Source organism: Mustela putorius, unplaced genomic scaffold (genome assembly GCF_011764305.1).
Source record: "Mustela putorius furo isolate JIRA1106 unplaced genomic scaffold, ASM1176430v1.1 tig00003845_pilon_pilon_pilon, whole genome shotgun sequence".
Classification (NCBI taxonomy): domain Eukaryota; kingdom Metazoa; phylum Chordata; class Mammalia; order Carnivora; family Mustelidae; genus Mustela; species Mustela putorius.
Window position 1 is genome coordinate 7,283,241 of NW_025421998.1, and position 72,089 is coordinate 7,355,329.

The 72,089-nt window shown below is 35.7% G+C and overlaps 1 pseudogene; it reads left to right on the forward strand.

Annotated features, from left to right (window-relative positions):
* Nucleotides 1-19,449: 19,449 nt before the first annotated feature.
* Nucleotides 19,450-19,567, forward strand: LOC123387151 (annotated as a pseudogene).
* Nucleotides 19,568-72,089: the final 52,522 nt, after the last annotated feature.

Here is a 72,089-nt window from a genome sequence, read left to right on the forward strand (position 1 = left end):
GGTACCAGTTCTGGTCCTTGAACTTCAATCCAGAATGTATTTAGACATTGAGGCTACTCTGGAATTCTCCATCATAGCAGTTTTTGCCTATTTCGCAACATCATTACAGTCTATATATCTTTATATGCACTCCATTCCATGTGGGTGCTGTTTTCCCAGTAAATGCCCTATGAATCGTTCTCAGTCTCAGAGTCTACTTCCAGGCAGCTGTTCTAAAATTATTATATATATATATATATATATATATATATATATATATATTTGAGAGTAGCCATAAGAATAAACTCCAAAATAGAATTTTAAAGTTGGATCACCTACGGACTAATTGGCCCTCGTTGCTGGTGATAGATAAAATACAGACAGCCCTTGGGATGATGCAGTAGTGCAATTGATAAAATTTCATTAGTAGGAAATGTGGTAAGATGTCTGTATCTGGTGATATGTCAGAGGTCTCAGTTATGAGGAAGTAATTCTCATAAATGTTATGGAATTAAATCTCTGTTGTTGGGTGCTCTTGATCTTTTGAAGAAAAAAAAAACATTAAAGGTAATATTTAATATTTAAAATTTAAGGCCTATTTGGAAGTTTAAAAAGAGGTGTTTACTTTGCATAGCTTGAGTGAAGAATACAGAATGTCAGGACCAGGACTTAGAGTAGGTGAGTTCCCAAGAAGGGTTGATTTTGAATCCCAATTAAGTTCCTACTTCAAGTTCAAAGCTCTGATTTGGAAGAAATGGGGCCTGAAGACTGCAACCATAATATCTAGATCGAAGCACTTGATAACCTTGAGATTCCAGATGTGCCCGCAGTCATGAGGCCTGCTAAAGTAGCTCACTCTTTTCTGTTCAATGGAAATGCTCTATATTTTTTTCTGAAAGACAATGAAAAGAATACTGTTTTGCAAGACGTCAAGCTCCCCAGAAAGAGTCAAAGGCTCCCAGACCTCTGCCCAAAAGACCAATAATTAATTCAGCCAGGTATGTGCCGTATCTGCTACGGGAATAAAAAAGGACCTCACACCATAGGAGACTCAGGACCTAGGTAACAGGCATTCGCAGTCATCAGTTAAACAGCCAACTGCGTCCTAAGGACGATGCAGTAAGAATGGAAATACAAATCTAGATAAGGGAGATTTTTCAAAGTAGAAGGAGGACAAAGATGAGTATATCTTTACAAAGAATCTTAGAAGATGTGTCTATAAAACCTGTTATAGAAGATTCTTGGAATCTTGTACAAAACGATTAAATGAAGTAAAAATGTGAGCCCTTCCAGGAAGGATGGACAACAGCAGAAAAGCATCAAAACACTTAGGAAAGTTTTCATACTCACATACACATGACCAGCAAACCCACCAGTTGGCGATCTTCCATGGGGGATCACAGAGCACACACTGTTTCCTAAAAAATAAAGACCTTTCTGGTGGCATTGCACCATAATCACTGGGAGGGTTCATGCTTGCTGACCTCTTTAGGTCAGGATGGGCTCTCGGTGGCTAGAGATGGGCTGTCTGTAGCAGGACGTGTGAGGGAATGCCGAAATAATATGAGTGCAGAGTTTAACTGTAGGAAGCAAATGGACAGAATTATCCTAATGAGCCTCAAATTCTGAGTGACAGCCAGAGGTTTCTGACCTGGAGAAAAGTAGAGAGATGGTTAATAAAACATGGTGTACATAAGGGCAAGAGAGCTAGGCAGCCAAGAACAGTAAAGTTTCTTGTATACAGTGAGGATGAAATAAAAAAAAAATACTGTTATTTTAGTTTTGACATAAGGAGTTTGAAACTTGTTATTCATCCCTACAAGAAAACAAAAACAAAAACAAAACAAAACAACCCTGAAAACCAATAATTTAGCCCCATCAGAGAACTGAAGTCACTGGGCAAATCACCAGCCCCAAAACTCAAGATATGGGCAAATATGGGGGCACGTGGTTGGCTCAGTTAAGCGACTGCCTTTGCCTCAAGTCATGATCCCAGGATCCTGGGATTGAGCCCCATGTCGGACTCCCTCCTCCGAAGGGGAGGCTGTTTCTTCCCCTCCTCCTGCTTGTGCTCTCTCCCTCACTCACTGTCTCTTTCAAATAAATAAAATAAAATTAAAAAAAAAAGATACAGGCAAAAACAGAGACTCAGAGCTGAGACTAGTTAGCCAGGAGCAGAAACAGCTGCAGCCAACAACTGGTAAGAACTCATAAATGATAATTTTGATGAATTGCTGATGGCTAAGTGTGTATTACCTCTAGAACTCCTGGAGAAACAATGTTGAGGAGGTGCCCACATTTTATAGGTTTTATCTCCAGGATATCCCTCAGGATTTCATGGTAAAGATCAAAGAAAAACCCACTCCCTTTCTGGCTCAGGGCAGAGAAACAGTAACCATTTGAAATACCTGTAGAGGTTTTTCTGTAACAAAGGACCATCCTTTCTACAAACTACTCTGAGTCTCATCTGGCCTGAGTTAGGAGTAATGAGATTATTCACCCCACCCCCTTACTCTCTCATATAAGGGGAGGGGGAAAAGGCAAAGAAAACCTTCTGAAGATCAGAGCCCAGGGAGTTAAGACCACTGAAAATGTGAGTGTCAATTTTGAATTCTGATAGAATGCTTTTCCTCCCAGCAGTTTACCACCGTATCAAATGCCTCCAGTAGAATAACAGTGGATTACAGCTAAGAAAGTATCAAGACACTGACCATATTTAAGAAGGATTTTTTAAGGGGTTAAAAAAAAAAAAGTTCTTCCCTCCACCTTTTTTTTAGAGACAGAGAAAGAGGGAGAAGCAGATTCCCTCCCAGTTGAGCAGGGAGCCTGATGTGGGACTGGATCCCAGGACTCTGAGATCATGACCAGATTGGAAAGCAGATGCTCAACCAACTGAGCCAGTCAGGTGCCAACACCCCTCTACTTTGTTTACCTAACATATTTAAATTTATTGATATTTGATTGATGGCACAGGATTTGGTTTATCTTAGTAATATATCATATTTCTACATATTGAAAAATTATATTATGCTAGTTTTGAATGGAATGATTTATGTCAATTACATCAAGTATTTCTTTGTCTCTGTAACCCACTGATTACTGAAATATTGTTACTGAAATCACCAGTTATACTTATGTGTTTTTCTAGGTTTTTTTTTTCAGTTTTTTTTCTCATATATTTTGATATTTTGGTACAAGGTACACAAACTATATCTTCTTGATGAATTGGTTTACTGCCCTCATGAAATGTCCCTCTTTATTTCTGATGATTTTTCTGTGCTCCTGAATGATCTTTTTATCTTTTTATAGCTACCCCTGATTTATTGATTATGTTAAAATACACCTGCTATAGAATTTACCATTTTAACCATTTTTAAGTGTACAGTTAGGTAGCATTAATCACATTCACATTGTTGTGTAACCATCATCCTTATCTATCTCCAGAACTTTTCTGTCTTTCCCTACTGAAACTCTGACCCCATTAAGCAGTAACTTCCCATTCCCCCTTTCCCAGCTCCTGGCAAACATTCTACTTTCTTTTTCTAGGAATATGACTACTCTAGGAAAATCATACCTGTGGAATCACACGGTATTTTTTCTTTTGTTACTGGCTTATTTCGCTTAGCAGAATGTTTTCAAGGTTCATCCATGTTACAGAATGTGTCAAAAGTACCCTTCTTTTATAAAGCTGAAAAATAGTCTGCTGTGTGTGTATTACACATTTTACTTATCCATTCTTCCATGGATGGACCCACGTATGGCTTCTACCTTTTTGGTTATTGTGAATAATATTGCTATGAACATGAACATACAAACGTCCCTTGAAGTCCCTGCTTTTAATTCTGTGGACATCTACCCAGAAGTGGAGAATTCTTGGATCATGCGGTAATTCTGTTTATTTCTTAGAGAAATAAACTGTTTTCCATAATGTATGCACCATTTTACATTCCCAACCAGCAATGGGCAATATTTCTGTTTTTCCACAATCTTGCTAACACTATCTTCTCTTTTTGTTTTATTTTGTTTTGGGTGATGGTCATCCTAATATGTATGCCCCACCTTCATTTAATTAATGTTACCAATGTATATCTATTTTCTAAGCTTTTAATTTTTGAATATATTATCCAAGTATAGACATACAAGGTAACATCAAGTGTACAACAGACTGATCTAAGCTTTTATTTTAATCTGTTTATGTCTTTAAGTTTAACATGTGTCTCTTATAAGCAGAGTATTTTTGAACCTTGCTACTTATTAAATCTATTGTTTAATTGGAGAAATATAGTGATTTATATTTAAGATGATTAATTAAATGATTATGTGTGTCTATTGTCTTTCTACTAGTTTTCTTTCTCCTGTTTTTTCCCTTGATTTTCATTCTTTTTTTAATTAATTGAGCACATATTATTTCTTTTACTTCCATATTTGGTTAATTATCTTTAGCTCTTTTAGTGAAGTTTTTTCCCTGTCCACTTCCAAATGACACATCCATTCCAATATAGTAAAAAAACCTCACATCACTGTTCTTCCATTTCTCCCCTCTCAGGCTTTATATTGCTGTTTCCACATGACTTATTTATATATTACAAACCTCTTACACATTGTTATGTGTTTAGTCAATTATCTTTTTAAAATATTTAAATTACAAGGAAATTATTCTTTTTTATATATACCCTTTCTTCAGTAGTTCTGAATTTCTGCATGGTATAATTTTCTTTTCCCTGAAAGAATTTTTTAGAACATTTCTTATAGCGCATATGTACTGGTGATAAATTCTCTTGGCCTAGTTAGTCTGAAAAACTATTTTATCAACACTTTTGAAAGATATTATCTTTGTATACCGAGTTCTAGATTTACAGGTTTTTTTTTTCAGTATTTTTTAGGATTCTACTCACTTTCTCACTAGCATTGCTTCCAACAAGACATCTCTTCTCATCCATATCTTTGTTCCTCCGCATGTGATGTTGCGTCCTCCACAACTTCAAGATTATTATTTTATTGCTTTTGAGCATTTTTAGTATTATGTGCCTCGGTGCAGTTGAATTCGTATTTCTTGTGCTTGTATTCTCTGAAGCTTCTTGAATCTCAGTTTTCAACAAATTTGGAAGGTTTTTCCCCCAAACATTTTTTTTCCCCAAACATTTCTTTAAATGTGTTTTCTGCCTCCACCCCATTCCAGACATTCAAAAATTTTTTTATAAGACCCCCTTTTCTTTTAGAGCTCATGGAAAATCTTTTCATTTGTTTAAATTTCATTTTCTCTCTTTGCTTTATTTTGGATAGTTTCTGCTGATATGTCTTCAAACTCATTATTATTCTCTTCTACAGCTGCCATTAATCTGACAATAATCTCATGTACTATAATTTTCACCTCTCAGACACTGTAGTTTTCTTGTCTAAAAGTGCTACAGGGCTCATCTTTAAAATATTTTTTTTGTTTCTTCCTAACATTTGGACACAAGCAATACATTTATAACAACCATTTTAGTGTTTTGTTTTGTTTTGTTTTCTGCGAAATCTCACTTTTGTGTCAGTTTGGGATCAGTTCTGATTGACTGTCTTTTCTCTCTTTTCTTAACGTGTGATACAGTTCTTCTTTGCATGTCTGGTAATGTTTGATCTGATGACAGGTATTCTGCATTTTACCTTTTTTTTGGGGGGGGGTTGCTCTACAATTTGTTTGCTTACTTGAGCTTTTTCATACAGCAAAATTAAATTATTTGGAAACAGTTTGAACCCTTTGGGTCCAGTTTTGAGATTTGACAGGTGAGCTTGATTAAGCATTTATCTGGGGGCTAATGATTGCCCACTACTGAGGCAAGAAATTTCTGAGGGCCTGAATGCCTGAAGAACCATCAAGCCTGATGAGGGCGAGACAAATAAGTGGCCCCATTTACAATGTGCCCTTTTATCATGGAGGAGAAAACTTTGCTTATCCCGTAGAGCTGGGTGTGCCCTCCAAGGAAGGTTAGGAAGCTGCTTCCAGAATGACCACACATGGGAACACTCATTATGTTTTCAAAACTTTGAACTTCAGGCATGAAAGAACAAGGAACTTCATTTGTCAGCAATTTGAGTGTGGATCAGTAAAAAGCTGTCTGACCCACTGTGCTGACTTATTAATTCATAATGAATAATTTATCTGTCAAAGAGCCAGAATACTCACATTGTTAAGATCAGCGAGCTCTGTCGCTATAGCCAACTTATAGGGTGAGTTGCAAGACAACTTTTTAATTTCCAGTGAGAAATAGCTGCCAAGCTTGGATGGTCAGTGAATTCTCTCCTTGTATGGGAAGCCAAATGTGTTCTAAGTGGAAAAATATCTTTATACATATATAGGATCGGTATTATTTCATGTAATCATATGATTATATATTAGTTCAGGACAATAAGCATGAGATAATTTGAATTGGATTGTCTAAAGACATCTAGTTCAACAATGAATAAATATATTTCTTTTCTCTCTTCTCTTCTCTTTTTCTCTTTTCTTTTCTTTCAAGAGGTAAGTGTTTGAACTTCATCACCAAAAACTTCTCTCCCTTGGAAATATATCTTTCAAATTTTTGCTTTGTTTGTAACTCGAAGGATTACCAATCTCCCATGTTTCTGATGCATATATTCTTACCTTAGGTATGTTTATATATTTGATTCTTAATGTACTTGGTTTGTAATGTCTTCTGACTTATTATTCTTTCAGGGTGTTTATTCATTTTTGTCCACTAATTCACTTTGCCTTAAATTTGCATTTTAACACAGGAGGGTAATCATCTCCTCTTCCTTTTCAAGTTCTTGAAAAAAAAATATCCTTTTAACTTAGAATTCATGAGAATAGGGGCATATTTCATGTTAGGCACCTCTTCAGTTATTATACTTTTTAAATTGTATTGCTATTCAAAATACCTTCGAATATTTTAAGCAATCAGACAGCATGAACAGATTACAGCTGTCATTTAGAAATGTAATTCCAGCAGCAGTTTGGAGGAACAGTGTTGATAGTTGAAATGTTACCTGGAATGGCATGGGCACCTCACCATCTGAAGGGATGCAGGACCTGAATATAGCGATAAGGCCCCGGAGGTTCCTGGCTGAGAATCACGCCATGTAAATCCTTGAATTACTGTATTTTTGGAAGATCCACGGTAGTTCCAGTGAAATATCTGGGGAAAATTTCATGAACCTTTGTTCAGCAAGGGATTACTTAAACACTGTAACTGCTTTAAGGGCCTTGGCGAAGGGTGTTTGGTAGAGATAAAACCAGTGGAGTAGTGAACAGGGTAAAAGCAATACATTAATCAAACTTGGAGAAAAAAATAAACATACAAGATTTAAAAATCCAGGGAAAAAAAGCAAGTTTTATTTTAATCTACATCATCTTTAGACTCCATATACCAAACATAACTGGATGTGTTTCTGTCTTCTCATTCACGTAATACTAATGGCTTTCATGCTGTTAATGGGTCATTTAAAATAGAGCACCATTAGTTGTTATTCAAAGCTTTAAAAACGAGCCTGAAACATATTTTGTCTTCTACATGCATGCAAAGAGCTTTGACTTCCTGCCTTTTAAGGAAAGTGACTGCTGGCATCTTGTATAGCTGATCATTTCAGTCACTTCTCTGCCTAGCTTTAATTAAAATTTAATTCAAAGATAAAGATTATTTCATGAAGATTCATCTTATTGGAAGTTGATTAGGAGTTCAAGACATTCAAAATGTTAGAATTTCAATCAGAAATGGTCAACATAATTTACATCGGATTTGGTAATCTTTTTTTTTTTCATTTATTTATTTTCAGCATAACAGTATCATTATTTTTGCACCACACCCAGTGCTCCATGCAATCTGTGCCCTCTATAATACCCACCACCTGGTACCCCGACCTCCCACCCCCCTGCCACTTCAAACCCCTCAGATTGTTTTTCAGAGTCCATAGTCTCTCATGATTCACCTCCCCTTCTGATTTGGTAATCTTGATAGTAAATCCCTGGTGCACTATAAGATTTGTTCATTCCTAGAATCTGTGAAGAAGAATCAGAAGCATTTTTGTTACTCTAAACAAGTCTGTAGGGCATGTGGCAAATATATCTGTAATGATTATGAGCCCAGTATCAAAACCCCTTTATTTACCTCTGAGGATGTTCCTGCTAAGGAAATTGACAACCACATAAACATAAGAAACATATCTCATAGAACCATGTGATACCAGATGGCCACTGTACTTCGTCAGCTATGTCGTCTCATAAGCATAAGAGGAAAAAAACAATTACTGCATTTCTATAGCACAAAAACTACTGAAGTAGAGATATCTGGGCTTTTATTTTTTTTTTTTTTTAAGATTTTATTTGTTTATTTGAGAGAGAAAAAGAGGGTGAACAAGAGCAGGAGAGGAGGGACAAAAGAAAGGGGGAGAAGCAGACTCCCTGTTGAGCAGGGAGCCCGATGTGGGGCTGTGTCCCAGGACCCCAGGGTCATGAATCTGAGCTGAAGACAGATGCTTAACCAGCTGAGTCACTCAGGTGTCCCAAGCTATCTGGACTTCTTAAAAGCCCTCACAAGTCCCAAAACACACTCTGAGGAGATGTCTACATGTGTAATCTTCTATGTGAATACGTTGTGCTACATGTCACAGAGATTCTGTACCAGGATGCGTTGTACTTTCTCCTAATTACTGTTTTGCTCTCTAGTTCTATTTAGTGTCTTAATTTGTAGATTATAAATGTTTTATATAGTTGTGGTCTACAAAATGAGGGGTTTGTGTAAAATAATAAAATGTTTTATAAGTTTTGGTGAGTATCTTTCTGTTCATAATTTACAATTAGTATACATTTCTATAAGATAATTTAAAAACGATGTTGAGAAAATATATCTAACAGCTCAACAAGTCGCAAAGTCAATACGACTTCTGGACATGTGGAGGTGACTTTGATTATGTAGGTCAGGAGTGTAGGGCCGTGTGGGAATTTAGGAAAAGAACACCTTACTTTTTTTTTTTTTTTTTTTTTTTTTTTTTTTTACTGGAGCTGGTCCCTTAAAATTCAGTCTTTCTGTTGATAGAGAGGAATAAGAAAGACACTAAAGCCAGAGACTTGGTGTGGTAAAGCAGAAAGGAAGTAATATGACTTGTGTCAAGACTTGAGAGGGAGCATTAGGTAGTGCTCAACATGATTGGAATTCAGCCAGCACCAGGTTGTACAGGGCTTTCACTGACAGTCTAAAGGGTGATGATTTTATATCACAGGCTTTACAGAACAGATGGCATTTTTGAGCAGTGAAGCATCAAGCTGAAAATATGGTTTATTCACATTTTTAATGTACCCAGGAAGATTTCTTGTGCAAGTTATTGGTTTGTTAGCTCCACTGGTTACCACTGAGACCAAGATTTGGGGAATTATCTTTGCACACAGCTTTACATTTTGGCAAAGTAATATTGTTTAGTCCTAAACCCAATTAGTATGTTTCAAAAAAATATATATATATGTATATATATATGTTATATATGTGTGTATGTGTATATATATGTATATATATATACATACATACACACAACTTTGCACATGAAACCAATATTTGCATCTACAGCAAAGTTTTCTGTCCTACCAATACATATTAGTGATTGTTTGTTCAATAATATGAAAACAAATATGTCTAAAAAGAAAGCCATGATTTTTGACCCAAATCTAGATGTTAGGCAATGGTTCTTGCCTCAGTGAATGGTATCACCATCTATCCATTGTATGAAGCAAATCTCTGGGAGTTACCTCTCTCTCTACTTACTTGCTATCCCTATATGTAAGAAAGTTCTCCAGATTTTATCTACTACATTTTCCTAATCATATTTACTTCTTTTCATATGTGATGATGCCATCCTTGTCCAAATAACTCCAGCCTGGAATAGTGCAGTTACCTTTCAACTGTTTTTCAGCTGTGTTCCTTTTGTTCTTTTTTTTTTTTTTTTTAAGTTGACTTTTTATTTTATTTTATTTTTTAGGATTTTTTTTAAATTTCTTTTCAGCCTAACAGTATTCATTGTTTTTGCACCACACCCAGTGCTCCATGCAATACGTGCCCTCCCTAATACCCACCACCTTGTTCCCCCAACCTCCCACCCCTGCCCCTTCAAGACCCTCAGGTTGTTTTTCAGAGTCCATAGTCTCATGGTTCACCTCCCCTTCCAATTTCCCTCAACTCCCTTCTCCTCTCCATCTCCTCATGTCCTCCATATTATTTGTTATGCTCCACAAATAAGTGAAACTGTATGATAATCGACTCTCTCTGCTTGACTTATATCACTCAGGATAATCTCTTCCAGTCCCGTCCATGTTGCTACAAAAGTTGGGTATTCATCCTTTCTGATAGAGGCATAATACTACATAGTGTATATGGACCACATCTTCCTTATCCATTCATCTGTTGAAGGGCATCTTGGTTCTTTCCACAGTTTGGCGATGGTGGCCATTACTGCTATAAACATTGGGGTACAGATGGCCCTTCTTTTCTTTTAATTTACTTAAAGTGAGAATGAGCTTTAAACAACACACATATCACCATCTTTTTCAGGAACATTTGGTGGTTTATTATTTGATTAAGTGTAAGTTCTATATAGGTCTAATCAGGTAGGACATCAGGTTCTGTATACTCTAGCCATGAATATACCTTACAGCTTAACTCAATATATGTACATGTGTCTCTTTTTTGTTCCTTTAACATAACATGTGCACTCTTTGCCAGTTGCTTTCTCTGTCCATGGCAAATGTTATTTACACTCCTTCCTTTTTCCTAACAATATCATTCTTATACTTCAATAAATCTTTAATATCTTAGTTCATGTCACTTAATGAACTCCCCCGAATCATCCCCTAAACTGATAAGAATTCTGTTTATGCTTCATAGATCTTATCTCAATGTATACTTACCCACCTACTCTATAGTAAACTCAGTTTCTTGTGGGTTTGCTTAATGTCTTCTTTGTTCATAAACTCTTTTGTTTTCTTTATGAGATAGAGCAATTAGCACAGGAACAGCCATCTAGAAGATATTTAGTAACTATGGTTGGAGGAATAAACAAATGGTGAGATGAATCAAAGGCACAGAAAATGATGAAATGTCTGAAGAAATATTGGCTCTTTTGGGAACCAGGGAAGTCAAATCCATTTTGATTTCTAGCCTAACATATTCAAGAGTATGATTTACCTGCACATGAAGCAAATTATAGTCATGCATGAAGGACTGCTCAGTTCTTATTAATAATGTCCAATGACATTGAAACAGCTTGAAAAATCTTAAAAAATCCATGGAGTATCCAAACCCTGAATTTCATATGCTTACATTCCATGGAGACTTGTATCAGGTGATTAACTATTTCCATATATAAATCAGGTTTTGATTCAAAGGACTATTAAACTGTGTTCTGGAGCCAGCACTAGTAGCATAAGCACTAACTTAGATAAAGCAATCCCACAGGATGGCAATAACTTTGTAACATACCTCTTTATTCTAAATACTCATAGAATGTGACCACAAGTATGATCCTTAAATTAATACACATTTAATTATTAATGGACTCATCAATACTCATTTGCTATTTCTAAAATATCTAGGGAGATTTTATAACTTACAATTACATTAATGATATATATTATAAGCATTGTATATATTATTTTTTAATTTCATTTTTACATTAAGTACCCTGAGAGCCGGGATTGTTGTCTCTTTTGTCTATTACTGCTTTGCCAGTACATAGACCAACAGATACATAATGATTACTAGTTGTTGAATAAAAGTATTTAAATTACATAATTGTGTTTGTGTGTGCTTTATTCATATTTATATGAATTTATTCATATTGTACAAATTGATTAAGTGCCTACTATGTACAAGTAAGCATGTCCAGGACTAATGATGAGAGAGATAACCATGCTTTTTCTACCCTCAGGGAACCCCAAATTAAGTGGAGGGATTATAATGCATTAACATTGGAGAAAAAGATTTACCCAATTTTGTAGAAGGTGCTGAAAAGGATTTTTTGAGGAGAAAACAACTGAAATGCACATTGAGGGAAAGAAAGAAGACAAGGAGAAATTATGTCTTAGGAGGAACAACCCTGAAGGTAGATGGCTGATTCAAGCAAGAGTTGATTGTTTAAGGAACCACATGAGATCTCCTCTTGAGATTCCTGGCATGGAAGAGGCATGGGCAGATTGGAGTTGTAGAAAATTCATGAGTATTCTGGTGATGATTCAAAGCTTATTTGTGTGGAGCAAGGACAAGATAGCATAGATAACAGTGAGGTCACTACTGAAATGATTCAGGCAAGAAAGGATGAAAAAACTGATCAAATTTGGAGACAATTTATATGTAGGTTCCAGGGAAGAGAAGGGAGAGTTACAAAAGATCTATCAGAATTGCAGAAATAACAGTTCCAATGATCAAAATTAAGCATATAGGTGGGAACGGTTTCATGAGAAAGATGAGAGCACATTCTTTTCTGAATATCAGATTTTGGAAGCTAAAGATCCAGAGAGATTTCTGGAGTTTAGTACAGATTTGACAACCATTAAAAAAGAGATTGATGAAAATTAGAACAAAAAGATTTTGGCCACACATAACAATTATAAGATGCAGAGGCCAATTTAAGATAAACATGAAATTTTATATTGCAGGAACCAAGAATGTTGGGAAGGAAAAATCTTCCACATAGACCTAAATTCAGGAAAACAAAGTAAAAATAACATAAATATAACTTTAATGCTTGTTAGATAACGAACATGAGAGATCATAGAATATATGAATTTAGTTGAAGACATAATATTGTACAAGAACCTAATGTCTATTGAGTACAGAAATCTATCCTAAATCCTGAGACACTGACATTTTCCTAGATTATTTCTAATTACCTAAAATGAAAAGTGCCTCCAGGTCTCATCTTATTGGCTAGGAATTGTAATGACTGAGCTATAAAAAATGAAGCACACCTTGAAGAAACAGCTATATTCAGAGTGTCTTTAAAAAAGTCTTCAATAATTTTTCAATGCATGATGCATTTACAGACACAGAGCAAAAATTCTTCTTATCACTTTGTTTGTTTGCTTACTTTGAGACTAGACGAAGTCTTACGTGCAATTATGTACTTCTCACAGTATATAACAATTTTACCTCAGTATTCAGCTGTGTTAGTCTACCCAAGAGTTTTTAAGTTTTTAAATGCCAATCTTAAGCTCAGTATTTAGTAAATTTATTATAATTTACCAATCCTAACTTTATACAGCCTCATTTATTCATTTACTGAAAATTTATTAAGCTATATGCCCAAAGACACTAGATGCCACAGTACAAAGAATATGTATACTCTTGGAACTCAAGGATTTTGCAACCTAGTAGAATACAGAATAAAATAGTAGTAATAACAATGCTAAAAATAAATAATATTGAATTACATTTCTACAGATAAAATTATAAAAGTAAATAAAAAATAGTTTGAAAGAAGGAATGATTAAGAGGAGAAAATATCCAATATAGAGAAGATACTTTTAGAGCTGAATGTAGTAAAGATCTGCTATGTGATGGGGAAGTGATGGGCATTCCAGAAATCTATGTGGACTACTACAGGTAGAGAAATTCAACAGTGTACAAGTGGTCTGGCTATCACTTTTAATTTCTGAGTCACCAAAGAGTCAGGAAGATAGGGAGAAAGTGCAGTTTTTTTTTTTCATTTTTAGACATTCATTACATTTGAGCCACCTCTCCAATTATTATTAGGGCTTTTTATAGTCTTAATGAAAAGTTAAATTTGTTTAGTACAACAGATGTTTTAGAAGAATATGGAAGATGTTCTAATAAAATGAACTTAATTTTTACATGAATTATATTATACTTTTTTCTAATAATCCCAAAAGTTCTTAATCAGAACATGATTATTCCATCCTTACTAAATATTTTCCTATTCCAGTTCAAAATATGTGATACCTGATATGTCAAATACAATGTTACAATTTTGTTCAATTTGGTTAAGAAAAATAAGCAACTCTATCTTTCGTATCATGTTCCTTTTATTCAGATATTTATCTTTTGATGAAATTACTATTTGCCTTATAGTGATGATAACAAAATGAGGCACTGGTATTACTGGCCTTACATTACTATTAGTGATAAATCTCTTTGTTTTTCATAGGAAAATTGAAGTGCAAAGATAAGCCTTCAAGCGTGAAAACCCCTAATTAAAATATTATCTGGAAGAGCGGGGATGGTGGCACAGTATGAGGACCCTAGGTTTGCCCCATTCCATGAGTACAACTAGATAACTATTGATTCACCCTAAATAACCTAGAAAGCAACCTGAGGACTGGCAGAATAAATTCCACAACTAAAGTCAGAGATGAGGACCTGTCAAAGAAGGTAGGAAGGACAGAGATGTGGCTTGGGAGAGAAAGAGATCATAGCTGCTGCATCCTCCATCCCTGGGGACAGAGCTGTGGTTTATGGAGAACAGTAAGAGACAGACTAGTGCAGGGGAGCCCACACAGAGAAGATGAATCCCTATAGCAATTGGTATGGAAAGTGAGAGGGGTGATTTTCATCAGTTCTTGCAACCATCAGGGCTTAAAGCCTTGAGTTTTAGAGGCCAGAGGGCTTGCCTCAGTGAGAGCCCAAAAACACTAGGGCAGCTGCTACTGGAGAGAAGGAAGGGAAGAAGCCCATGGATATATAGCATGGAAATGGTGACTGAAGAGTGCTTGGTGCACACACTGAGGCTATTTGCCCATCCTGCAGCATGTCCCAGATCGGCAGCATTCAAGGACATACCCTCTTGAGAATAAAAGAACTGGCAGGTGCCATTTTATTCCCCCACACAGATCCACCTGTAGGAACCAGAGTAGTGCCAACACTTGCTATCTAACTAGTTTACACCAAGGCCTGCTGCCCCACAGTTTGGTGGAACCACTTTTCCTTGTCACATTGGCCTCGCTCCCAGCATGGCAGACCCTCTTCCACAGAAGACTGGCCCAAATCCCTGCCAACACTGCTCCTGACCCAGGAGTTTTTTAGAGGCTCGGTTCTGGCATTGGTGGTGAAGGTCTCATTACACAAGCAGACCAGAGCACACATAATTAAAATGTACCACATTCATGCTAGGGATCAAACACTGCCCACAATGGACAAAAAGAACCTCAGTAGATGCCTGGTTTGAAGGATGAAGTGGCCAGGATGCAAAAGCAGACTGCACAGAGGACACACTGGAGACATTCCTTGAATCACTAGTCCCTGAGGAACCAAAGTCACTACATGCAGGGTGCTATAGGACCTTAAGTCCATTACCTTCAAAAATAGGAAAAAATAGTTGACTTTCCTAATACACAGAAACAAGCACTGAGACTTACACAAAAGGAGAAGACAGACAAATTTGTCCCAAATGAAAGAACAAGACAAGGCTATGGCCAGTAACTGAAATGAAATAGATATAAGTAACATGCTTGATGGAGTGTTTAAGGCAATGATCATAAGGATACCCACTGGATTTGAGAAAAGAGTAGAAAACATCAAGGAGACCCTTAACACAAAGATAAGGGATAAAGTAACAGAGTTAAAGGACTCAATAAATGAAATGAGAAATACCCTTGATGGAATGAACATTAAGCTGGAAGAAGCAGAGGAACAAATTAATGACCTAAAAGACAGAGTAATGGAAAGCAATCAAGCTGAACAAAAGAGATAAAAAGCAATTGCAAAATGAGATTAGACTTAAGGAACACAGTGACTCCATCAAAGGAAATAACATTTGTATTACAGGAGTTCCAAAACAAAAAGAGAAAGGGGATAGAGAATTTATTTGAAGAAATGATAGCTGAAAACTCCTCTAATCTGGGGAAGGTAATAGATATCCAGATCCAGAAGGCAAAGAGAACTTCCAACAAAATCAATAAAAGCAGACCTACACTAGGACATTGTAATTAAATTGGCAAAATACAGTAATAAAGAAAAAAAAATTCAAAGCAGTGAGAGAAAAGATGACAGTAACATTCAAAGGAAGTCCCATAAGGCCTTGCAGAGAATTTTTCAATGGAAACCTTCCAAGCCAGTAGGCAATGACACAGTATATCTAAAGTGATGAATGGGAAAAATCTGCAGGTAAGAATAAACTGCCTAGTAATACTATCACTCAAAATGGAAGGAAAGAAAGAAAAGGAAGAAGAAGAGGAAGAGGAGGAGGAGGACGAGGAGGACGAGGAGAGGTAGGGAGGAGGAGGAGGAGGAGAAATAATAAAGAGTTTTCCAGACCAAAAAAAAAAGGGTGAAGAATTTCATGATCATTAACCAACCATGCAAGAAATAGTGAAGGGGACCCTTCGAGTGGAAAGTAAAGATCAAAAGTGACAGTATCAATGTACAAAACACAGAAACAATAAAAAGGATTATTTCTATAGAAAATCAGTTGAATAATTCACCAAATAAAAGGACATATAACAACATATATCTAAATTGTGGTCAGGAGAGGCGTAAAGAATGGGTTCAAACTTAAATGACCATCAACTTATTATAGACCACTATATGCAAATTATGTTATCATACAAATTTAATGGTAACCACAAATCAAGATCCACTAACAAATATGCAAAGAATAAAGATAAAAAAATTCCAATACATCACGAAAGAAGAGCAGCAAAGCATGAATGAAAGACAAGAGAATATCAGAGAAAACCTTCAGAAACAACCACAAAACAAGTTGTAATAATACATATAAATACATAATTTATATAATATATATAAATACGTAATACATAATAAATACATATCTATCAAAAATTATTTTGAATGCAAGTGGACTAAAGGTGCTAATCAATAGACTCAGAGTGACAAAATGTATTTTAAAAAATAACAAAAAGATGCATCTATATGCTGCTTATAGGAGACTCATTTTAGACCCAGACACCTGCAGATTGAAAACCAGGAATGGAGAAATATCTACCATCTAAATAGATGCCAAAAGAAAGCTGAAGTAACAGTTCTTATGTCAGACATGATAGATTCTATTTACTTATTTTCTAAGGCAAAATATACTTTTAACAAAGACTGTAACAGAGAAGAGAGTATATAATCGTAAAGGGGATATAACAAAAGGATATAACAATTATAAATATTATTGCACCTGGTATGGGGACACCCAAATATATAAAACAGAATAAACATAAAGGAACTTATTGATAATAATATAATTATAGCAAGGGACTTTAACACCCACATATATCAATGGACAGATCATCTAAACAGAAAATCAACAAGGAAACAATGGCTTTCAATGATGCACTGGAATAGATGGATTTAACAGATATACTATAAAGAGGTATATTCAGAATATTTCATCCTAAAACAGCAGAATACACCTTTTTGAATGCACTGAAACATTCTCCAGAACAGATAATGTATGAGGCCACAAAACTATCCTCAATAAATTCAAGAAGATTGACATCATACTATGAAACTCTTCTGATCAGAATGCTATGAAATGAAAAATACCCCCTGAGAACAAATCTAGAAAGACCACAAATACATGGAGCCTAATAACATGCTACTTGACAATGAATGGGTCAGCCATGAAATAAAAGAAGAAATTAAAACAAACACACATACACACACACAAAATGTATGGAAACAAATGAAAATGAAAACAAAATAGTCCAAAACCTCCGGGATGCAGCAAAAGCAGTTTTAAGAAGGAAAGAGCAATACAAAGCCTACTTCAGGAAGCAAGACAAATCTCAAATAAACAATCCAGGTTTACACATTAAGGAGCTTGAAAAGCACAAGAAACAAAATGTAAAACTATCAGAGGAAATGAAATAATAAAGATTAGAAAAGGAATAAATTATATAGAAACAAAAAAGAAACCACAATAGATGAATGAATTGAGAACAGATAAAGAGAACTGATAAACTTGTAGTGAGACATATCAAGAAAAAAAAGAGAAAAGACAAATAAATAAACTCACAAATGAGAGAGAGACATAACCAGAGACATAACCAGAGACATAACCAGACATAACCATAACCAGGACCACAGAAAAACAAATATAAGATAATATTATGAAAAACTATATGCCAACCAAGTGGACAACCTAGAGGAAATGGATAAATTCCTAGAAACATAAATTATGCAAACTACCAAAACTGACAGGAAGAAATAGAAAATTTGAACAGACCAATTATCAGCCAAGAAATTGAATCAGTATTTAAAACACTTCCAACAAACAAAATCCAGGACCAGAAAGCTTCAAAGGCAAACTACCAAACATTTAAAAAAGTGTTAATACCTATTCTTCTCAAACTATTAAAAAAAAAAATAGAAACAGAAAGAAAACATCCAAATTCATTTATGAGGCCACCATTACACTGATACCAAAACCAGATAAGACACCACTATTAAAGGCTGATATCCCCCTGATTAACAGAGATACAAAAATTCTCAACAAAATACTGACAAACCAAATTCAACAATAAAGATCATTCACCATACTCAAGTGGGATTTATTACTGGATTACAAGGTGGTTCAATAGTTATAGATCAATCAACATGATAAAGCCCATCAATGAAAAAAAGGATAAAAAACATATGATCATTTCAATAGACACAGAAAACGTTTGGCTAAGTACAGCATCTGCTTATGATAAAAGACCTTGACAAAGTGGGTTTAGAGGGAGCATACCACAACAAGTAAAGGCCACTAATAAAAAACCCAAACTATTTTCAACATTTTGAGTGTGTAAACCTGGTGATTCACAGACCTGTACCCCTGGGGATAAAAATATATGTTTATAAAAAATAAAAAATTAAAAAAAAAAAAAACCCAAACTAACATTTTTAATGGGGAGAAACCACGAGCTTTTTCCCGAAGATTAAGAACAAGACAAGGAGGTCCACTCTCACTGCTTATATTCAGCGTAGTACTGGAAGTCCTAGCCAGAGAAATCAAACAACAAAAAGAAATCAAAAGAATCCAAATTATTAAGAAAGAAGTAAAACTTTCACTATTTGCAGATGAAATGATACTATATGTTTGAAAACCCAAAAAATTCCACTGAAAAACTGCTAGAACTGATAAATTCAGTAAAGTCACAGAATACAAATGTATTTCTGATGTATAGAAATCTGTCACATTTCTATATAATAATGAAGCAACAAAAAGAGAAATTAAGAAAACAGTCCCATCCAGCACCTGGATGGTTCAGTGGGTTGGGCCTCTGCCTTCGGCTCAGCTCATGATCTCAGGGTCCTGGGACTGAGTCCTGCATTGGGCTCTCTGCTCAGCAGACAGCCGGCTTCCTCCTCTCTCTCTCTCTGCCTCTCTGCCTATTTGTGATCTCTCTCTCTCAAGTAAATAAATAAAATCTAAAACAAAAAACAGAAAAAAGAAAAAAGAAAAAGAAAACAGTCCCATTTAAAATTGCACCCAAATCAATAATGACCTAAAATAAACCTTATGAGCTTTGCGCAGTGGCAGTATCGTAGCCAATGAGGTTTATCCGAGGCGCGATTATTGCTAATTAAAATAAACCTTATGAAAGAGTTGAAAAACTTATACTTTGAAAACTATAAAACAGATGAAAAAAATTGAAGATGACAAAAAGATACCAAAAAACATTCCCATGTCCACAGACTGGAAAAACAGTTAATGTTAAAATGTCTATACTACTAAAAGCAATCTACACATTTAATGCAATCCCTATTAAAATTCCAACTGCATTTTTCATAGAGCTAAAACAATCCTTAAATTTGTATGGAACCACAAAAGACCCCAAATAGTCAAAGCAATCTTGAAAAACAAAAGCAAAGCTAGAAGCATCAGATGATATCTATGTATCTATCTATGTATGTATGTATCTATCTATCTATCATCTTTCATCTACCTGTATCTCTATCTGTCTATATATAACTACGTATTTATGGAACACTTTTCAGCCAAAAAAAAAAAAAAAAGGAATGAAATTGTACTATTTGCAGTGACATGACTGGTGCTAGAGAGTAGCATGCTAAATGCAATGAGCCAGTCTGAGACAAACACATACTACATAATTTCAATCATACGTGGAATTTAAGAAACAAAACAAACAAGCAAAGGGGAAAGAAAAAGAGAGGTAAACCAAGAAACCGACTCCTACTTATAAGAGAACAAAATGATGGATACTAGAGGGGCTGTGGTTTGGGCTTGATTGAAAGAGATGATGGGGATTAAACCTATACTTATCTTGATAAGCACTGAAAAATACATAGACTTGTTGAATCACTCCATTGTACACCTGAAAGTAATATAACACTGAATGTTAAGTAACTGTCATTAAAGTAAAAACTGAAAAAAAAAAAATCCAGGAATATTTCATGTTTCGGTGTTGCACCAAGTGTTTTCTTGGTTTCCGGGGAACTTGGCACGATGCATAAGCAGTGATGCAGTCCTGGTGCCTGGATCTGGATGTCAGCAATTTTTCCAAACTTGATTTTGGTACTTATCATTACTAAATTGAATTAGACATTTCTTAAACCATGTCTAACAAGAATGCAAGAACGAAAGCTTAGTCTGAACCCTGCTTCTGGTGCCAACAGCGTTATGTAATGAGGTAAACACTGGTAATTGTGTTTAGTTCAATAACACTTTTAATTATGGTTGCGCTCTCCTTCAGAGTCTATGGATTTTACTGATGCAAAGTAAACAGCTGAAAGTCAAATGAAGGCAGCCTCATGGATTTCTATTGCCTAATTAAAGTACAGACGCATTGCTTTTCCCACTGTGGCCCTAAGCAAAATAAGCTTGTTGTTCATAGTTTCATAGTCAAAATCTTTTTTGTTTAAGTATGAGACTAATAAAATTATATATTTCGTTTCTGTATATCCTGCATATTTATTCTTGGGTCTGGAACATAATAGGTACTTGATTAATTTCTAGTGAATGAGAAAAAATGACCCTAAAATTAACACACAAAGCATGGTTAGGATGATTTGTTGTTTTGGAATGATTTTGACTATTTCTAGAAACAGACAATGAAGGGTTAATGACTTCTATTTTCAGAACTAATTTCCTTCATGTCTTTCCACTTTTAACTCATTAAATTTCCCCACAACTTTCTCCATGCACATTCTAAAATGATAAATGGAGAAGAATATTAATGCTCCTGGGCCCACTAATCTCCTGCCTTCTGGCAACATTTATTTCCTTTAGAGACTTTCATCCATATTTGCTAAATACATAGTGACAAAATAAATCAATGACAAAATTAATTGGAATCAATCGTAGGCTTTTTTTTGTTCATCCTCCAGCAGCCCCCCTGCTTCCTGTGAAAAGGACCATTTCAAAGGAAAGACAACATTGATCATGTACGCTTATGTCCTTGCTCCAATATTTCTGAATGAAACATGACAAAGGAAATGATGTAAAACCAATGAAGAGATCATATTTACACTTTGTTTTTATGCTTTGGGTTTGGGTCTTAAGCATCTCTGACCAAGAGAAATAGTCCAATTTCTAAAAGGCTGATTAAGGAAGTCAGTTAATGGAATAAGGGTCTATACAAACTACCTGGAAAAGAATCAAGTGCTTGAATTTTCTGAAGTATTGAGAGATGCAAAGCATTTAATGTTTTGCTGCCAACAGAATCTTCCCTGAATTCCTTCCCTTTTTGACATAAATGAACACACGTGTTGCCAGAATTTCTCCCCAGAAGATAGCATTTTCTGCATCTGCAGCATCAGTAAGGCATTTACTCAACAGGAAATTACTGTTAAAATCTATAGCAGTGTGACCAAATAAACAAAAACAAAACAACAACAACAACAACAAAAACAAGCTCAGAGATTGCTAGCAGAAACAAAATTGGGATCAATAACACCTTTTTTTTTTTTCTTTCTTTTTTTTTTTTCCCCAAACTCAGAAACTGCATGATTCCATCAGCTGCTGGGTGTCTCCCTCTTCAGTCTAGTCCCTGAAGAGAATAATCTGTTCCAGTTTAGGAAGTTCTCCCTCCTTATTTCCTCTGTTCATTCAGATGTGTTTTCTCTGAATCAACCTGTAGACCATGTGTACTCAAGCAGATGTCATTCTTTAATGAATCAGGGCATATCCTGTTTTATATTTAAAATATTTCAACATCTAAATTCAGAGTTTTGTCTACAAGAGAAGGGGATTAAGCAAAATATTGACTCTAGATTTATAGATGTAATTATATTATCCCAGTGGCTGTTAAGTGTTAAGAGGTTTTCTACAACAGATTAACGTTTTCAGGCTTTGTAACTGAATAACAATAAAAATTGCAAATGAATATATTGCTTTTATATTCTAATTTGAAGAATCCAAGAAATGTATCATTTTGATGGTGTTTGCTTTTGCACAAAATGGGCTTTAGTTAAAAATGAATGTCGTTTTTATTCTACTGTTTCAATATATCATATATACTCCTCCTCGCTGAAGTCCAGTAAGGCTTCTCAGTGTTCCCGTGTAATAAATATAGCACCCAGCATGTGGCTGAGTACGATCTGCTAAGCAGTCTGCAGGATGAAAAAACTGTGAAATGAAAAGAATACACACCAGAAATTTTTAAAAAGCTTTAAATATATATATATTTTTTCTATCTCAATACAATTATATCATAGCACAGTTGATTTTGCTTCGGGCTGAGTAAATCAGGTTCCACAAAAAAGATTGACCCAGGTCCAGTCCTGTGATTTGCACATCTATCTCCTGATTTTTACAGTCACTACATTAGCAGAAGAACAGTCAAGAATACAATTATGTGGTTTATTGCCTTACTGAATTAGTCTGAAAGAAGTGTTTCTATGCCAACTCGGTTTAGGGTCACGAGGTAATGAATTCCTATCAAATTATTGGGAAGAAAGGATGAGGGAAATTACATCTTTACAAAGCTGGGTTGTCATTACCAGTGTTTACAGGGCCAATGTGAAGGTGTCTCTTACACAACACACATAGTTATCAAAAGATCAAATATTCTGCGGCTAGTAGCAGGGCTAGGAGCAAGGAAGATAGGAGGAATTGTGTATCGATGCCTAGAAGAGGACTAACAGGTTTCCAGAGCAATCCTCTAATCTTGACCCACTGCAGCCCAAATCTCTTATCAAACTTCAGAAACTCAACAAGTGCAAAGTCTTAACCCTAATCTAATCATAGAGCTGTCTGATAAGTATGTTGACTTTCCTTCTGGACAATGATGAAATAAGGAGTGAAATGTGAGAAAGACTCAGTGGAAGAGTTAACAGGAGAGAGAGGGTGTGTGTTTGTATATGTGTGTATGTATGTTAGAGCGGGAGAGGGAGGGGGAAATAGAGGAGTAGGGAAGGGAAGGATGGCTCAGATAAATGACCAAAAGGGTAGGAAAAAAAAAAGAGGAATCTTGATGTTTACCTTGAGAGATATAAAATGTTGGTACATGTAGTGTTTAAACAGCGAGAACCCAGAATCATAGCTCACACAGGCTTGAGTAGAAAAATCAATAAAATACAAGAAAAGTCTAGTGAACGTGTTATCATAATGTGTGTCAAACATACCCAAATGCTATAGGAAAATTTCATTCATTTTTTTCTATAAAAGAGAGAGGTGGATGATGTATTGAAAGGAAAATCATTTTCTCCCAAGAAGGTATTTAAACCCAGAATAGAAGAAACATTTGAAGCAACCTCAATGTTTCTAAATATATGTACTACTTAAGAAAGCCAGGTTCACAGTTAAACTAAGGTTGTTAGTGAATCTGACACCTGGCTTTGGCGCAATATACATCTCAAATAAGTCCAATTATGTAGGAGTGAGAACAGAATTCTCATCATATTTTCTTTCCTTACTGAAACTTCTGTTAATAAGGCAGATCGTAATTTTAAAATATATACTAGCATTCTCAAGAAAAAAATAGCTTTCAAGAATTTTGACTTACCTTAACTGTGCCAGCAATTGTTTACAATTCTATCACATAACTGTGTTTGTTTTAATATTGTAATTTACCATGGAATGCAATGGACACTTCAGGAAGATATATCAGGTATTTACTGTGGTTTGAAACTTTGACCCAACATTACACATACCTAAGAATATTCCAATCAAGTCTGGAACAAAAGATGCTAATCTATATATAATGAAATAATAAATTACTACTCTAAATTGGAAGGAATTTGACTGGTAAACCAACATCCTAATCTGCTCTCATTTGGCTAATACAAAGTTGAATAATCTTTCTAGGTTTTGGTTACTTTTTCTTACTTGTAGGAAGAGAGGTGTTGAAAGCTTGTCTGGTACACACTTTGTACTTTTTCTCGTAGCTACTATTGGTGCTGGTTCCTGCCTTGTAGCTCCTTCCACATGCCACTCTACTCAGACACAACAATCGACAGGGCTTCCACAGAATAATCTAGGACCATCTCCCCAGGTCCAGGTCCTATTTTTTATCCCCATTTCACAGAGGAGCACACCATATAGCAAGTCATGGGATGTGAAGGAAGGTTTCATCCAGGGAGGCAGGCTCCAGATCTCAAACACTTTCTCCACCGTGATCTGCAAGCTGTCTTAAAAAACAAAAATGTCTATCCAGTAAGTGTCCATTCTCTGAGTGAAATAATGTCCCTCAAAATCTAAAGGCCCTTTTCTTTCTACTGTGTGTAAATGTTCGAGGCCATTTAAATGTACAAAAGTGTGAAAGGAATCAATGTCCCTGTTTGGCTCTGCTTGGACAAGTTTGGATTGCAAGTCTGTGAGCCTGAGGGCACATGCAACTAGCTCATTTCATACCACCCGCAGCCTGGTGGTGATTTCCGACCTACATCACGTTCCTTCTCACTTGCAGTTTTGAAAATTAATAAAAAGAAACCTCATTTGGAATGAAGTTGGGAAGCCAGCAGGGAGAGGTCCCATGCCCTACCGCTTGGCAATAGGAAGAGACCCACCTTGCGAATCCATACTACTTTCCTATCCCGGCAGAAGGAAGAAAGGCTTTCTCTTCTCCCTGGCAACAGCCCAGCCAATGAGAGAAAGTCACAGTTCAGCCAATGAGAAGCTTCTATAACTCAAACTTGAGGCTACGCCACTGGACTTTTTGTTTCCAACTACTGCTACCAACTCTTCTATAAAAGAGGGCTCCACTTCTTTGTTCTGTGGACTTGCTCATGGTTTTGCTGTCACTTGCTTGTCCCAGGTTGGAATTGTCTGGTAGTCCTAGATAAACTCATTTTGTTACTAAATATAGATGGCTGCTTCATTTGTTAAGGTTAACATGGTCCACATGGTCTGTTCATAAAATGGACAGATTTCAAAAGGTCTCATTTTATCAGGAGGTAGGACAGTTTGAATTCAAGATGAAATTCAGGGATGTTAAGTTTCAGAAGAAAGTGCAAAACAAAATAAATCGTGAAGACAAAAAAAGAAAAAAAAAAGTGGAACTACAGATGTGTTTCCAGATCTTCTATGACCTCAGCCGGAGAGGGCAGTAATTAGAGCATTTTGTTGTCCTTGTTCTTGGCAGAATTGGCTATTGAAAATCATGAGAAATTATTTTTTTTGAAACCATAGAGTTTTTAAATACCCTATTGCATTATTCCAGAGATTGTGCCATTTAGGGGTAAAGAGTACAAATTGGAGGATATAAAGTAATAATCTTTTATAAATGCTAATTTTTCTTTACAGAAAGAATAGAAATCTGATACTAAATATTTCAATTATATCATCTTTAAGTGTCTTTTCATCATTATTATTTTAACAGAACTCCAGGCTAAATATTATTTAATACTTGCTTTATTCAATTAAATACCTGTAAACAATAGTAAAGAAGAAATAAAAAAGGATTGAAAAAATAAGCAATTTATGCAAACCAACACTTGCAAACTTATGGTGTTTTTCAAGAGTAATAGAGTAATTTCAGCTTAAAAGCAATGGGGAATCTGTGATAGCTCCTTGAATTTCTCTCTCTTTTTTTTTTTTTTTTTTTCCTCCCAGGACAGTTGAACTACTTTAAGAGTGATCTTGGGGAACCAAACAAACACACAGGGAAGTTTTAAAATCCCATTGATGGTGGGGTTAGAAATCGTATCTTTCCATTCTAGCTCTAATTCACATAATGACCTGGGTCAAGGCAATTAGCCAGTCAGGCACGGGTGCCATCTGAGGGGGTCACATCTGGTTATGCTCACTAGCACTAAGCTCTGCAGATTTTCCATGCCTCTTAGATTTGACTGTGGCACAGGGCACAGATGACAGGCATTGCCATCCTTGCCCTCTTCCAATTTCCCTGCTCACTTTCCCCTGCAATTTGCTGCCACAGATGGTATCTGGTGAATGAAACTACCCAGTTACCAGTCCCACTCCCATATCCATTCATACTGTAATTAGTTCTCTGAGGCTAATGCTTCGGAAAAACAACAAATACTGAGTAATGCAGTTAGGTAACACAGAATGAGTTGAGACATTTTTCCAGATTAAATGATGGATCCAAATTAAAGGGTTTTATTTTCTTCTTTCCTAATTTTGCTGCCTCCTTTTCATTGTGTTTCTTATTAAACAGTAAGGAAAGTACCTGCTTACTCTGATTTGTCTGCTCATTAGGTTAATGTCACCAAGAACTTCAAAATCATCACCTATATAGTACAATGAATAAGTATTTAAACTAAGCTACTTCATAACTAAAATAAGACATCACAGATAAGGTAAAATTATAAGAATGAGCAAATAAATAACCACACTTGAACAAAAGCAGAAGGGTTCATTGGGAAGACATGTGCAGTATTATACAAATATTTTTTAGATATGCATTTGTACATATATCTCACTCAAATGGGTAACTATTTCAATAGAAAAATGTGTAAATTATGAACATGAACTCAAGGAATTAGTAAATAATTTCCTTAAAACAGTGTCCAAATATATTGCTCCTCTTAAAAGTGTATATTTTAAATATACATACATATTTATATATATATATATATACACACACACACATACACATACACACAATATAATATTCTTTCTCCTGTAAATTAAGTTTACAAAAAAAAAAATGATGTGCTCTTGAATTGCTTCCATTTATAGAAAGAACTGGTGGACTGGGCTTCCAGTCTCTTCAAAGACTTGGTGAACAATAAAGTAAGTAGCTCTTCGAGAAATCACTATGCAAGTGTATTTGTTTCTATTACAAAGAATCTGTATGAGAAGGTCCCTCTGTGAGATTTTCTTTGAGTATTGCAATGTAGAATAAAGCCTTACATTTAAAGAAAGAGGAGTTTAAATAAATGTGATACCGCTCAAAATGTACTTCACTAAATTTTTATGAGCTATTGAAAGAGCAAGACTTTGTGGTTTATGTAACAAGAAGTAAGCCTAGGGAAGGGTGAAGGATGTTTTGGGGTGAAGCTGTAGGGGCTTGATGGAGCATGTAAATTCCTGCTGTGTGTGGACACAGTTGATATGTAAAAATAGACATCATCCCTCGTCATTGAGTGGGTATTGGAGGGATCTTGAATGCACCAGAATTGTTTCTAGTTTATGGCTGTTATAGTGATACTATTTTGATTCCTGTACCTGTTTTCTGGTGAATGTGTGTATGCATTTCCTTAGGGCTTGTGTTCAGGAGTGGGATTTCTGAGCTAAAGAGTATATGTACATAGTCAACATTAGTAGATGCTCTACAACAGTTTTTCAAGGTAGTTGTATCAGTTTAAACTTCCACCAGCAGTGAATAAAGTTTCTCTTTACCCACACGACCCTTGTTTGTAACTGTGAATTGTTAGCCTTCTAAAATGGATGGATAGTTGTTCAACTGCTGATTTTAATTTCCTTGAGGGTCTAGGGCCACTAAGCTTTTTGCATGATTATCAGATGCATGGCTATCTCTTCTTATCCTGTCAGATTATCTGCTTTTTTTCTTTGTCATGTGGAAAGTTTGTTATACCTTCTGAATACTGGTTCCTTGAGAATTTTACATATTACAAATGTCCTTAACTTTATGCTTTGAAACTTTCACATTTAGTTCTGTGATCCATCTTAAATAGTTTGTTTGTTTGTTTACAATTTTATTTATTGGAGGGAGAGAAAGGATGAGCAGGGTGGTGGGTAGAGGGGGAGGGAGAAGCAGACTCCCAGCTGAGGAGGGAGCCCTCTGTGGGGCTTGATCCCAGGAATGTGGGACCATGACCTGAGCTGAAGGTAGACGATCAACCAACTAAGCCGCCCAGCTGCCCCTTAAATTGATTTCATGTATGGTGAGAAGTAAGGGTCAATATTCACCTTTAATTTTCCTATGCATATATAATTGGTCCAGCATATTTACTGAGAAGACGTCATTTTTCATTGTATTGCAGTGATACTCTATATAATTCTGTGTCTGTTATTTGATAGATTAGGTAGAGGTGTTAGAGGAGGCAGTTAGTTAGGGTTTAACAGGATGCCTGGAGACCAGCAGAGGGGAAGTCAAGGTCTATTATTAGGAAAGTTAGCAAACTCTGCTAACCAAGCAAGGAAGTAAAAGTGTGATAGCCTGCTCTCAAAGGAATCCCCTCCCTAGTAGTAAATATTCCACCCTTTAGCTAACAATTGTCAATGGAAAGATAGAGACCCAAACTCCAGGTGCACCTGTCCCTTGAGCCTGCCCACTCTCGCATCTCCAGAGTGTACTCTCTCTCTTTGATAAACTCTTAACCTGCACCACCCAACCACTGTCCAGTCCATCCTCAAATTCTTTTCTAGAGATGACACTAAGAGCCTCCAGCAATGTCTGGGCATGGGCTGGGTAGAGGCCTCTGAGCCCAGAGGTCTCCCCAGTCCACCTAGCCACAAAGGTACATGTGAAAGATTATTTCTAAAATGTATATATTTATTCCATTTTTCTACTTCTCTGTTCTGTACCCATACCTCACTGTCTTAACTACTTTCAATTTCAAATAAGTATCAGTAAGTGGTGTGTAATTCCTCTAAATATCTTTTTTAAGACTATTTTTATTCCATATCAATTTTCATATTAGTTTTTCAATATCCACAAAATTCTATATATTAGCTTTTAAATTTCTTTAAAGTTTTGAAAAATAAAAGTTTAAAATTTTATTTATTAAAATCTATAAATCACAGTCTTAATGTTCTCTTCCTTTTGTGACATTAGGTAGACTATATATGTCTTAGATAAAAAATTTAATAACTGAGGGTTTCTGTTTTCTTTATTTTTAAATCAAATCCAGTTATTTATCTCCAATTTATTTTGGTTTTAAATGGAAAATAAGGTAATGACTTTATTTATGGCTTTCTTAGTTCCTATTCAATTTTCCAAACAATGCGCCAAATAAGTCTCTATATTGCACAAATTACATATTTTTCATACTATGAGATTAAGGACTCATTGGAGAAGAAGTGAAAGAGAATTTTGAAAGGGATTATTTGGTAGAATGTTTAGATGTCTGTACAGTCACTCCTAACTCAAATTGCCTATCAAAATATAAACATATTGCATAATTAAGAAAGTAAGAAATATTTGTCTTGTTCAAGGTCATAGAGACTGTAAATGCCAAAAGAAAAACACCACAAAACAAACAAACAAACAAAAAAACCCAAGAAGCAAAGGAAGCAGAATGCACACATACCCACAACAATGCCATGCAGCTGACACTCAGAAATTATTTTCACTCAAATAATCTGTGATATTAACAATGAAGTTCAGTAAAAATGGAATATTTTTCCATTCCAACTCCAAACTTAATGATCCTAGGATGGGTTAAAAAAAGAAAATTTGAACTGTGTCAGTATTTGCACCTTTTGAAATGAATAATATTAGGTAGTACATTTAGGTAAATGGAAATTCCCCCCCACCACCAAAATTAAATATCGGAGTTTCTGTGTCTGAACTTGAATGATTTACTTTCATGATTACCATTCACGATACTGGCATTTGTTAAATAGTCACAGTATAGGATATCTTTGAAATTCTTTTATTTTAAAATTCCAAAGTCCCTGCTATAACTGAAAAACAATAGGGGGGACTATTTGCTATTATAATATAATCTATTATTCTAATTCAGAGTCAGAATTTTTTTTTTTAATTTTCTTAGTAGTTTTCTCCTAAATAGAGGGATAAAATGAGAACCTTATAAGGAATTACTTCAAATGGTGGGGAGATGGGAAAATGGATTTTCAGAAACAAGGATTAAACTTGTTTGGGAATATTGAAGAAACTTCGTGGAACATACCATTTTGTGTGTATAGATAGAAGTTAAATCCAGTTTACTGCAAAAATGTAGCAGACAAATATCAGTGATGCCTTTTGCTCTAAGGAGTGACTTCTGGGCTCAGCCTGGTCTTCCGCCGCCAAGCTAATGGATTACGACTTGCCCCTTGAGGGAAGTGTTCACTTCACGACAACCTTTGATTAACCTTCTCAGGTCAAAAATATCAAAAGAATAAACAGCAGCAGAGAAAATCAAATGTTCCTGTGGGAAAATATGGGAGCAAAGATCAAATTGACAGGACTTTGGATTCTGAGATTCATCAGGCTTATGAAAGTTGAGAGTCACAGACCTTTTTAAAGTTGTGTTGCTATAAGTGGTAGAGAGCATTTTCACAGAAAAAGTTGAGACTTCTCCCACTTTCGTGTGCCACTCGGGTCCACGGTGAGCACATCAATTCTCCATAATCCACGACTGGGTGATATCATGTCTCTTATCAATTTGTAAAGCCCTGACATGTTTTATTAATATGTCTCCAGCTTTTCAGCCAAGATATTAATAAAAAATGAGAAAATCAGACATGGCGGTGATCTCTGTTGCACCCTGTTTGATGAACCATTACAGTGTGCTGTAAATGTTCTCCTAGACCACAATTTAAAGCCTCTTTGCTAAGCCTCATTTCTGGGACAACCTATGCATTTCTTAAAATCTTAAAACCCCCACCCCAAGGGTTATATTGAAATTTGTGTGCATTGTTATCTTCATTTTCAAATGTGCTCATTAAAACTCAGAAATGAAAACGATGGATGAGAAGACCAGCAGGTTGACTTAATAGAGTTGATGTGCTATTCTATGTTTTAGACACCTGCAGTAAACAAAAATAAAAGTGGATTTAATAAAAATCACATGCTCCATTTTAGAAAGTTGTATTACAAGATAAATTAAGAGTAATTGGGGAACATTACCTGTTCTTAATCCTAATGTAAGCATTTATTATGGTAATATGCATTAATTTAAAATTACTTTGATTGATCATTATGTGACAGGTTAACTATTTGATGTAGAAAATATTTGTGGATCAAAAAACCTCATATATACCCTAGAAAAATCATCTATAAACTGAAAAATCCAGTGATATAACAATAACATTAATACATTGGTTCTTTAACTAGAGACAGATTATAAAATATAATTAATTATGATATCACAACTACCTCCATGAACACATACTCTGCAATTAAATTTCACTTTCATTTTTTGATATAGTTCATGTATGTAGATTTGCATCTATGATGTAACACATTCCATTTAGAGGTCATATATATTTTTTCACATTTGATGGTAAGAAACGTTTTAGTTTATTTTGCAATTTGGAGTCTGAACATAATGCGTGGTCTTAGTTACTTTTAATCTTTTAGGAGAAAACTCTAAAAGCCATAATATCATCCTAACCAAGCGACAGTTTCATCCTAACCAAATCAATTTATCAATGAATTAGTATAATGTAAATTATTTTTATATATAAAATTAAAAACAATGTTTCTGAAGTTATCAAACATTCCCTTCAGTCACTTATAATGATAAAGTTGTATTTTTAAGTTATATCTATGCCTACCTAATTGTTTGTTGATTTTTCTTTCTTGACAGACAAGGTCATTTTGGCTCTTATCTATGTGCCAAGCCTCCAAGCTGTCTCTATGTTATATCCTCACTTTATGGGTGAATGAAGATTTTCAGATTATGAAAGTATAAACATTCAAATATCTCAGATTTAAGATAGTTGTCTTTTACTTGTCACCAAAGTTTTGACTTGAAAATAAACTCTAATAAGTGTATTATTTATTATGTTCACCCATAAGTTCATTGACTTGATCATCTCTCTAAGATTCTGGTAGTTTGTACTCCATTTATTAACTTTGCTATACTCTTAAAGAGCCAGTCTCCTATTTTGAAAACCTCAGGCTTATGGCTAGACCATGGTACCCAATGATGAATCTTTCAAAAACTTCCTGCCTGATCATTTCTTGTGTTTTTTTCATCTTTTCTTTCTTTCTTTTTTTTTTTTTTCCCCCTTCGAACTGCAGTGACAAGGGTGAAGTGAGGTATGGTCTACATAATTTAACTAGCCTTCTTTTAGCATCTTCTCCTACCTGGAGCAAGGCAGCCTTGTTTATGAAGTCAGAACTTTCATAGCTAGAGCTGTCAATAAAACATCAACCATCCAACACTCAACTATATCCTTCCCTGAGTCTAATTTTCTTCACTAGAAACTGATTTCAGACATACATTAAGTGCTTCCTATCTACTTGTTCCACCCCAAACTAAAAAAAAAAAAAAAAAGTGTTAATATTTGATGTTATCCTTTTATCTTTATGCAACTGACAAACAAGTAATACTGTCTCATAGTAAATCTGATTCTAAGAAGTCCACACCTTATATCTAAAGAATAAAATATAATTTTTGTACAGGCATATCATGTGTACACCAAGACATTTAGAAACATCACCAGCTGCCCTCCTATCTCTTAGGATAGTTTGTGTCGATGCCAGTAACATTAAGCCTATGCTACTATGTGAGATCAGAAGAGAAAAGAAGTAAAACTGTATCTCTAGCTCAGCCAGACTTTGAAACTGAGATGATATGCTGCTATTTTTCATTTATGGCTGTGGGTTTTAAAGGCATATTGCACTGTGAATTCATATTGGAACTGTTACTTTCTGGAGTTTTTGTATGGACTCTAATGAAATCATTACAAGGCACCTGCACAAGGGGCTCAGCTTAATTAACTTTATTTCCATGCAAATCTTTCAATACTGTCATGCCAGATTAATAAGAAATTATTTTTTTTCCAGGTAGAGATGGTGGTGGCTGGCAAAACATCTGCTCAGTGGCATTTCAAGTGCATCACCTGGAAGAGGAAGCAAACAGAGATTTAAAAATAACAACAATAAAAAGACCTGAAAGATCGAAAACTCTCACTTTCTCTTAGATCTTTTGGTTTCCTGAAGACCATTCATTCACAAAATGCAAAAAGTGGGGGGTGCCTGTGTGGTTCAGTCAATTAGGCGCTGTACTCTTGATTTGGCTCTGGTCGTGATCTCAAGGCTATGGAGTCAAGCCCCATGTCCAGCTCTGTACTCTGCACTGGGATTTTTGTCTCCTTCTGCTCCTCCTTCTCCTCCCAAAAAAGAAAACAAAAGGGAAAAGTGGGGGTAACACACACAAACCTGCCACACTAGAGATAGTTACACAGTAAACAATAAAAAAAAGTCAGATTCGTCCCTTCCCATAACCTTCATTTCCTGATCCTCTTCTACACATTGTACTGGCTGTGTCATTCATCAGGAAGGAGCCCTGAAAGGAAGCATGGAAGCTCCTTCTGAACACACAAATGAAGGCGTCACTTCATTCAGACCTCTTTGCTTTCCACTGAATATTCTAGTTTGTTGTTAAATCATATGGCATTGATTTAATGCATAATTACAGGTACTACATCTCCTTCAGCGCTCATGATATTTTTGGATACATTGAATGAGAAGGTATCCAATATCCTACTCAGTTCTTCCATGACTTGACCACTGTTAACTATTCACTTATCTAGAAAAAACTGCTTCTGGAGTTAAACTATTGTATGTGGGCCAACCTTAAAAATTTATATTAGTCTCAACACAGGTGGATAAGGGAATGCTATTTTAGATTAGCAAAGAAATGTCTATGGTTTCAGGCTTGAGGAAATATTTTGAAAATATGTAAATAAGTTTGTTCCACACCATGAAGTCTTAAGAAAAGCAAATTTCCCAAAATAAATTGTAGAAGCCCAATAATGAATAATCCTAATGGAATTTTCCTTCTACTCTATGCATTATATAATTCTATACCAATGAATCCTTAATCACAACCACCTAAAAGAAGGAATAAAGAGAAAATAAAAGAGGAAAACCAAGTTATAGCTCATTTATAGAGTTAGACCCAGGAAATAAATTGGATAGATATCATTCCCTTAGAATTTATCAAGGTAAATAAACATTGTCCAGATAAATATGCTTTAAGAGGTTTAGCTCCAGTCAAGTTTTATTTTTCACTATTTTTTGAATAGTTAACATCTATGCCTTCTATTATGTGCCAACAAAAACACTTTATATGACTTATTTTGTAAATCCTACCAAATGAGGGCAATTGCAGCTACCACATGTTTTTCATAGGACTGAATGAATAAAATATGAAATTCCTTTATATCAAATTCTAATAAAAAAGATGACTACACCATATTTTGTGGGTAATTTGTGACAGTAAACACTTTCTTTTTCTCTTACCTGCACTGTTTCCCCTCATGGTGACCCAGCTTGGGTCATGGAACACTGGGTCACCTTTGACCTCACAAATAGGAAATCAGAGAAGGTGTCCATTAAACAAAGGCAACATACATACATTGACATGCATGTTGATGTTTGATGCTTAAATGTGTGGATATATCAGGGACATCATTTAAGAACTAACTGATATCATATGATAAAATTAATAACTGTTTTTCAAAATTTCTAAGTTAAATGAATATATCTGCTAGGGAAGAGAGTGAGGAGAGCATGGAGAAAAAGCTAAAGGTTCAGACAAAGTGAGATCTCTGGGCACTTGTCTTTCCCAGGGAATGACATGGGAGAGCTCGCTCAATCTTTGGGTTTGGGAATGTATGAGAAGGTCTGTCTTACTGAATTGGCCAAGGAGATGGAAAATCCCCACATTACAGACATACCATACAAATGGTGATGTAGCGGTCTCATTCTATGAGGCAGCTCACTTACTTATGTCATGAGTTAATACGGGAAGGTTCTGGAAGATTCCCTCCCTTGGCTTTCAGCCCAGGGATTGGCTGAGGCAGGTCTGTTTGCATGGTCTGTTGGCCTGGACAAAGGGATATTGAATCAGGAAAGATACTATGGATTATTCTAATACCTTGAGTATCTCTCAGTAGATACTGGTGATACCTGTAAGGACCAGCTAGGGTGACTTCATTATGGAGAAGTAAGGTAACAGGATTGAAACTTCTCAAATAGCAGGGATGAGATTTCCCTACAAGTGGTAAGGTGACATGTGTCTAAACACCAAAGAGACGAAAGGTGGAGTATACCCTCAAATGATTAGAAGAGCTGAGCAATCTCAGAATTGACTGAATGTCCATAGAGAAGACCGAGAACAATTTTGATATTCAGAAAGAAAAGAGGTTTTTGAAAATGAATCTAGTTATATGGAAGAAAGGAACATTGTTGCCTAAAGGAGTTCTAACTATGAAATTCATACCCATCCTTCCCCTCTTATTATTTCTTTTTCCTTCATTTATTTTCTTGAAACTCTGGCTGAAGTTGGGTCATAATGGAAAATATCAATAATAATGGATAAAAATCACAATCTTTAAGTTTTACTTTAAAATTCCTTCTTTATCTTTAGGCAGAAAGAAGAAAGTAAGTCTACAATTTGTTTTTGAATATTTTTGATATGGTAATTCACAGCTACCAGCTTAGCTTGGATATCTCACCTCTTCAAAGCTTTGAAGCATGGAGAATCTTTGAATATTTCAATATTTTTTCTCTTGCAATGCAGAAGAGGAAAATCTGATTTCCAGAAGCCAAGGAAAAGAATCTCTTCAACCCTTAGCGAATATTTAATTTCACAGAAGCTGGAGTAAATGTATACAGCCCTTGGAAGAGTAACATTAGCATTATAAAACTGAGGCTCATGATCAGCTGAACAAAATGGTTTTTTAATACCTGTAGTTGAAGAAAGACTTCTTTGTTGATGAAAATCCTGAGATTAATTTTAAACCTATGATAATTAAAATTTTAATGAGTTAAATATTTTGAACTACTTTTTAAGGTCAAATATTTGGGAAGTGTTCCATTTCCTACTTGTATGCTTATTATTGCTTTTATTATTATATCCTCTATGAAATATCACACTGACATGAATAAAAGTCTGTATCTGGAGATAAACAGAGAAGGAAGGAATTTCTAAAAAATGAAAGTTCTGTGTGGTTGAGAATGAGGCTCATTTTCAGTTCGTTTTGGACTTTCCAGACCACTGCTAGACAATATACACATAGTGACACTCAGTAAATCTCTTTCAAATAAATAAATAAAGCAGCTAAATAGTGGTGTTTTGCAGGAAAGCACTCTGCTCAGATAATTTTAAGCAGGAAATGCTAAACAGAGTTAAACAGAGACCTTTACTGGAGAACTGCTTGAAGTTAATCAGCAACATTTCACAAACTTTTGAAAATACACTTTTTGTTCAAGGGGTATTTATTTAGTTCTTGGAATATCATTTTGAGCAACCCTTGCTTACAGGAATTTGTAAAAATGGACTCTGAGAAAAACAACTTGTCACAAAGACTTCTTTTTTTTTTCCAGTTTTTACATTTTCTGGTCTATGGAAAAAAAAAGAGATAATGCTTTATTCTTGGAATATATATATAAAAGCTAACCTGAACAAAAGACAGACACAAAATGAAATTTCCACTGACAACCCAAGCTCTCATAGTTTATCTTCTAACCTCTTAGGATAATTTTTAATATTTAGAAATGAGGAAAAGTTTTACCCAAGTATATGAAAAAATAGCATACTTGTGAGACAAGCACTAGTCACAAAAAATATTTTTAAATGAGTCAACAGTGAAAACAAGAATACAGTGAAATACAGAAAACAGTGAAAACAGCAAGAGAATAGAACACAATTCTCATAATCAGGAAGACATTTACATTTTCATAGAATTGGCATGGGTGACTAGATCAATATACATATGCTAGCCCTCAGTAAGTCCATTTCAAAGGATGAGGGTTAACATGTTTTAAAGAGGAAATGAACAATGGATGTGTCTATAAGTAATCTAGGAAAGTTATAGTAATAACTGATGTTGACTTATTACTATAAAGTCTAATAAGGATGTTCTCTAATGCATGATTAAATTATTTTAATCAAGGAATAGAGATTTGTAACTTCCAACTGAAGTCAAACCAAAAGTGTCCATATGAGTCAGGAAGATGTCTCTATTTTAAGTTAGAATTAAGAAGACAGAGTAATATCTAGGGTCTATCTTGGATTCAGAAGAGCCCCTTAGTTATGATAAATAAACAAAATTACATTGGAGATAATCAAAATTAAGTTTTCTCTTTTTTTCCCCAAAGATTTTATTTATTTATTTGACAGACAGAGATCACAAGTAGGCAGAGAAGCAGGCAGAGAGAGAGGAGGAAGCAGGATCCCTGCTGAGCAAAGAGCCTGATGCGGGGCTGGATCCCAGGACCCTGGGATTATGACCTGAGCCGAAGGCAGAGGCTTTAACCCACTGGCAACCCAGATGCCCCCAAAACTAAGTCATCAATGATAGGACCAGACTCTTACTTTGGAGTGGGGAGGTATTCTGCTAAATAGCGACACAGATCGTAGCAAAAGTCCCCAGAGATGTCACATGGGCACTCAAGTACAAGCAAAAGAATCAGGCAAACTTCGGATACTATTCAACTGTGAGACAAATTCTAATTTGCAATAGCAAATATTTGAAAACAGCCCAAAGGCCAACCATAAAGGACTGTTGAAGGGAGCAAAAGCATGACAAGTGTTTCCATGCAAGACATATCGTTAACTGGATTATACAAAATGTGTAATGGAATAAGGGTAGATAGTATTTTACATTTATATTAGAAAACAATGGGAAATTAGAGCACCTCGGTGGCTTAGTCCATTAAGTAGCGGACTCTTGATTTCAGCTCACCATTCTGGGATCAAGCCCTGTGTCAGGCTCCAGGCTCAGCAGGGACTCTGGGAGTCTGCTTCCCTCCCTCTCTCTTTATGGCCCCTCCACACTGCTTGCTCTCACTCTCTCTCTCTAATATAAATAAATACATATTTTTTAAAAGAAAGCAATGGGAAACTAAAATATTCATACCCATTTCTTACTTTTGCCAAAAGCAATGAAGATTTTATAAAAACTAAGGGATAGGATTACATACTTGGAAGGGGTGAAATTGAGGTAAAAGGTATATAAGCAAAACTTCTCTGAATATGCCAATTAATATAGAATTATATAGACCAATTATATAGATTCTTGCCTTTTGAAACTTATAAATTAATAACACATTCAAAAATATAAAACAGTAAAACCTAAAATAAAACAGAAACAAATTAGTTTAATGGTATATCAAATAGGCAACATACTTATCCAGAGAAAAGAATCACCCCAGCAAAATGGAATAAGCATTCTGAGATTTGTTTCAAGTATCAAAAGACCTGCAAAAGAACCTTAAATTTCACTTAGAATGTCTATTGGTAAGATTTATATTAATATTAAAAATTACGTATATCAAAGGATAAAGCACATAAGTAAATTCATTACTGATGTTAGAAATCAAAGTCTCACTATAAAAGAAGATCTAGAAAACATAAAATCACGTTTTTAAAAAGCTGTAGTAATAAATTTGAATTTCAAATATCAATACCAAATTACTAGCTTTTAAAAATATATTTTCCTGCACTGCTAACCTAATGGACCTACAAGTTAGATATCATGGCATTCAACATCCCTAAAGCCTCTATTTATTAATTTCTAAATCTCATTCTCCACCAAAAGGAAATAGCCTTTACTGTTGAATCAACTGATGTCTTCATATTCTTTGTCAATCTGTGAAATTATTCAATGTGTTTCCTTTCTTTCCCTGGTATAAGAAAGTGTAGATTTAGCATTTGAAATTGATTAAGTCATTTTCAAGTAATGTTGGGAAAAAATACAAGGACTGTGTTTTCATCTATGCATGAATAGAGCTTTCTGAAGCCAGGGACAATGCTGAAGAGAAATACCAGAATTACTTACAATATTAAATTATGTTAGAAGTAAGAAATTATGAACAAATTTAAAAGATTAGGAGAGAGTACGTTCAGTAGGAAAAAAAGAAAAACAAACCCCCAAACAAACAAACACGGGAAGTGTTAACATATAATGTTTTAAAAGGCCTTCCAAATTAAAGAGGTGCCTGGGTGGCTCAGTCAGTTAAGCATCTGCCTTCAGCTCAGGTCATGAACTTGGGGTCCTGGGCTGGAAACCCATGTTGGGCTCCGTCTTCAGTGGGGAGTCGGCTTCTCCCTTTTCCTTTACTCATACTTTCTCTCTCATTCTCATGCTCTCTCTCTCAAATAAATAAATAAAATCTTAAAAAAAATAGTAAGAAATAAAGCAACCCTAGGGGGAAGAAAAATGGACATGGGATATGGTCATTCAATTCAAAGGGGAAAAAAACACACAATGGACAATGTGAGATACCTTGCTTCACCTATCCATTGATCAAGGCAATACAATTTACAGATAAATCAGGGCTTTTTTGTTTATTTAATCAGAATATTTCTTATTTTTTATTTTGTACTTTTTTAAAGATTTTATTTATTTATTTGACAGACAGAGATCACAAGTAGGCAGAGAGGCAGGCAGAGAGAGAGGAAGGGAAGCAGGGTCCCTTCCAAGCAGAGAGCCCGATGCGGGGCTTGATCCCAGGACCCTGAAATCAAGACCTGAGCCAAAGGCAGAGGCTTTAACCCACTGAGCCACCCAGGCGCCCCCAGAATGTTTTTTCTAAAAAGATTAATTACATATAGTACTTGAAAAGATGTAGAGAATTAGTCTTTTATAAACTATTGATAAAAACTTATATTGGAAATATAATTTTGCAAGATAGTTTGACAACATTTAACAAAAATACAATTAGATGTATTTTTTGAACCTGCAAAACTATCTGATTATAGTTTATTATGTTGTGATGTTGACAAATACAGGCAACAAAGTTAATATAAATTGGGATATAATCTCTTTGAAACAATCAGTTTGGTGCAATTTTGTAAATCTGAAATTATATATTCCCTATTTAACATCAGGGACAATTACAAGTGTATGTCCTTAAGCACTTGTTCTCATTGTGTGGTTTTTGTAACCCTGAATGTTCCCAAGATTTTTTTTTTTTTTCTTTTATGGGGTTAATGATTTCAGAGCTATTTTCACAGCAGTACTAAGATGTTTTATTTTCCTTTTTTTTTTTTTTTTCTGTGCTGACATTTGTTTTGATGGTACAAAAGCAATGTAATTAACACAGTGGGCACCTTAGCCTAAGTGAAGGCAATGTCATCAATCTATACTAGCAGTTATATTATTTACCACTGCACTGTAGTTGGGGAAAAAATTGCCTATATTTCACTTAGAATTTCTATAATAAAAAGCAAAAAAAAAAGTTAATTTTATTAAACCTCAGCTTTTAATTACATCCCTTTCATGCCTTATGTGCGAGATAGAATTATTTGAGTTGCAAGCTTAACTAGCCACTTTTTTTTTAATGGAACATTACTTTTACTTGCAAGTATGACCGACGGGCAAATTAATGCCTTAGCAGATATTTCATAAAACTTAATACAGTGAGCTTATTATTTCAAGGAAAGCATTTAGTGGTATTTGTTGCCATGAAATGAGAGCTTTCAAGTAATACTTAGAATTTTTAAATACACGTATCTCTCATCACAAGTTTAATAACTTCCCTACTTTTTTTTTTTTTAAGATTTCATTTCCCTGACAGAGAGAGAGAAATCACAAGCAGGCAGAGAGGTAGGCAGAGAAAGAGAGAGGAGGAAGCAGGCTCCCCATGGAGCAGAGAGCCCAACATGGGGCTCGATCCCAGGACCCTGGGACCATGACCCGAGCTGAAGGCAGAGGCCCCAACCCACTGAGCCACCCAGGTGCCCCAATAACTTCCCTACATTTAAAGACTTTTGTTATGAGATCAGTAGGGGTACTAAAAATTTGATTAAAAAAACATTTTTCAATAAAGGACACCACTTGGAAGATCTGCATAACTTGATGAGCTACCATTTTCCAAATGACCAAAGTATGAATTTGCAAGACCATAAATGGGTAAAAAAATCCATTCAAAGTTCAAGATAGGGGCTCCTGGGTGGCTCAGTGGGTTAAAGCCTCTGCCTTCGGCTCAGGTCATGATCTCAGGGTCCTGGGATCGAGCCCCACATCAGGCTTTCTGCTCGGCAGTGATCCTGCTTCCCCTCCTCTCTCTCTGCCAGCCTCTCTGCCTACTTGTGATCTCTGTCTGTCAAGTAAATAAATAAAATATTTTAAAAAAACAAACAAAGTTCAAGATAGATTGACCTACACTGCAACCAAATTTTAGTAAGTTACCATTTGTTGAGGCTAGTGTAGTATTAAAGAACAATATCCACAATTGTATGTAAAAGGTATTAAGACAGTTCTCCATTTGCCAGCTACATTTCTGTGAAAAATCTGTTTTATTCCCTTTCAACCAAATAACACACTACAACATATTTAATTCAGAAGTAGATAGAACATAGCTATCTTCCATTATGTTAAATATCAAAGAGGTTTCCAAAAATGTAAAACAATTTAATTTTTTTCAATAATTTTATTGTTCCTATTCAAAATATAATCATAGTATATCAACGTAAGATAAATGCATTTTTTATTTTAAGTGGATTTATACATATTTAAAATTACCATTTCTAATTTCTAATATGCAAATGATGATACAACTTAGCTAAACAGAAACTTCTCAAGGTCTTTATTAATTTTTAAATGTATAAAGCCCAAAGTGTTTGAGAACCACCATCCCAGATAAACTCATGCAGGATATATATTCATAGCAAGACATGAATGTACATTTTTATAGCAACATTCTTTGTAATATCTGGAAATATACAATTCAATGTCCATCAACACTGGAGAAGACTAAGTTGCAGTTTATTCATAAACACAGAACAGAACAATGTCAGTGAAAAATTGCTATGCATTAAGTGAAAAAAAGCAAGATATAAACATACTTAATATACTTCCATAGATGATGAAAGTATGAAGATAAGAAATAATGTGATCATGAAAAAGGCATGCAGAGTAGCCATGGTTCTGAAGAAAAGGTTTGTGACGGCTCAGGCATATGCAAAACTTTTTTGGCTACTGGCAATATTCTATGTCTTGATCTCTGTGGTGCTTACACGGGTAATCACTTTACAATGAATTATTCAACAAACTCTGTATGTTGTATTAATACAAAATAGTATTTGTTTAGCTACTATCAGAGAGATATTTTCTTATTGATTAGTTGGTTTCATTTCTGAATATAATCATGGCTTTGCATAATGGAAAGAAGGCGAATTTGGGAGCAAATCAGAACTAGATACAAATTCTAATTTCACCACTTACTAGGACAGAGAATTTAGCCAAGTTACTTCATCTTTCAGAGCATCATAGTTTATTTTGTCTTAAACTAGTGATCCAAAAAAAAAAAAACAGCTTTGTAAAATTGTTCTGAGATTTCAACAAAATGCTATAATACAGCAATCTGTGGTAACAAGTGAGAGTGTTCTTCTTCTATCCCTATATTTGACATTAAAGACATCTCTCCAGTCACCATAAATCCTCCCAAGAACTCTTGGAGCTGGTCAGGTAGAAGCATGAACAAGGTCACAGGTAGTCCGCTGGCTCTGCTCAGGGCTTGTATCCTTGCCAAACTGTAATGTCCTTAGAGACAGAATCCCTATTAGATGGAGAGAAGTAAGGAAAGGAAGAATCAAAGAACATTAGAAGTAGAAATGGGATTCTAGACTGCTCAGATATTTTCTGGCATGACAGGCTGTCAGGCCACCCACACAGCATCTCTTCCATCTGGCTTATTATCTTGGTACTGTACAGAATGTGTCAGGGTGCACAACTCTGGATTAGTCTCAAACTTCCTTCCTGTCAATGATCTATCTAGATGACTAAGTAGCTTTGTTTTTGGAATGAACTTAACAACTTCTTCGGCTCCTTTTCTCTGATGTATTCACCTGGCTACGGAAGCCAGTGTATGTATATTTCATAGACGATCACCAATATGGAGAGAGAAATCAGAGCCAAAAAAAGAAGAAGGAGGAGGAGGAGGAGAAGTATTTGCATCTCACTTCTTTATCAGACCACAACAACTGGAGACCAGAAGGTCATTCACCCCCCACACCCCCAGCTTGCCATAATGCTGAATATATAATTTAAAATGTCACACAAATGAACTCAGTGTAGTTGGTTTTGTGACCCGAGGAGGAATAAGCAGGATTGGGGTTCTGTTTGGGGAAGTAAGGAGAATGGGCAGTAAAGCAAATAACACTAGGGTCACCTGCATTGAGGAGAACCAAAAAAATAGAACAGGTGCGTCTTCTGTGTTACCTGGGAGGATGGCTAGGTGACCAGACCAGACAGACTGCGGGTGTCACTCACTCTCTTAAATATTTTTTTTCCTTTTTCATATGGAAATACATTTGAAAACTGTTTGGAGGGCAACATGATGATTTTAGTTGACTTTTTTTTCTAGATGTTTGGGTACAAAGATGCTGAGAAAGTGGTTAGTGTAGAATATTGTGCAAGAATGTTACTTACACTCTTTTTTCCTGATTTTACATAGACTTCATGAAAAATAAGATGAGCCCAGAGAACCCTGATAGCTCATATTCTCACATTTTATCTGATCTTTAGCAGCTTGGAAATGCCAGTTTCTAAACAGAAGAATCGCCTAATGTGTATTATCACTTACAAAATAACCAAATAGAAAACCCCTCCCTTTTAGCAATAAAGTGAATAACCAGAGTTGTGTATGTGCAACCTAACTTCTCTAACTTAAATTTGTTTTTCCTCAATATAAAATCATATTTATTAGACAACGTGTCTCCCACATTTTGTAGCTACAGTAGTTAAATCCAAAACTCCTGGCATGTGCTACATATTTTTTAAAGATTTTTATTAATTTATTTGAGAGAGGGAGAGGGAGAGAACAAGTAGGAGGAGTGGGAGAAGGAGAATCAGACTCCCCACTAAGCAGGGTGCCCAATGAAGGGCTTGATCCCAAACTCTGGGATAATGATCTGAACCAAAGGTCGACATGCAACCAACTGAGCCACCCAGGTGCCCTGAGGTATGTGTTCTTAACTAAAAGTTGTGCTGATGGTGTTAGTCCTGTCGTAACAGGTACAGTCACAGCAGCAAGAACACTCAGTCCTGGGCCGGTCCCAGCATGATGAAACCCATGTTAATTCCATGGTGCAATATCTTAGGACTTGAGTCCCCAGACCTCAGGTTAGGGAATTACAGTAATTGTTAATATAATTCTTAATTTATAATTTTTCTAAGTCTTTAAAGAAAGGACTTCCCTTTAAATCGAAATCTCTATAGCATCACCAAGATTAGTTGAACTGTACCATTTCAGATTTAACTTCTATGCCAAGGTTAGTCATTGAAGGGTATAACTATTAAAAGTGATATGCCAATCCTCTATCAAGAGAACCCATCCACCTTCTTCACAAGGTTTTGATCAAACTGGTGGTTCTCAAGGGGTGATCCCTCCACACGACCTAAGATTTAATAGATATACACATTTTCAGTCCCACCAAAGAGTGAATCAGAAAATCTGGGCTGGAAGTCCAGGAATCTGTGTTTCAATTAAGTACTCTTACTGAAAGGGAGAATATCTAAAGTTTGCCTGTGCCTGTGCCCAACATGGCCACCATCTTAGATATTGTGGACACAGACTAGGAGGGTTCCAAGCTGGGTTGGACTCAGCAAATGCCTTTTTCAGTATATACCTGGACACTGAGTCACAACATCAATTTTCCTTCATGTGGGAAGGGCAACAGTGGACCTTTCAAGGGCTTCCCCAAGCTCATCTGTCCAGCCCCACCATAGATCAAGGTGGTAGCCTGGGACTGACCCCCACTCTCCATTTCCACATCAGTAACACAGGCCCATTACATTGAGGATATAAAGTTCACATGTAAAGATGTGTCTGCTGCAGGACACCTGTAGGCTTTGTAGAAACATGTGTAAGGGAGAGTATGGGCCATGAACTCACAGATAATTCAACTCCCAAACACTGGCACAAGATTTGGGAGTCTTTTGGTCTGGTAAGACGCATGTCCCAAAAGCTGTGATTGATAAAGTGCAAACTTATCAAACCCCTAAGAATATGAAAGAGGTTGCAGACTTTGTGGGGGTTAGGGGAAGACTTTTATTCCCTACCTGGCCCGGTGCCTCAATCCTTTAATCCTCTTCCAACTTATATCCATCCTTATCCCCTGATAAAAAAAGGTAAGCATCGGGAGCCACATTTAAGGAGGCAAAAATGCTAGTGAAGCAGTTGAAAACGGGCATCTCTCAAACAGGATTACCATTTGACATAAGATGTGTCTGTGACTCAGGAAGGTCTGGTTAGGCACTGTACTGTGGTATTGTCCCAGGCTTCAATATATTTGAACAATAAAGCAGTAGGGTTTTCTCCCTCTCTGCCAGACTGGGGTCCCTGCTAATGCACCCAATACTGTAAAGTTATGGAAGACGTGGGAAACAGCCATTGCCACAACTCACCATGGATCAACATGCTAAATACATCAAGCCCCATCTATTGGAAGTTGCCATCTATTGGAATTTGTAATGGGACATCCCATCGGGATGGGTGATTTTTACTTTGCACCCCCGAGTGAGGAGGAATTACTCAATCTCTACTGGGATTCCATTGTCCTACTATAAGGCAGACCTATTAAAACATGCTGTATACACCACTGAAAGAAGGGAGAAGGCTGGAATCCTGGTTTGCCATATCCTTCCCCTAGTCCATCTCCTCATTCCTGCCTGCGTTGCCTCCACTGGCCAACATGTATGGTATGCACAACCAGGTCAAGTTCCCAAAACTGCTAGCCCCCCTCTTTTCAAGGCGAGGTCAGCATCTTTTGTCTTCCACTGTTACAACCATTGACTGTTCTCTTTATCCCTCCGTCACTCTAAAGATGCTAAAGAGTATGTAGAAGCCCTTACGAAGTTCACCCAGAACGCCTTAAATGGTATCACCGAAGCCTATCCTCACTGAACACTGAAATGTCTCTCATGAAGAAAGCTGTCCCCCAAAATTGGAAGGCCCCGGATGTTATCACTGCCTCATAAGGAGTTACCTCTGTCGTTATGCAAATGGAATCTTGTGTGTTCATACCTGATGAGCCTGCTAATGTATCATCTTTATTAAATCAAACAAGGACTCAGATGATGTACTAAAGTGATCTGACCCCCAGCCTAGGAGTCTTAATAAATCAGTGGTTTGAAGTATGGGACTTTTGATAGGAAAAGTTGGCACTAGTTTTGGGAATGATTGTTTTTATCTGTGTTTTCTCATATGTGTGTGTATTGATGCTGTGGCATTTCCCTCAATGCAGCCAAAAAGTCACCAAAATGTCACCCCATGCTAGTGAAACCCTTTGCTGACTGTTCAGAGCCCACTGCAAAGAGGGGACATATAATATTTTAAGAACAGGTCATGAGGGGTGGAGTGTTGGGGGTGGAATGTTGGAGTGTTCATCATTGAGACCATGTGACCACCCGTTGACCCTTGTACTGGAATCCAGCAGTTGAAGGTCCCTGCTCCCTCCTGTCCTTGTAATATGTGTTTGCTTGCTTTTCCGACTGCCCGAGGCTGCCCCCAAAGACACAGAGATACTGATATGGTTGGGACCATCCATATGTTTGGGAACCTCATTAAGATCTCCGTAGAATTTTGGGGCACCTCCGTGGCTCAGTAGGTTGAGCCTTTGTCTTCAGCTCAGGTCATGATCTCAGGGTCCTGGGATTGAGCCCCGCATCGGGCTCTCTGCTCAGCAGGGAGCCTGCTTTCTCCTCTCTCTCTCTGCTGCCTCTCTGCCTACTTGTGACCTCTGTCTGTCAAATACATACATAAAATCTTTAAAAAAAAAAAAAAAAGATCTCCGTAGAATTTTGAAGATTTGGGAGGCCGGGAGGTAGGAAGATCTCTTCATCTTGTTGCCTCCCAAGACAAGCCTCACTTGTAAGTTCCATTGCTTATTACAGGGCTATGTGGTCTGCCTCTGTGTTCAGTCCTTTCCTGCCCTCTGCGTTGGGGGCCAGTTTCAGATCTTACTGAGGAAACTCCTGAGCAGCCAGAAAACCAACATCTCAATCTCAGTTACAAAAAAAAAAAAAAAAAAGAATAAAAATCCAGTAAGAAGGAAGAGAAAAAGAAATTAGGAACACCTTAAAATATCACAAGCCCAGGCTTACACGGAGTCAGACAAATGCTGCATCTGGAATATGGCTCTCAACCAGGAACAATTTTGCATTTTCCCACTTAAGGGACATTTGACAATATCTGGAGATGTTTTGAATTGTCACCACTTGAGGGGAGAAGATGCTATTGATTCCCTAGTGGGTAGAGACCACAGGTGCTGCTACCCATCCACAACGCCCAGGACAAACCCCTACACCAGAGAATTTTCAGACGCAAAACATTCCCAGTACTAATTTTAAATTATCCCAAGATACTTCCATTTCAATTCACACTTACTGTTAATTTGATAGGTGAATTTCTATAATGCTAGTAAATATAATTAATCAGTACAGACAATTTGAATCATTAGGTGAACATTAATAACAGTAAAATATCTCTTACTTATCTGAGGAACTTGGCTGAAACTCCAAGGCTTTCTATCTCTTTATTTCATTTACTCTCAGAAGCAGAGATACTACCTTGGAAACACTCCTCACTGTCCTATTTATTAGTTTCTGCAAAATAATAGAATGGCACGGAGAAGTACAGTTTGCATGTATTTGACTTTTATCTCTTGTTCATTTAGCTTCAGCAATGATAGAAAAAAAGTGAAAAAGGATTTACTAAAAGCACTTTGGGACTGCCTGCCTTCCTCTTTATCACAGAAATTGACTTTTAGCCAATGTTTTACTCCTGTTGGCTTCAATTACATAAGAATTAATTTTGCCTGGCAAGGTTAGTCAGCGCATACTTAAGGTATAATATTCTAAGATTTGGGTAGTAATTCATTTATATTGTGTCTATTAAATAGACTTAAAGCTATCTTGAATTTAATTGGTAGGCCAATTTTTTATATTACTGACTGGTGAATCACCATATCCTTTTTTAAATAAGTTGAAGCATTTCATATCGATATTACAACTACAGATGATGCTTTTGCATGCTGACTGTAAACACAGAATAACTATCACAGAAGGCCTCAAAATAGGGCTTTCTCTAAATATCTAGCTTAGCATAGCAATGCATTTTTAGTTAGGGATTTCTTTAAAAACATAGTGTAAATATGAGACATTAGTGAGATATTTGTTGCACAGACGATGTATTTCCTAAGGTGTGAATTAAATCACATGTCTATATGTCAGATGTTACTTCCCCTTTTGGAAATAAAATTCTGTAAAATTCTATTCCCCATAGGCTCCCTGGAATCATGTCTACACAAACACATTTATATAGGCATGCACGTGTAGCTATATCAAGTATGGGTACTATGTTATAATGTTATCTTGTAGGTTATTATATATAACATGCATACTATATTATACTATAATCATAGTGAGACTCAATTGTGAAACTCAGTTCAAACATACAAATAATAAAACACAGATAAGCTTTTAAAGTGTATAATACTTCTTCATTTGTATATACAATTTCAAGGTCCATTACATACCCATAAATATGGACACTGCTTCGCTTACTGCTGTTTCAGGTAATTCCCTGATTTCATCTGATGCCGGCAAAATAAATAGCTAGGTGTCATTCGTGTGTCCCTCAACACACACACACACACACATGCACACGTATATATTATGTAGAAGAATATTATTTCTCAGAAATTGTTGTTGGCCAGAACAGAAACAAGGAGTTTAAACGTTAAGAAACAGAAATGAAGAGGATAAAATCCTGGGTAGCATGAGTTTGTTTGCTTTTTCCTCTATTTAAACATTAATTACAAGTTTGAATGGAACCTCTCTCCTGACTAAACAAAAAGTCATCATTTCCCCTTAGGTTTTGATGAAAAGCTTGTCTAGCCACTGTTATTTTGCTCATTCTCAACTCTTTTAGCAAAGCGAGTATGTAGTGCACTGAGATTGAATAAGCAGTACTTTCAAAACTATCCTGACAGTTATTTTAAAATATAAATACACTATATTGAATAATATTGAAATGTTTTTTGATTTTCTAATCACCTTGGTTATTGATTTCTAGCGCAATCCCTCTCTGGTCAAATAAAATATAAGGAATTAATTCCACTCTTTAAAGTTTGTTAACTCTTATTTTATATTAGTTATACTCGGGGTAAATTTAATATTGTCTCTGGCATAAATGATGCATTCTGCCAATGTTGGCTAAAAAATCAAAGTTAAATACAAAGATGGATAAAGAGAGAGACAGATAGGTTTTATACTTTATTTATGAATAATATAATTATCCCTGTAAATATGTCACTCATTCTTTGACGTCCTTTCATACTGTGCCTTTCCCTCTTGTTGAAGTAATTAAACAAGGAGGCCCTGATGCCTTCTTGCCTCTGCAAACCAACTGGAACCTAAGCCAGAGTCAATTCTTAGAAATGTCTGGAGGTTAGGGCATAAGGGTGGGTGGCTCAGTCGGTTAAGTGTCTACCTTTGGCTCAGGTCATGATCTCAGGGTCTGGGAGAGAGCCCCACGTCGGGCTCCTTGCTCAGCGGGGAGCCTGCTTCTCCCTTTGCTCTTCATGCCACCCATGCCCATTCTCAAATAGATAAATGAAGTCTTCCAAAAATTGAAATAAATGCCTGGAGGTTAAGAAGAAATATCGATCACAAAGTAAGCCAACTAGGTAACTATTGAGGCTACTACCACTCAAACCATTTCCTTGCTTTGGATGGTTTCTCCACAAACTCCTCTCCCTTAGCCCCTGCTGTTGGGACAATCCTATCTGCTCTCAAGTTGGCACTTCCCAATTTGAATCAGTGCACACCTAAGAAAACTTCTGAAAATTCTAATGCCGCTCATTTTACCTTGTAATGCCCTCCCTAAAAATTATTAATCTTTACTTTCAGATTATAATTCTCACTAATATAAGAACAACATGTTCTTATAAAGAAAGCAGATTAACTAAATACCTTCCAAAAAGATTATATAAAATCTTACAACTGAAGAACAGTTTAAGTGTTAACTTTGTGCTGTTTTTTTGTTCCTTTTGTAAGCATTCACACATACACAATTTGGTACACTGAAATTATGCTATCTCCCTATCTCCTCTGAGACATCGCTTTTTTTTTTCTCTTTGAGATATTATTGTCACAAATATAATTCCATGAGTATATTCCTATAATAAACTAGACTCATGTTATTGTTGGTAATGGGCACATTACTTCATAGGAATTTAACTGCACATTCTTTCACACAGATGTATATATAATAAACCACGGACTAGGGAAAATGATCTTGAAATCAAAAGTGAGGCTATTATTTTGCATATGTCTATGTAGGGTCCATGTGTGCATGTTTTGTAGTGCTGACTAGAAAAAGACAAACAAAAGCTTTAGAATTATATATGTTGATATGTATGTTTCTTGATTTACCTTAAGAAAAGTTACATTCTTAAAAAAATTATGTTCAAACGGGATACTCCATTTTCCCATTCATATTCACATTATATCTTCTTCTGTAATAAAAAAAAAAAACATCATATTTTCTTCAGACACTTTAAGTTACTGTAACTCCCTCTCCTTTCTTTAGGTCCAAGGTGAGTCCAGCTCATTTCAGAGTTAATACTACAGGGAAAACAGTTGAAGAGAAGAGGCACTGAGAAGAGCAACAGTAGAGAGTTTATTAGTTTTTGATTCTCTACAGCTGAATGATAATTCCGCCATGTCATTCCCGGCATCTGCTCCTGGGCTGGGAGAAAAGGCGTGTGTCACTAGAAGAAATTGAGTACAACTGACTGATAGGAACACAAGTGAATCTTTCTTATATGCCTTGAAACAGATTTGCCTTTTTCTTTCCTCACAGTTAAGAGAGAATGGAGTGCATGAATTACCAGAAGAGCACTAGAGTATAAACTGTCTTGGGGAAAAATTCTCTCTTCTGCTTTATGAGAAATTATGAATGTTCTTTAAAGACAGTAAACATAATTTAAATTCTGATAAATGGATACTGATTATTACTATCTGTTGAAATACTAGGATTTCCTTTATTGTTGATTTATTATAATTTTATATAATTTTTTTCACTGTTGAAAAAGAAGTACCAAGGCATTAATGAATTAAATTTAAAATACTAAGTTGGCCACTATTGAAAAAGACTCTCCTTTTGGGTAGCGGTAAGAGCAATCCAGAAAAAATATAAAAATATATGCTTAATCAACCCATATATATATATAGATAGATAGATATCTATCTATTTATCTCACAGAGTTTAGAATTTGAGTGTGTGTGGGCATGTGTATAATATCTTACAGAGTTCAGAATTAATACTACAAAAAGGTTTATACAGTTTTGAATCATGAAAAACTTCATTCTGATTAGAACTTGTGACTTAGGGGCACCTGGGTGGCTCAGTGGGTTAAGCCTCTGCCTTCGGCTCAGGTCACGGTCCCAGCGTCCTGGGATCAAGCCCCACATCAGGCTCTCTCCTCAGCAGGGAGCCTGCTTCCCCTTCTCTCTCTCTCTCTGCCTGCCTCTCTGCCTACTTATGATCTCTCTCTGTCAAATAAAAAAATAAAATCTTAAAAAAAATGAAAAAAAAAAACTTGTAACAATTAAAATTATTTCAAACTATGACTGCTCATTTAGCTATGAATTAACTATCTTGAATATCACTTGTTCTACTTTTGTGAGAACCTTAATGTGGGATGAAATTATATTTATTCTCTAGAAAATGTTGGTTAGACAATTTCAGTTATGAATAGATTATCAGACACATATTTCTATACATTTCCAAATGCACTGCCCATCTCAATTCCATATGGATATTGAACAATAATGTAATATGTTCCTCATCTGATTGTGAAGTTCCTATAAATTTTTAGAATAAAATATCTTCAAAATTTCTTACATTGTTCTATAATAGGGAATATAGATATTTAATTAAATATAAGCTAAAAACTGAAGACATTAAATTATCAATATAATTTTTAAATCATAGGTCTCTAAGTTCAAATACAACATCTAAAAATTACCTCACAAAATATTTCTGTGCCAAACTAAAAATAACATTCACATTAAGTAATTCAGGTTATAAAGACAAGTTTTCAAATAAGGAAAAATCACACAGAGAGGCAGCTTGAGATGGGAGAAGACCGTGTACAAACTTTCTTCTGCACTGTCTGGTTTTCACTGTCTGACTTGTCTTTTAAGTCAAGTCTTTTGTCAATCCTGATAATGATCAAGAAATATTTTTCACAATGTGTTTTTTGGTGAGAACAAGTTTTATTTTTCCAAAGATGATATTTCTGATGTGAAATGTTAATTCATATGGAAAAAAATGCATGATATCTTTAAAAAGTTGATATAAGTGTAGGGCTGTTTGCACAATACCCAGACTTTTTGCATGTACGTTTTTGTCAAGACAGCCAATGGCAAGACTCACATGATTGAGAAGTGGTAGAAGGAAAGAAGAGAAATTGTGTGCGTTGTAGGTGAAGACTCAGAGTGAAACATGCAAACCTAAATTTCAGGAAGAAGTTAACTCTGAGAGCCAGAGTTGCTCGAACTCTGAACGTTTCTAAGAGCTGCCTGTTCTAGGACTGGCTCTTGGCTGACTCTGGCTGAGCTCTTTGAATGTTCTGTTGGCTAAGGGTTTGAATACCTGACACGTTCAGCCACACTGGATGCGTGTGTCCGAGTAGTTTATGATGAATATCCGTTTTTAATCTGCAACTAGGAAGAGTGAGTTGGCATGTACTTTGTATGTGTTGCCTTAACATGCACTTTTCCCCTTTGCTAATTTCACTCTGCATCCTTTTGCTGTAATAAACTGTGACCATTGGTATAATAATTTCTGAGTCCTGTGAGTCCTTCCCAAGTTGTCCTTGGGGATTCCAACACAGAGAATCTGTAGACATTCTCTACCCAACTATACTGAGGCTCTCCAGGACTCGAAGGCCAACATGTTTTTACCATTAAAATTCTTTTTTTATATTGAGCTATTTTTTCTTTTTATCCTGCATTCTTAGGACTGCAGAGTAGCCCATGAATCAGAAAGTATTACTCAATGCCAGAGATAAGACACTGAAAATAGAACTGCCATAACCTTTGCATTAGACTAAATTGTTAAATTTTTTGGACCTTTCTATTCATTGCCTTGGAATTGCTCATTCACTTTGAATATTTCAAAGGGCATACATATAAGTGTGTGTGAACACAGAAGTTGTTCAATGTCATTGTGCAAACATCTGAACAAGTGCATTTCAAGCATATGTTCTTGTTTAGGTAAAAGTTATCTTTAATGATATGGAAAAGTATCCATGATATAACATTAAAATAGAGTCAATTCTTGTTTATACGTTCTATAAAGTCATCATAAACAGTGAATTAGTGAATACTGAATCGTTGCTCCTAGACAAAATACAAAGTTAGATTCCCAAAAGCCTCTAACCACATTTTTGTCAATAGATCTGCCAGATAACATGGTGTGGAGTCACAGAATGATTCCTCGGAGTCCAATAATTTGGAACAAAAAGAGGCACGAATGGACTGCACCTCCAGGCACAGGTAAGACACGCAGGTACCAATGTGAAGGCCCCAGTCTGGGTGGACTCTCGGTTTTATTATTGTATGGTGAAACATAAAGTATGCAGAAGCAAGGAGGGAAAAAACAACTCAAGAAAACAATCACGTGAGGGGCAGCAGGAACCTGCATATGCTCTCTCTCTAAAATCAATAAACAAATCTTTAAAAAAAAAAAAAAGGAAGAAGAAGGCAGAGCATCATAAGACTCAACCTCAACTAGAAATATGTGTGTCTGGAGATAAATTTTTCACCACTCAGAGTGTATCCAAGAGTATTGATTTTGGCATTACAAATAAATATTAGCAAGTAGGCAAATTTATAAATACAAAATCCATGAATATTGAGGACTGTGTATTGTATTAAAATTTCTGTTTTAAAAAAGGGACACCTGGGTGACTTTGTTAAGCATCTGACTCTTGATTTCAGCTCAGGTCATGATCTCAGGGTGGTGAAACGAGCCCCACATTGGGCTCTGTGCTGGGCATGGAGGCTTAAGATTGTCTCTCTCTTCCTCCCTCTGCCCCTCCCCTCTGCTTACTCTCTCTCTTCTCTTTCTCTGTCTAAAAAAATAAATAAATAAAACAATAATTAATTTTAAAAAATAAATAAAAATTTTAAAATCGACTTAAGATTGGTTAAAAGTAAAATGAAGTATTGATTATGCTTTGTTCCAGGCAGTTGAATGGTGAGTGATTTACATCTTCCTCTGCCTTTTTATCTTCATGTTCTTTTATAATGAGTGTATATTTTCTCAATGTTAACTCATTGTTTCTTTATTGTGAAAATTATGCATGCACATGGCAAAAACGATGAAACATCAAACATTTCAAAAGTACTTCTCACTTTTTCAAAACTATAATCCAATATAAAAGTGTACCTTTATTCTCCCAGAAGTTTATCATTTATACTAAAAATACACGTCCTTTAAATTTCATACACAGAAACGGTACAGCTTATACAAATTGATTATGGTATAAGAAAGAATGAGTAACATTGAATATTACCTATCATCTGGCATTCATTGTGTGTTATCTTCAAAATAAAAGTGATAAACATAATACAAAAACTTTACCTATCTGATATGTAAAAAGCAATCTCTCTCTGCTAATATGACATGTCTTGTGCAATTTGGGGGAACTTTTTCATATATTTTGTAGAATCAAGTGCTTTTCTTTTGTCATTTGTCTACTCATATTTAGGCCTTATTTCTATTCACTGTTGCTCTATTTCTTAATGAATTGAAAAGTTATATATATATATATATATGGAAATTATAGCTTTGCTACAAATGTCAAGAATTTATTTTCTTATTTGCATTTGCATTAATATGTAATATACTTTCAACTTATATATTTGATATGAATTATATGCTAAATATTAAGATTTCCTATATTGGCTATAGCTCGACTTTTCTGAGTCATTCATGGTTTGAACATAGTATATCAGCACTATAATCTGCTAAGGAAAATAAGGAATAAGATATTCTGATCATTTTCTTTCTTTTCATGAGCTCATGGTACATGAGTTATTTTAAAGGCTGAAGATACCAATACCAAATATTTATATATTTTCAATAGTTTTATCTTTCTCAAATGACTTAAATTTGTAGTTAAATCACATCCAACAAAGAAAATGCCATCACTGAATGTATTTATTGGAAAATTCAGTCAAACTTAAAAAAAAAAAAAGTGATCCTGCTTTTATAAAAATCTTTCAGAAGATTAAAGGAGAGGAGACACTTCCCAATTCATTTTATAGGGGCAACCACACTGAAAAAGATTACAGGAAAATAAAACAGACACAAATACCTCTCATGAATAAACACAAATGCTGTGTAACAATATATTAGCAAGCTACTTCCAGCAACATATACAAAGGATAATACATATGACCAACTGGAGTTCATCCTAGGAATGCAAGCAGGATGAGACTTTCAAAAGTTCATCATTGCAATTGTCCATGAAAGTAGACTAAAGAAATCCATAGTTCATCCCACTAGATACAGATAGGATATTTTACCAAATTCACCACCATGTCTTGACAGAAGCTATCAGGAAACCAGAGCAGAGGGAAAGTAATCAACTAAAGATTTTATTTATATCTATCTATCTATCTATCTATCTACCTATCTATTTGAGAGAAAGAGAGAACACACACAATTGTGTGCAAGTGAGGGGAGGGGAGAGACAAGCAGACTCCACACTTAGCTAGGAACCTCAGCCTGGAATCTGATTCAGGGCCCTGAGACCATGACCTGAGGCAAAATCAAGAGTCAGTGTCTTACCTTACTGAGGCACAGAGATGTCCCAGAATTGTCCTCCAGTTGAAAAGGAAACTAATGAAACCCAATTACAACTATTGCTTCTAATGCTGGGAGATGGAATTAACATTTTTTAAAAGATTTTATTTATTTATTTGACAGAGAGAGAAATCACAAGTAGGCAGAGAGGCAGGCAGAGAGAAAGGGGGAAGCAGGCTCCCAGCTGAGCAGAGAGCCCAATGTGGGGCTCGATCCCAGGACTCTAAGATCATGACCTGAGCCGAAGGCAGAGGCTTAAACCACTGAGCCACCCAGGCACCCCCGAATTAATCTTAGAGGGGAGGCAAGTCAAAGACATGCACAACCACTACCAACCTTAATGAACTCAAAATTGAAGCCAGTATTAGAAGGCAAGGAAGAGATTTAAAGGATATATAAATTAGAAAAGATGAAATAAAGCTTTCTCTATTCACAGATGACATGATTATATACATAGAAAAATCCCAAAGAAAGAGAGGAATAAATGAAACAAGATTAAACCAGGGAGGGTGAGAAACCATAACAGACCCTTAATCATAGGAAACAAACTGAGGGTTGCTGGAGGGAGGAGGGTGGAGTGATGCGGAAACTGGGTGATGGACATTGGGGAGGTATGTGTTGTAATGAGAACTGGGTTTTATGTAAGACTGATGAGTCACAGACCTGTATCCCTGAAACAAATAATATGTTAATTTTAAGAAAATTCCAAAGAACCTTGCAGATCCATACTGTATAACTCAACTTATGGGATTCTCTGGGAAAGTCAAAACTATTGAGAGGAAAAGCAGGTCAATGGTGCCAGGAGCTGGGAACAGGGAGAGGGTTTGGCTGCAAAAAGGGTAATGGATCTGGTCTCTGTCTTAATTGTGGTGGTAGTTGAAAATATCTATTTGTTAAAACAGAACTGTACAATGGAACTGTACAATAAAAAGAATAATTATACTGTATGAAAATTATAACAATTTAAAAAATAAACTTAGTTTCTTTAATGGCATATTTGACATTGATGATTTTTTTTCATTGCAGACTGACTTATGTTTCTTATATCTATGACATTCTTATGATCAGTTTCTCTCATAATATGCCAGCCATAAAATTTTGCTCTTATAGTAATTTTTAATATATATCAATAATTTATACTAGTATCCCATTATCAACTTTTTATTCAGAAAGTTCTTGGTCAGTCTCAACCACTTAAATTTTCACATGACCTTTAGAAAAAATTATCAAGTTTGAAAGTATTGTCTGTCATTTTACTGAAGCATAATTAATTTTTTAGATTTATTTGGAAAGACATGATAGCTCTATCATGTTGTCTTTGTATCAAAAAAATCTGTATTTACAATGATAGCTCTGCATCCGATCAAAATATATCTGAATTTATGATTATTTAAAAGTTATTTAGCTTAAAAAAGTCCAGCATTTTTTCCCAAAAATGTGTATTTAAATTTGATCATTATGGGTAATTAACACTTAGGCATTATAAATTGTTCCTGTGTTTAGTTTTTTAAAAGTATTTATCTAAATTCCAGTTAATTGGGCACCTGGGTGGCTCAGTCGGTTAACCGTCTACCTTCAGCTCAGGTCATGATCCCAGGGTCCTGGGTTCGAGTCCGACATTTGGCTTCCTGCTCACTGGGGAATCTGTTCCTCCCTTTCCCCTTCACCTTGCACGTGTTCTCTCTTGCTCTCCCTGTCTCTCAAATAAATAAATAAAATCTTGAAGGAAAGAAAGAAGTAAAGAAAGAAATAAAGAGAGAGAAAGGAAGGAAGGAAGGAAAATAGAAATACCAGTTAATTAACATACAAAGTGCGATATTACTTTCAGTTACAATACAGTGATTCAACACTTCCACACATCGCCCAAGGCTCATCATAAGTGCCCTCCTTAATTCCCATCACCTACTTAAGCTGTCCCCCAAACCACCTCCCTCCCCGTGAGCGTCAGTTTGTTCTCTATACTTGAGTCTATTTCTTGGTTTGCCCTTTTTGCTTCTTTTCCCTTTGCTCATTTTTTTTTCCCCTTTAAATTCCACACATGAATGAACTCATATGATATTAGGCTTTCTCCAACTGACTTATTTTGCTTAGCATAATACCCTATAGCTCCATCTATGTTATTGCAAATGGCAAGATTTCGTTCTATTTCATGGCTGAGGAATATTCCATTACATGTACATACACTGCATCTTCACTTATTCATCATTTGATGGACACTTGGGCTGTTTCTATAATTTGGTTATTGTAAAAATGCTGCTATAAACATCGGGGTACATGCATCCCTTTGAATTAGTATTTTTATGTCCTTTGTAAATACTTAGTGGTACAATTGCTGGATTGTAAGGTAGTTCTATTAGTAGTTTTTCAGGAATCTCCATGCTGGTTCCCACAGTGGCTGTGCCAATGTGCAATCCCACCAACAGTGCACAAACGTTCCCTTTTATCCACATCCTCACCAATGTCTGTTGTTTCTTCGGTTGTTAATTTTAGACATTCTGAGAGATGTGAGGTGATATCTCAGAATTTTGATAATATTTCCTTGACAGTGATGACAAACATCTTTTCATATGACTGCTGGCCATCTGTATGTCTTCTCTGGAAAAATGTCTATTCATGTCTTTTGCTCATTTTTAATTGGATTATTCATTTTTGAGTGTTTATTTTTTTATGAATTCTTTATAAAATTTGTATGCTAACCCTTTATCAGTATGTCATTTGCAAATATATTTTCCCATTCTGTAGTTGTCTTTTAGTTTTGTTGACAGTAGTTTTGTTGACAATAGAAACTTTTATTTTGATGTAGTCCCAACAGTTTAATTTTGTTTTTGCTTCCTTTGCCTAAAGAGACAAATTTAGAAAAAAGCTGCTATAGTCAGTGTCAGAGAAATTGCTGCCTGTGCTTTCTTCTAGGACTTTTATGGTTTCAGGTCTCACATTTAGGTCTTTCATCCATTTTGAATTTATTTTGTATATGAGGAAAAGGGAATGGCCCAGTTTTCCTAATCTCATTTGTTGAAGACACTGTCTTTTCCCATTGGATATTCTTTTCTGATGTGGACAATCAATTGACCATATCATTGTAGGTTCATTTCTAGGTTTTCTACTCAGTTTCATTGACTATAGGTCTATTTTTGTGCCAGGACCATACTGTATTACATTGCAGCTTTGTAATATAACTTGAAGTTCGGAATTGTGATGCCTTGAGCTTTGCTTTTCTTTTGCATGGTTGCTTTGGCTATTCAGGGGTCTTTTTTGGTTCCATACAAATTTTAGGATTGTTCTAGCTTTGTGAAAAATGCTGTTGGCATTTTGATAAGGATTGCATTAAATGTGCAGATTGCTTTGAGTAATAATACAGACATTTTAGCAATATTTGTTCTTCCAATCCATGAGCATGGAGTTCTTTGTCATTTCTTTGTATCCTCTTTTATTTTTTCATCAGTGCTTTATACTTTTCAGAGTACAGGTCTTTCACCTCTTTGGTTAATTTATTCCTACGTATTTAATTGTTTTTGGTGCAATTGTAAATGGGACTAATTCCTAATTTCTTTTTCTGTTGCTTCATTATTGGTGTATAGAAGTGCCAATGATTTTTCTAGGTTGATTTTGTATCCTGTGACTTTACTGAGGTTTATCAGTTCTAGCATTTTTTTGATGGAGTCATTCTAGTTTACATAGAGTGTCATGTCATCTGCAAATACTAAAAGTTTGAGTTCTTCCTTACCTATTTGGATGTCTTTATTTCTTTTTGTGTTCTGAGTTTGCTGTGGCTAGAATTTCCATGACAATATTCAATAAAAAGGGTGAGATCAGCCATCCTTATCTTTTTTCAGACCATAGAGGGAGAGCTCTCAGTTTTTCCTCATTGAGGATGATGTTAGCTGTGAAGTTTTTCATATATGGTCCTTATAGTTTTGAGGTATGTTCCCTCTAAACTGACTCTTTTGATGGTTTTTGTCATGAGTGGATGTTGTACTTTTTCAAAATTTTTTTGCACATATTGGAATGATCAGATGGTTCTTATCCTTTATTATTTTTTTTATTAATTTGATGTATTATGTGGACTGATTTACAAATATTGAACCATCCTTACAGCCCAGGAATGAATTCCACTTGATCATTGTGAAAGACTTTAAATTTATTATTGGATTCAGTTGGGTAGTATTTTGTTAAGAATTTTTGCATCCATGTTCATTAGGGACATTGGCCTGTACTTGTTTTTCTTTTCTTTTTTTTCTTTCTTTTTTTTTTTTTTTTGTAGTGTCTTTATCTGGTTTTGGTGTTGGGTAATGCTGGCCTCATAGAATGAGTTTGGAAGTTTTCTTTCCTTTTCTATTTTTTAGAATAGTTTGAGAAGGATAGGTATTAACTCTTATTTAAATATTTGGTAGAATTCATCTTTGAAGTCCTCTGGTTCCGGACTTTTGTTTGTTGGGAGTTTTTTTATGGATTCAATTTCTTTGCTGACTATTGGTCTGTTCAAATTTTCTATTTCTACATGTTTCTCCTTAGATAATTTATATATTTCTAGGAATTTATCTATTTCTTCTACATTGTCCAGTTGGTTGGCATGTAATTTTTCACACTATTCTCTTATAATTGTTTTTTGTGGTGTTATTTGTTTTATCTCCTCTTTCATTTGTTTTTATTTATTTGAGTCATTTCTTTCTCTCTCCCCTTCCCCCTTTTTTAGTAAGATTGGCAAGAGTTTATCAAAGTTGTTGATCTTTTCTAAGAGCCAACTCCTTGATTCATTGATCTGTACTAGTGTTTTTTAGTTTCTTTGTTTCTTTTTTTTTAAGACTATATATTTATTCGGGGTGCCTGCATTGCTCAGTGGGTTAAAGTCTCTGCCTTCAGCTCAGGTCATGATCCCAGGATCCTGGGATCGAGCCCTGTATTGGCCTCTCCACTTGGTGGGGAGCCTGCTTCCCCTGCTCTCTCTGCCTGCTTCTCTGCCTACTTGTGATTCCTGTCTGTCAAATAAATAAATAAAATCTTTAAAAATTAAAAAAAAAGACTATTTATTTACTCATGAGAGACAGAGCGAGAGAGAAAGAAGCAGAAACAAAAGAAGAAGCAGGCTCCTCACAAAGCATGGAACCGGTGAGAGACTCAAACCCAAGACCCTGAGATCATGACTTGAGACAAAGGTAGATGCTTAACTGACTAAGCCACCCAGGTGCCCCCTTTTGTTAGTTTTTATATCATCTATATTTATTGTTTTTCTTCTTTCATTAGGCTTCATTTGTTTTGTTTTTCTAGCTTCTTTAGGTGTAACGTTGGGTTGTTTGTTTGAGATTTTTCTTGCTACTTAAGGTAGTTCTGGATTGCTATGTACTTCCTTCATAGAACTAATTTTGCTGAATCCCAAAGGATTTGGATGGTTGTGTTTCCATTTTCATTTGTTTCTAGGTATTTTTAAAAATTTCTTCTTTTATTTCTTGGTTCACTCATCATTGTTTAGTAGCATATTATTTAACCTCCAGGTATTTGTGTTCTTTACGGATTTTTTTTCTTGTGGTTAACTTCTAGTTTCATAGTTTTGTTATCTGAAAAGGTTCGTGGTATGAGTTTGAAACTCTTAAATTTTTGTGAGGCCTATGGGGTGGCCTACTATGTGATCTATTCTAGAGAATGTCCTATGTGCCTCTGAAAAGAATGTGTATTATGCTGTTTTAGGGTGAAATGTTTTGAATATATCTGATAAGTCCATCTGGTCCAGTGTGTCATTCAATGCCATTGTTCCTTATTGATTTTCTATTTAGGAGATCTGTCCACTGATGTAACTATGGTGTTAAAGTCTCCTACTATTATTGCATATATTACTAATTAATTCCTTTACTTTTGTTATTAACTTTTTAATGTATTTGGGTGTTCCCATGTTGGGTGCATAAATATTTACAATTGTTATATCTTCTTTTTGGATTGTCCCCCCTTTATGATTATATAATGTCCTTCCTTGTCTCTTGTTAAAATCCTTGTTTTAAAATTTCCTTTTCTGGGGACGCCTGGGTGGCTCAGTTGGTTAAGCAGCTGCCTTCAGCTCAGGTCATGATCCCAGTGTCATGGGATCGAGACCCACATCGGGCTCCTTGCTCCGCAGGGAGCCTGCTTCTCCCTCTGACTCTACCTGCCACTCTGTCTGCCTGTGCTCGCTCTCACTCTCTCTCTGACAAATAAATAAATAAAATCTTTAAAAAAAATAAAAATAAAATTTCCTTTTCTGATATAAGAATTGCTACTTAACTTTATTTTGACATCCATTTGCATGATAACTATTTCCCCATCCCATCACTTTCAATCTGCAGGTGTCTTTAGGTCTAAAGTGAACATCTTATAGGCAACATACAGATTTTTTTTTTAATCCATTTGCCACCATAGGTTATTTGATTGGAACATTTAGTCCCCTATATCCAAAGTAATTATTTTAAAAAAGTAATTATTGATAGATATTATTCATTGGCATTTCATTACTGGTTTTGTGGTTGTTTCTGAAGATTTTCTCTGATTCTTTTTTGCCTTTCTCTTTTTCATGGTTGCTGATTTTCTTAGGGCTATATTTAAATGTCATTCTCTTTATTCTTTGCATATTTATTTGGGATTTTGATATATGGTTACCATTAGGTTTGTATATAATATCTTCTGCATATAGCAGTCTATATTAAGTTGATGGTTGTTAAATTTAAATCCATTCTTTTTCCCTTTCCTCACCATGTTTTAGGCCTATGTGATTAATTTTACATCCTTTTTTTTAAAGATTATATTTATTTGTCAGAGAGAGAGAGAGTGCACAAGCAGGGGGAGCAACAGGCAGAGGGAGAATCAGACTCTCCACTGAGTAAGGAGCCTGATGCAGGACTCGATCCCAGGACCATAGGATCATAACCTGAGCTGAAGGCAGATGATTAACTGACTGAGGCACCTACAAGTCCCAGTTTTACATCTTTTTGTGTGAGTGTTCCCTGAATATTTTCTTTAAAAAATATACATTTTACTGCTTTTGTGTTTCTTACCTTTATATTGTCACTTTTGGTCTCTTCTTTCCACTCAGAGTCTCCTTTAATATTTTTTTGAGGGCTGGTTTAGTGGTCATAACTCCTTTAATTTTTGTCTGGGAAACTCTTTTTCTCTCCTCTTATTCTGAAAGATAGCCATACTGGTTAGAGTATTCTTGGTTGTAGGTGTTCCCCATTCAGCACTTTGAATATATCTTTTTATTCTGTTGCCAAGTTTCATTGGAACAATCTCCTGCTAGCCTTATGGGTTTTCTTTCATCAGTTACTGGCTTCTTTTGTCTTCCTCTGGTCTTAAGGTTCTTTTCTTTATCACTGTATTTTGTGAATGTAATTACAACATGTCCTGGTGTTGATCTGCTTTTTTTGATTTTGATGAGAATTCTCTGTGCCTACTGGGTAAGGATGTCTCTTTCCTTCCCCAGATTGGTAAAGTTCTCAGGTATTATTTCTTCAAATATGTTTTCTGCTCCCTTTTTTCTTCTTCTGGGACTCCTATAATCCGAATGTTATTACATTTGATGGAGTCACTGAGTTCCATAAGTCCATTCTTATGTTGCATTATTCTTCTTTCTCTGTTTTCTTCAGTTTCATTATTTTCCATTATGTTGTCTTCTACATCACTAGTTCATTCCTCTACTTCTTTCAGCCTTGCATTCTTTGCATCAAACCTGTCTCCAAGTTAATCTATTGTGCCCCTCATCTCTCACTGATTCTTTTTAACTCTTCTGTTTCTGCAGTAAGGGTCTCACAGATATCTTCTATTCTTTTCTCATACACCAGGAGTATTCTTATGACGGTTGCTTTAAATTCACCATTAGGCATGTTACTTCCATCTGTTTCACTTAGCTGTCTGGTCACGACTTTAACTTGTTCTTTCATTTGGGATGATCCTTCCGTTTTGGCATTTGACTAAGTCTGTCTTCTTTTCTGTGTTGGAAAAGCCTGTTACGTCTTCTTCTTCTTAAAGTAATGACCTTATGTAGGAGAGGTCATGGAGGACCCAGGGCTGGGCACTTCAGGCAGTTCTCTCATGTGTGCTGTGTGCTATCAGCTATTGTTGTTGGCTGCTCTATCCTTCAGACCAGTCACCTGCAGAAGCTTTCCTTGCCTGCTCTGGGCAGTGTTGGATCATTGGCCTGAATGTGGTGAGTTTTAACAAGGCTCTGTTTCTATTTGTGTTACAAGACCTGATACCACCTCCACCAGAACTGAGGCCCTGTACAAATCTCTGGTCAGGAGACACGGTGTGGGTAGGGGTTTGTGCTGGCTCTTGGGAAGGGGTCTGCCATGCTGGGACTGAGGCAAGGTTGATTGAGAAGGACAGTCCTACCAGACTACAGGGGGTGGGGCTTGGTGTAAACAATTAAGCAGTCAGTGTTGGCATTGTGTTGTTTCCCACAGGTGGCTTTATGTTTATACTGAGGGGCAGTAAGGGAAATGGCTCCAGTCAGCTCCTTCATTCTAGAGAGAGGCATTTCTATGAATGATGCCTCTCAGGGACAAGCTCTGAGAAAAGTGAATATTCCCTTCCTCTCACCTCCCGCCTTGTGGCCCATGTATTTTTTAGGTGGTCTGCCCCTGGGTTGTTTGCTTGCTTTCTTTCCAGGAGTAGGGCAGGACCTTCAGGGGTCTCTCAGCCCAGTTTGCTGAACTTTAAAGGCTCTAAGCCCTACTGGTTGTAGGAACTCATGAAATTCAACATCTTTCAATTTCTAAGCCAATGCCTATGGGGTAATATTCTCCTTGTGCATACCCCTGTGTGTTTCTCTCTCTCTCTCACCTCTCTTTGCAATCAGAGCTTCCTTCTGTCCACAGCAATCCAGATCTGCTCCTTCCCTAAACCTCAGTTCTGTACTTCTTACTATCTTCAATGTGTCCTCTTCTCTCCCTTTAGTTTTGGAGTTTTGTTTTTTGTTTTTTGGGGGTTTTTGTTGTTGTTGTTGTTGTTGTTTTGTTTTGTTTTTTGTTTTTTTGTTTTTTTGTTTTTCCTGCCAGTCTTCAGGTTGATATCTGCAGTATTTAGGATGACTTGATATTTATCCAGTTGTATTCATGGAATGAGGGGAAGTTAGGGTTCTTTTACCCTGCTACCATTTTTTCCTTTGTTATTTTCTATATAAAACTTTAACCCTTCCAATATTATTCCCACATAAATTGTTGCTTGTTTTATAAACCTCTGAGTTAAATATTTTCTTTTCAAAGATATCCTATCAAAACTGTTTGTTTAACAGGGGTGATACTTACTTACCTAGTAAATTCAGTAAATATTGCTATACTATAATTTAAAATAGAATATTATTTTGAAGAAATTTGATAAAAGTCTAAGTTTTGTTCTTCAAAGTTAATTTTGGTGGATTTTTTTTTCTTTTAATGTCTTTGTTTTTAATTTGTCAATATTAATTCCACTAAGCTATACCTCGATATTGATACTTCAGAAATGAATACACAGATTAAATATGTAATTTTTTCATAATTTCTTTGTTTTACTTGTGATATATATATATATGTGTGTGTGTGTGTATATATAAACATATATGTATATATATATATATAATATTTTTGTTTGCTTTCTCTTTAGAGAAATGAGTCACTTGTGTCTACCTCTCATATCCTCCATGTTTACTCTAATTACTTTATTGTTTCTTTCTCTTTTCTATTCCTTATTCCTGATTTTAACAAGGCCTACCTTTCCTGTATCTGATTTTATTTTTGGCAATGTCTATTTTCCATTTGGATTTACCCAGCATCCCCTTTATTTAGTTTTCTCTTATGTTATTGCTCAGCTTTGTCAGATCTTTTTTCTTCTTCTATTGCCTAAAATCTTTGTATGTTGATTTCGAGATATATTGTTTCCCATTCTTTTTCTTTCATGAGTTTTCTTTTGTTGTTATTTGTTTATTTTAAATTGCTTGTTACCTGTCTTATTCCTGTCATATTTATTCACAAGCCTAAAGCCATGGTTATACAGAAGATTGAAAGGGGCCTTCATATTTTGGTTAAAAATGACTTAGGAGTGGAGAAAGGCCTGGGCAGAAAAGTGATGTGTGACATCAGACAGTTTGTTTGAAGAATTATGCATACGAGCAAAGCCGCACCATCCTGTCCAGCCACATAGGGACTCTCAGCACTCAACATCCCATTAGTGAGTGATTAGTGGGCAAGGTCAGGGAGGGTTCCTGTACTTCACAGGGACAGTTTTATTAGTGCATTTCCTTCCAGATAATGGAGGTTATCAGCTATGCTGGTTATCTCCTCTACTTTGAAAAATAATAGCTTGCTTCTACTCAAGAAAGCTTAATATTAGTTTTTCTGCTCCCTGTGCCTTCAGAGTTCTGGTGATCTCTGCCGCCTGCACAAGTCAGCTCTTTTCATGTTGAGTGAGGGTCTATGTATCATTTGGCCCATTGGGTCCATGCAAAAGCCTGAATGCTGGAAAGGAGATTAGCTCTCCAGCCATATTCTGGGTCACTATGAACAATTTCTTTTTTAAACTTTTGCTTGTACAAATGATTTTTATTTTTTTATTTTTTAATCTTTTTTTCTGGCTTTATTGAAGTATAATTGTTAAAAACTATATATACCCAGTTCTGCAACATAATTTTTAAGGTTTACAACGTGATGCTTTAATTTATGTTTACATTGTGAAATTACCATAATTGAGTTAATTAACATATCTCCTCACATAGTTACCTTTTATTTTGAGACAAGAACACATAAAATCTGTTCCCTTAGGAAATTTTAAGTATACAGTAATCATCATGCTGTACATTGGGTTCCCAGAACTTACTCATCCTATAATTGATAGTTTTTCTTTTTAACCAACATTTCCCCATTTCCCCTCATATCTTGTTCCTGGAAGTGAGTATTCTACTCCCTGGTTCTGTGCATTTGTTATTGATTGATTGACTGATTCCACGTGTGAGTGATATCATACAGTATTTGTCATTTTGTGTCTGGCTAATTTCACTTAGTATGTGACCTCCAAGTCATCCAGGTTGTCACAAATGGTAGGGATTCTTCTTTTTTATAGTGAATAATATTCCTTATATATATATCATTTTTTCTTATCCATTTTTTCATTGACAAGTATTTACATTATTTCCATATCTTGTCTACTGTGAATAATGTTGCAGTGAACATGGGAGTGCAGACACTTCTTTGAGATGATGATTTCCATTAGTTCAGAACTGTTGAGACCACTGACCTTATTGGACCTGAAAAATATGCTTGTATTATAATATATAATCTGGAAAAAAATAAAGATGGATACTAGATTGTTGTGGGGTTTTTTTGTCTGTTTGTTTGCATTTTGTTTGTGTGTGTGTATGTTTAATTCATTCTCTGTATTGAAGATAGACATTATGGGAAATACAAACTTCTTCCTTTTTTTTTAAAATTTCTTTGGAAATTCAATGAATGTTGTACTCAATCTGACTCCACCGACCTTATGCTTAGTAGTTATTCCAAGCATATTATGTATGTCTATCTTCATGTAAATCTGTTTAATTTATTCATTTTCATATGTTATTGAACATAATAACTTCTTACTTTATCTGCATGGTCTCTTTCCTCTTCACACCAACCCCAAGACATAGCTATCTTTATCTCTCAGTTCAGAGATAAGTAAAAACTAAGTGGTTTGGCAATCATTTGCAGCAAGACATAGGCACACAGGGTTTAATTTCTGCTTTCTCCAACATTTTTTTTCTCCTTTTGTGTTCATGTGTATTTTATTGAAAAAATCCCAAAGCTCTCTCAGGGCTGATAATCTGATGACACTTTAATCCAAATGTTTACATTTATTTTATATCTACTTATTTTTATTATTTTTAGAAATTAAGAAAGATAGCAATATATAAAAAGTTAAGATATCTAATATGTAAAAAAGTTAAGAAAAAAGATTATAGAGATAGAATAGACTTAGAACAATGCCCAGAACAAAGACCTAGAATTTTGGCAACTTCATTTAATTCTCAACACATTCTGTTTGTTCCTTGAATTCTATTTCTTTGGACCTCACTTAAATTAGTTAAGCACTGAAGTTATTATCTAATTTAACTGTTCTTGGCAAGGACTCAAAGCTAATGGCTTCAGATTATTCTCAACACTCTGTTTCATGTAAAGTCTTCTTTCACAGAGGCTCTAACTGGTCCCGTTCAGAAGCACCATGTAACTTCCAGGGCTTCCATGTTATTTAGCAACCACGATGCAAGAGTGGCTCTTGGCAACAAACTGTGACAGGAGCAAAGAGAAAATTGTGGCAACATCAGCGTATGGTGAGAGTTGATGTTATATGAAGTCTTACAATACAAAAATTTAAAAAAAAATAATAATAAATCTCTTTTTCAAATATGCACATGGAAAAACAAAACAAAACTAAACAACAACCAAAAAACCCCCAAAACCTGAAAGAATAATGACATTTGTAACAGTCAGCACTTACATAAAATTTACTCAGTCCTTTAGATGTTTTACCTAAACTAACTCATCCAATTCTCCCAAACATGTTATGAGTCAGGTCGTGTTCACATCCCTATTACAGTGATGTTCAATATCAGTGACTTGCAGAGCTGAACTACAGCCACTTCCAAGACCACATTGTGTGCTCTAAGGACCTGTGCTTTACCACCTCACTGGTCCATGGTCTACATTTAAACAGAGCATGTAAACACAAAGGCATAGATACTTTGGAAGAATTCTTAAAACCCACATTCTTAATTCACTCAGCAAAAGTTTATTGAGTACATCCTGAGTGTTGCATACTCTTTAAGACATAGATTACTATGGGGGTGCCTGGGTGGCTCATTCAGTTAAGAATCTGACTTGGGCTCACGTCATGATCTCAGGTCTGGGATTGAAACCTGAGTTGGGCTCCTGTTCAGGGAGGAGTCTCCTCCTCCCTCTCCCTCTCTGTCCCTCCCCCTGCTCATGCTCTCTCTATTGCTCTATCAAATAAATAGAATATTAAAAAAAAAAGACATAGATTACTGCAGTTCAAATATACAAATATTCAGCATTCGTCACTATTTTGCAGGAGATGGGCAATAAACATGCTAAATATGAAAATTACAACATGAAGACAAATGCCATGAGGAAAAATAAAACACACATGTCAGGAAGAGTTACAATGAAGGTGATTGAAAGCATACTTGGTAAGGTGACACCTGAGCACACGCTTGTGTGTCATATGGGAATCAGAAGATGATTGTACCTGACAGAGAGCAAGTGCAAAGGTCCAGAAGGAGCTTGGCTCCCTGTGTGGGAAGAGGGCTGGGAGATTGAAACTATTCAGAAGAGCTGGTGAAGTATAGAGTAGCAGGAGATGGAGTCAGGGATACATGGGACACTAGGTTATCAAAGATCTTATACTTTATTGTAGGTAAGTTGCCTTGTCCTCTAGGTACGACAGGAGGTCATGGGCTTATTTGCAGCTCAGACTTGTCAGGATTTGTATATATTATGAAAGGATCAGTCATCTGCTGTGCTAAGAATAGACTGTAAAAAGACAGGCATGGATGTGTGGGACCAGGGAGGAGACAACTGAAATGATCAGTTTAGAGGGTTGGGGCTTAACCTTGGTATATGGCAATGCAGTAGGTGCAAAGTGGCCTTGGTCAGGTTGTATTTTGAAAGTGGGACCAAACAGATGGGATGAAAAATTTCATGTCTATGAAGGAAAAATAAATACATGAAAGGAGTCAGAAATCTCTATATTTTTTAGCAACAGCAATTGGCGGGTGGGGAGGTACTTAGTTTAAATAAACTGAGGAAGACAGTGGATGGAGCATGTTTTAGTGTTTTGCTCAGGTTAAGGTGTCTGACATTCCAGTGGCAAAATCAGGAAGGTATGTGGATATGGGTCTGGAGTCAGGAGCATTTAGAGTTGATATTTCAAGTGTGGAATTCTATCAGCTCACCAATGGAATGTCTGGGAAGAAAGTAAAGGTTCAAGAGTTGCTGATGGAATTCAACCTTTTAGTTAATGGTACTTTTGAAATGCTGCTTTTTTAATCAGGTTAAGAGGAAATTGAGTTTGTGGATATGGAAACAAAGAGACAATTTAAGGTAATTCAAGATAAATCAAAAATTCAAGATACATCTAAATGGATGTCAACAAAATGAAGGGCTACATAGATGTTGGAAGTGAAGACAACTGATATGTTTTGTCTTGTTTTTGTTTGTTTGTTTTGTTTTTTTATGTTGTGATAAATCGCAAAATGTTGGTAGAGTAAGGGAGATTAACAATAGAATGGTAAAAATAGAGTTGCCAGATGGAGAGGTGGGGTTGTTGCTGAAGACTGTCCCTCTGTAGGCAAGAAAAATTGGGACCTAGATCATGGGTGATGGATATTTTGGAATGGAGCTAAGTACCATGACTGGAATGCCGGCAGGTGGGGAGGCGTGGTGGTGGAAACTGGCCGCAGTTGTGTTATAAGTAGGGGGAGAAAAGGAGGTTAGAGAAAAGTGAAGTGAGAATAAAGTTAGAATACGCTGGGAGCATCAGTAGATTAGGAAAACATTGACAATTGTGAAACTTCATTGTCATTGTTGCCTTTTACTTTATCATCTAGAGACATTTGATATGACATTTTAAAAATCTCCCAATGGACTTGAGTGAATATGTATTTCCTTTCTTCTTTCCTTCCTTCCTTCCTCCCTCCATTTCTTTCTTTTTTCCTTCCTTTCTTCCTTCCTTCTTTCCTTTCTTCCTTCCATTTCAGTATAGCTGACAACATGACATTAGTTTCAAGTATACATCATAGTGATTCAATATCTCTATACGTTATCCTGTGCTCACAAGGGTAGCTCCCATCTGTCACCATACACTGCTATTACAATATCATTGGCTACATTCCCTATGTTGTGGCTTTCATTCCAGTGACTTATTTATTCGTTAATGGGAAGCCTGTATCTCCCACTCTCTTCCACCCATTCTCCCCCTTCCGCCCACTTCCTTCTGGCAGCTAACCATCCATACTCTGCCCTTATAGGTCTGATTCTGCTTTCTGTTTGTTTGTTCATTTATATGGTTCTTTAGATTCCACATATGTTAGTGAAATCATATTTTATTTGTGTTTCTCAGTCCGACTTACTTCCTTTAGCATAAAACCCTCTTGGTCTATCCATGTTGTCTCAATGGTAAGATCTCATCTTTTTATACGGCTGGATAATATTCTATCAAATACATTATATACTATAATATATTATATATTATCCAATATAAGAATAATTATGTATTTTATATATACTTTCTCACCAAATGTTATTATTTTGCTATTTCTTGTCTTTTTGATTTTAGCTAATTTGACAGATATAAAGTGATAACCTCGTTGTTTTGATTAGCATTACCCAATGGTTAGTGATGTTTAGCATCATTTCATGTGTCTGTTGGTCATTTGTATATCTTCATTCAAAATATGTCTATTCATGTCCTCTGCCCATTTTTTCATTGGATTGTTTGTTTTTTTGGCCATTGAGTTGTATAATCTCTTTATAGTTTGGATATTAATCCTTTATTTATCATTTGTAAATATCTTCTCTTCTTTGGAAGGTTGCCTTTTTGTTTTATTGATTATTTCCTTTGCTGTACAAAAGCTTTTTTATTTTGGCGTAGTATCTATAGTTTCTTTATACTTTTGTTTCACTTGCCTTAGGAAATCTATCTGTAAAAGTGTTGTTACTGCCCATGTCAGAGAAATTACTGCCTGTGTTCTCTTCTAGAATTTCTAGGATTCAGATCTCACAGTTAGATCTTTTATCCATTTTGAGTTAATTGTTATGTGTGGTATTACAAAGTGGTCCTATTTCATTCTTTTGCATGTTGCTGTCCAGTTTTCCGAACACCATTTATCGGAGAGACTCCTTCCACTCAAATGCTTTTTTCTTAAAATAAGCTTTCTTTATAACAAAAAATGGTATAATTTCTAAGTTTCCTAAGTATCATTAAAAATAATAATCTAGGTGTCGTTATTCTTTATGTATGATATGTATTTGATAAAAATAGTTAATAATAA